The 71,750-nt window shown below is 44.4% G+C and overlaps 5 protein-coding genes across 5 annotated transcripts; 4 read left to right on the top strand and 1 right to left on the bottom strand.

Annotated features, from left to right (window-relative positions):
• Window positions 1-17,352: 17,352 nt before the first annotated feature.
• On the top strand, window positions 17,353-18,291 carry LOC140913753 (olfactory receptor 5AR1-like). The gene has a single exon (XM_073350553.1). It carries the CDS (start codon window positions 17,353-17,355, stop codon window positions 18,289-18,291), a length of 939 nt encoding a protein of 312 aa, XP_073206654.1.
• A 9,769-nt stretch (window positions 18,292-28,060) lies between these two features.
• LOC140913752 (olfactory receptor 5AR1-like) lies at window positions 28,061-29,075 on the top strand. The gene has a single exon (XM_073350552.1). The coding sequence runs from the start codon at window positions 28,061-28,063 to the stop codon at window positions 28,997-28,999; it is 939 nt and encodes a 312-aa protein (XP_073206653.1). The 3' UTR covers window positions 29,000-29,075.
• A 10,507-nt stretch (window positions 29,076-39,582) lies between these two features.
• Window positions 39,583-40,521, bottom strand: LOC140913751 (olfactory receptor 5AR1-like). Its single transcript, XM_073350550.1, has one exon. It carries the CDS (start codon window positions 40,519-40,521, stop codon window positions 39,583-39,585), a length of 939 nt encoding a protein of 312 aa, XP_073206651.1.
• A 9,252-nt stretch (window positions 40,522-49,773) lies between these two features.
• Window positions 49,774-50,706, top strand: LOC140913750 (olfactory receptor 8U9-like). Its single transcript, XM_073350549.1, has one exon. The coding sequence runs from the start codon at window positions 49,774-49,776 to the stop codon at window positions 50,704-50,706; it is 933 nt and encodes a 310-aa protein (XP_073206650.1).
• A 14,069-nt stretch (window positions 50,707-64,775) lies between these two features.
• Window positions 64,776-66,739, top strand: LOC140912607 (olfactory receptor 5G9-like). The gene is made up of 2 exons (XM_073347263.1): window positions 64,776-65,689; window positions 66,700-66,739. The coding sequence occupies exons 1-2, from the start codon at window positions 64,776-64,778 to the stop codon at window positions 66,737-66,739; spliced, it is 954 nt and encodes a 317-aa protein (XP_073203364.1).
• The last annotated feature ends 5,011 nt before the right edge of the window (window positions 66,740-71,750 follow it).

Raw genomic sequence — 71,750 nt, 5'->3', positions numbered from 1 at the left:
ACTCAGTTGTGCTGTGAGTGCAGGGCAGGGGACTAGATGACGTCTCAATGTCCCTTCCAGTCGTATGGTTCTATGAAAGCACTAGAAGCCCTGCACTGGGAGGAGGGGGGACGCCAGCCAGAGCACTGGGCAGGGCAAGGGACACACAGCTGCCAACACTTGATACTCAGCTCCACTGTACCCCCCACTACACACAACACACGCAGTGTGCACACCAAACACACACACACACAGCCTGACACTGAGCTCAATCAGCTGGGAGGGCTGGAATATGTTCAACTTGCCTGAACAAAAAGAACCGAAGGGGATTCTGCTGTCCTGGCTGGGAGATAGGACTAGATTTCCCAACTGGTCTTTTCCATTGACAGCCTTTCGAAGGCCTGATTTAGGCCTAAGAAAATAGATCAAGAGAGCTCCCTGTTGCACAGGAAGGGGAAATTTTTCACACCCTGTGCAAGGCAGTTAGCTTGTGCTGACCCTCAGTGTCATTTTTCCATTGACCTAGCTACTGCGTCTCGGAGACGTGGATTAACTACATCGAAGGAAAAGCCCTTCCGTCACTGTGGAAACCATCTACACTACGGCTCTGCTGCACACCATAGCTGAGTCAATGTAGTGGCCTGCGTATAGACATTCCCTGACTCGATGGGGGAGTTTTTCCCCTTCCCATTAAAGAGATTTTTCTCTCCTTTTCCATCATTCTTCTTCCTCCCTTGTAAAGCTCTTTCCTTCTTTTGATGGGTAAATATGTTCAGAAATTTTCTCTCAATCTCTCCTTTCAAAGTTGTTCTACTGTGGATAACTAATTAAATAACCATTAAACAGCTTTATACAGAGTAAAATGGATTTATTTCGGGTTTAGATCCCTTTGGGAGCTGGGTGTCTGTGTGCTGGAGACAGGTATCCTGCTGAGCTAGTTTCAGTCTAGATCTGCAGTTTTGGGGGTGTGGCCCGGACCCTTGGTCTGTGTTGCAGCAGGCTAGCATGTCTGGCTCCTCAAGGCAGGGTTCTGGAGGCCCAGGCTGGCTGGGAAAACAGCACACCAGATGACAGGAGGTAGGGAGGGGGGTGGCATGCTTGGAGATTCTATTTTGCAGCAGCTGCAGAGATCTTCAATGTTAACCACCAGTGACCAACAGATGAAGTCAAATACAGTCACCTCAGTTTCGTATTATATTCAAAAGGCCTCACGGGAGTGACAGCGACAGAGACCAGCTGATTCTCTGGCCCTCTGTGTTCCATTTCCACAAGGAAAGACACAAACAACAATATGAATTGCATGTGCTGTGCATACCCGTTTTCCTGGGATCAAAGATGCTCCAGGGAGGAAATCTCAAAGTCATCCCAGTAAGCAGCTCCAGAGTATTAAGGGTAACGTTGGTGTGGTTAGCAAACAGGGAAATGATTCAACTCTTGATTTTATGGTTCTGATTTTAGGGTTCTGAGCAGGTACGGCTTCCGTCCTCAACTCATTGTAAGTGAAGGGAGGGAAAACAAAGAGGTACCACCACATGATGGGCAAACAAGTCAGTTTCAGAGCATTTTGGCCTTTAATTGAAATGACATTCATGGAAGGGGAAGGAAGGAACTATCCTGAGAAGATCAATTTCAACTTTTCTGAACATATTTACCTTTCAAAAGAAGGAAAGAGCTTTACCAAGGGAGGGAGAAGAATGATGGAAATTGCTTTAATAGAAAGGGGGAAACTCCCCCATCGATTCAGGGAATGTCTATACTAAGGCCAATACATTGACTCAGCTATGATGTGCAGCAGCACCATAGTGTAGATGCTTTCCACATTGACGGAAGGGTTTTTCCATCATTGTAGTTAATCCATGTGTCCAAGAGGCAGTAGCTCACTCAATGGAAGAATGACACTGAGGGTCAGTACAAGCTAACTGCCTTGCACAGGGTGTGAAAAGTTTCCCTGCCTAGTGCGACGGGGCTCTGTTGATCTAATTTTTAAGCATAAACCAGGCCTCAGAGAAGCTGCTGATCAAAAAGAACAGTTGGGAAATCTAGTCCTATCTCCCTGAAAATCTTCATTGGTTTAGAATCCACAAACTTCCTGGTCAAGTTCTTCCAGTGCTTAGTCACCCTCACTCTTGGGATTTTTTTCCTAATGTCCAACCTAAACCGCCATTGCTGCAATTGAGGTCCATCAGTCCTTGTCCTATCCTTCCCCTACTCCCACTACATTGTTTTGCAATTTTATTCTTAAACTCTGTGTGACGGGTTGCGCCTAAAAACCCCTTTGGGACTGTCATAAATATAAAGGGAAGGGTAAACCCCTTTGAAATCCCTCCTGGCCAGGGGAAAGCTCCTCTCACCTGTAAAGGGTTAAGAAGCTAAAGGTAACCTCGCTGGCACCTGACCAAAATGACCAATGAGGAGACAAGATACTTTCAAAAGCTGGGAGGAGAGAGAGAAACAAAGGGTTTGTGTGTCTGTCTGTAGTCGTCTTGGCCGGGGACAGAACAGGAATGGAGTCTTAGAACTTTTAGTAAGTAATCTAGCTAGGTATGTGTTAGATTATGATTTCTTTAAATGGCTGAGAAAAGAATTGTGCTGAATAGAATAACTATTTCTGTCTGTGTATCTTTTTTGTAACTTAAGGTTTTGCCTAGAGGGGTTCTCTATGTTTTTGAATCTAATTACCCTGTAAGATATATACCATCCTGATTTTACAGGGGGGATTTCTTTATTTCTATTTACTTCTATTTTTTATTAAAAGTCTTCTTGTAAAACACTGAATGCTTTTTCATTGTTCTCAGATCCAAGGGTTTGGGTTTGTGGTCACCTATGCAAATTGGTGAGGCTTTTTATCCAACATTTCCCAGGAAACGGGGGGTGCAAGTGTTGGGAGGATTGTTCATTGTTCTTAAGATCCAAGGGTCTGGGTCTGTAGTCACCTAGACAAATTGGTGAGGCTTTTTACCAAACCTTGTCCAGGAAGTGGGGTGCAAGGTTTTGGGAAGTATTTTGGGGGGAAGGACGCATCCAAACAGCTCTTCCCCAGTAACCAGTATTAGTTTGGTGGTGGTAGCGGCCTGTCCAAGGTGTAATATTTTGTACCTTGGGGAAGTTTTGACCTAAGCTGGTAAAGATAAGCTTAGGAGGTTTTTCATGCAGGTCCCCACATCTGTACCCTAGAGTTCAGAGTGGGGGAGGAACCTTGACATGGTGGCACAGCGGTGGGATTAACCTGAAATCATTTTGAGATCCAGTTGAGATTTTTTGAACTAGAAATACAGATTTTAAAAAGGAATTTTTAGGAAGTCCAGAAGGCAGCTTTGAAACTGAAAGCAGCTTGGTTTCTCTCTGCTTTGTGGCCAAGCAGAGACAAAAGGGGATTATCTTGTGAATTGCAGGTTTTCTTTGCCTGGAGGCAGGGTACTTAACTCCTGCAGGGAAATTCACAGTCTTCCAACCCAGAGGTTTTTTTTTTTCTTTTCTTCCTAAAAGTAAATAGGGGGTGTGTGCTCTACCCATTTGCCTGGAGACAAAAGTGGCAGGGTTTTTTTTAGGATTTTGATTTTTTTTTTTGTTTTACAAGGAGCACAGGTTTGAAAAGAAATTTTTTTCTTCTTTGGGCTGGGTAAGCAGGTTTCCAAGTAGTTGGAGGTTTTTTGCTTTAATTTGGGCCCAGAACAGAGACAAGGGAATTGTCTTTTTCTGTAGGCTGACAATCACTATCAGAGAATAGGTATTCTATTCCAGCACAGCAAAATTTTACAGCCAAGTTTTGTTTGTTTATTTCTAAACCTCGGGTGTAAAGTTAGTTAAAAACAGAGAGGTTAGAATGGCCAAATCCTCAGCTCGACTACAGCTGGAATTAGCCAAATTTCAGGCTGAGGAAAAACAAAGGGAACATGAAAGACAGATAGAACTCATGCAGCTGAAGAAGGAACAAGAAAGGGAGGCAGAACAACACCAAGAGGCTGCCCACAAGAGGGAAATGGAGGCAAGGAAGCATGTGGAGGAGGAGAGGGAAAAAGAGAGGAAGCATGTGGAGGAGATGGAGAGGATAAAGGCCCAGCAGAATATACCAACAAACCCTAGCAATCCTTCTCCAGGTACCACTTCCCATCCCAGAAAGTTCCCCACCTACAAGGCAGGTGATGATACTGAGGCCTTCTTAGAAAACTTCGAAAGGGCCTGCCTTGGGTACAACATCTCTACTGACCAATACATGGTAGAGCTGAGGCCGCAGCTCAGTGGACCCTTAGCTGAGGTGGCAGCTGAAATGCCTAAAGAACACATGAACAAGTATGAACTGTTTAAATCCAAGGCGAGAGTCAGAATGGGGATAACACCCGAGCAGTCTCGTCGGAGGTTCAGAGCCCTAAGGTGGAAACCAGACATGTCATTTACCCGACATGCCTACCACATTGTAAAACATTGGGATGCCTGGATATCAGGAGCAAGTGTTGAATCTCCAGTAAATTTGCCCTTCCTAATGCAAATGGAACAATTCTTAGAGGGTGTTCCTGAGGAAATAGAAAGATACATCCTAGATGGGAAACCCAAAACTGTAATTGAGGCAGGAGAGATTGGAGCCAGATGGGTGGAGGTGGCAGAGAAGAAGAAAACTGGTCGCAGTTGGAGCGGAGACCAGAAGGGACCACCCCAGACCACACCCTATTACCGGGGGCCGCCCAAAGCCCCACCTACCTCCCAAAGAACCCTCCAGACCCCTTATCGTCCCACCACCCCGTTCTCCAGCAACCCTCCTCGCCCCAGTGACCCGTCAGCTGGACGATGTTTTAAGTGTAACGAGCTGGGGCATGTAAAGGCCAACTGCCCCAAGAACCCCAACAGATTACAGTTCATTGCACCGGAATCACACCAGAGGTCCACAGGCCCAGATACCTCCCAGATACCCTTGGAGCGGAGGGAAACTGTGAGTGTGGGTGGGAAGAAGGTCACCGCGTGGAGGGACACCGGAGCACAAGTGTCAGCTATCCATGCTTCCTTAGTGGACCCCAATTTAATCAACCCAGAGATCCAAGTGACGATTCAACCCTTCAAGTCCAACTCTTTCAATTTGCCTACAGCCAAGTTGCCTGTCCAGTACAAGGGCTGGTCAGGAATGTGGACTTTTGCAGTCTATGATGATTATCCCATCCCCATGCTGTTGGGGGAAGACTTGGCCAATCATGTGAAGCAGGCCAAGAGGCTGGGAATGGTCACCCGCAACCAGGCTAAACAAGCCGTGAGGCCTAGCTCTGTTCCGGAAACTTCTATCAGGACCCAGTCAGAGGTGATGGACCTGGACCCCAGGCCAATGTCTGCAACAGCAGTAGTGGATCCAGTCCCAGAGACCCAGACGGAACCAGTCCCAGAACCGCAACCAGCCAAACAACCAACACCAGACCCCGTGTCAGCACTGAATCCAGTACTTGCAACCTCAACACCAGAGGGCCCCACCGAACCTGAACTGGCAGCAGCCGATAACCCTACACAAGAGGCTCAGCCGGAGCCTGAATCCCAACATAGTGCACCAGCGGAGAGCGGTTCACAGTCAACAGAAACAGCTCCATCCCCTATATCGCTTCCAGAGGGACCAAGCCTAGGTCCACAATCCCATGAGGAACTGATGTCTCCAGCATCAAGGGAACAGTTCCAGACCGAACAGGAAGCAGATGAAAGCCTCCAGAGAGCTTGGACGGCGGCACAGAGCAACCCACCGCCTCTCAGCTCTTCTAATCGATCCAGGTTTGTTGTAGAAAGAGGACTTTTATACAAGGAAACTCTTTCTGGGGGACACCAGGAAGACTGGCATCCTCAGAGACAGTTGGTAGTTCCAACTAAATACCGGGCCAAGCTCTTGAGCTTAGCCCATGATCACCCTAGTGGCCATGCTGGGGTGAACAGGACCAAAGACCGTTTGGGGGGGTCATTCCACTGGGAGGGAATGGGCAAGGATGTTTCTACCTATGTCCAGTCTTGTGAGGTGTGCCAAAGAGTGGGAAAACCCCAAGACCAGGTCAAAGCTCCTCTCCAGCCACTCCCCATCATTGAAGTTCCATTTCAGCGAGTAGCTGTGGATATTCTGGGTCCTTTTCCGAAAAAGACACCCAGAGGAAAGCAGTACATACTGACTTTCATGGATTTTGCCACCCGATGGCCGGAAGCAGTAGCTCTAAGCAACACCAGGGCTAAAAGTGTGTGCCCGGCACTAGCAGACATTTTTGCCAGGGTAGGTTGGCCCTCCGACATCCTCACAGATGCAGGGACTAATTTCCTGGCAGGAACTATGAAAAACCTTTGGAAAGCTCATGGGGTAAATCACTTGGTTGCCACTCCTTACCATCATCAAACAAATGGCATGGTGGAGAAGTTTAATGGAACTTTGGGGGCCATGATACGTAAATTCGTAAATGAGCACTCCAATGATTGGGACCTAGTATTGCAGCAGTTGCTCTTTGCCTACAGAGCTGTACCACATCCCAGTTTAGGGTTTTCCCCATTTGAACTTGTATATGGCCGTGAGGTTAAGGGGCCATTGCAGTTGGTGAAGCAGCAATGGGAGGGATTTACACCTTCTCCAGGAACTAACATTCTGGACTTTGTAACCAACCTACAAACCACCCTCCGAACCTCTTTAGCCCTTGCTAGAGAAAACTTACAGGATGCTCAAAAAGAGCAAAAAGCCTGGTATGATAAACATGCCAGAGAGCGTTCCTTCAAAGTAGGAGACCAGGTCATGGTCTTAAAGGCGCTCCAGGCCCATAAAATGGAAGCATCGTGGGAAGGGCCATTCGTGGTCCAGGAGCGCCTGGGAGCTGTTAATTATCTCATAGCATTCCCCACCTCCAACCGAAAGCCTAAGGTGTATCATATTAATTCTCTAAAGCCCTTTTATTCCAGAGAATTAAAGGTTTGTCAGTTTACAGCCCAGGGAGGAGACGACGCTGAGTGGCCTGAAGGTGTCTACTACGAAGGGAAATGTGCTGGTGGTGTGGAAGAGGTGAACCTCTCCATGACCCTTGGGCGTATGCAGCGACAGCAGATCCAGGAGCTGTGCACTAGCTACGCGCCAACGTTCTCAGCCACCCCAGGACTGACTGAACGGGCATACCACTCCATTGACACAGGTAATGCTCACCCAATTAGGGTCCAACCTTACCGGGTGTCTCCTCAAGCTAAAACTGCTATAGAACGGGAGATCCAGGATATGTTACAGATGGGTGTAATCCGCCCCTCTGAAAGTGCATGGGCATCTCCAGTGGTTCTAGTTCCCAAACCAGATGGGGAAATACGTTTTTGCGTGGACTACCGTAAGCTAAATGCTGTAACTCGCCCAGACAACTATCCCATGCCACGCACAGATGAACTATTAGAGAAACTGGGAAGGGCCCAGTTCATCTCTACCTTGGACTTAACCAAGGGGTACTGGCAGGTACCGCTAGATGAATCTGCCAAGGAAAGGTCAGCCTTCATCACACATCTCGGGCTGTATGAATTTAATGTACTCCCTTTCGGGCTGCGAAATGCACCCGCCACTTTCCAAAGACTTGTAGATGGTCTCCTAGCGGGATTAGGAGAATATGCAGTCGCCTACCTTGATGATGTGGCCATATTTTCGGATTCCTGGGCAGACCACCTGGAACATCTACAAAAAGTCCTTGAGCGCATAAGGGAGGCAGGACTAACTGTTAAGGCTAAGAAGTGTCAAATAGGCCTAAACAGAGTGACTTACCTTGGACACCAGGTGGGTCAAGGAACTATCAGCCCCCTACAGGCCAAAGTGGATGCTATCCAAAAGTGGCCTGTCCCAAAGTCAAAGAAACAGGTTCAATCCTTCTTAGGCTTGGCCGGTTATTACAGACGATTTGTACCGCACTACAGCCAAATCGCTGCCCCACTGACAGACCTAACCAAAAAGAAACAGCCAAATGCTGTTCAGTGGACCGGAAAGTGTCAGAAGGCCTTTAACAAGCTTAAAGCGACACTCATGTCTGACCCTGTACTAAGGGCCCCAGACTTTGACAAACCGTTCCTAGTAACCACAGATGCATCCGAGCGTGGTGTGGGAGCAGTTTTAATGCAGAAAGGACCTGATCAAGAATTCCACCCTGTAGTGTTTCTCAGCAAAAAACTGTCTGAGAGGGAAAGCAACAGGTCAGTCACTGAAAAAGAATGTTATGCCATTGTCTACGCTCTGGAAAAGCTACGCCCATATGTTTGGGGACGGCGTTTCCACCTGCAAACCGACCATGCTGCACTAAAGTGGCTTCACACCGTCAAAGAAACTAACAGAAAACTTCTTCGGTGGAGTTTAGCTCTCCAAGATTTTGATTTCGACATCCAACACATCTCAGGAGCTTCTAACAAAGTGGCTGATGCACTCTCCCGTGAAAGTTTCCCAGAATCAACTGGTTAAAATCGTCCTTGAGATGTGGAAAATATTGTTAGTCTTTATGTACTTGGTAGTATATTTAGAGATGCATGTGTCTTATTAACTCTGTTTTCCTAGAGCTCCAGGAAGAAATCCCAGCCAGTGTTTCACCCTAGCTGAGATTTGGGGGGCGTGTCATAAATATAAAGGGAAGGGTAAACCCCTTTGAAATCCCTCCTGGCCAGGGGAAAGCTCCTCTCACCTGTAAAGGGTTAAGAAGCTAAAGGTAACCTCGCTGGCACCTGACCAAAATGACCAATGAGGAGACAAGATACTTTCAAAAGCTGGGAGGAGGGAGAGAAACAAAGGGTTTGTGTGTCTGTCTGTAGTCGTCTTGGCCGGGGACAGAACAGGAATGGAGTCTTAGAACTTTTAGTAAGTAATCTAGCTAGGTATGTGTTAGATTATGATTTCTTTAAATGGCTGAGAAAAGAATTGTGCTGAATAGAATAACTATTTCTGTCTGTGTATCTTTTTTGTAACTTAAGGTTTTGCCTAGAGGGGTTCTCTATGTTTTTGAATCTAATTACCCTGTAAGATATATACCATCCTGATTTTACAGGGGGGATTTCTTTATTTCTATTTACTTCTATTTTTTATTAAAAGTCTTCTTGTAAAACACTGAATGCTTTTTCATTGTTCTCAGATCCAAGGGTTTGGGTTTGTGGTCACCTATGCAAATTGGTGAGGCTTTTTATCCAACATTTCCCAGGAAACGGGGGGTGCAAGTGTTGGGAGGATTGTTCATTGTTCTTAAGATCCAAGGGTCTGGGTCTGTAGTCACCTAGACAAATTGGTGAGGCTTTTTACCAAACCTTGTCCAGGAAGTGGGGTGCAAGGTTTTGGGAAGTATTTTGGGGGGAAGGACGCGTCCAAACAGCTCTTCCCCAGTAACCAGTATTAGTTTGGTGGTGGTAGCGGCCTGTCCAAGGTGTAATATTTTGTACCTTGGGGAAGTTTTGACCTAAGCTGGTAAAGATAAGCTTAGGAGGTTTTTCATGCAGGTCCCCACATCTGTACCCTAGAGTTCAGAGTGGGGGAGGAACCTTGACAGGGACTGCCTCCGGATGTGCCTAGACTACCTCTGAGCCTGATTTGCCTACCATCTTGGGACTTCAATCCCTTATCATGTTTGAGCCAAGCATGATTGCCTGCTGCAAACACAGATCCAAGTCTTAACCACGTCCCGCACAAGCTGCAGGTTTAACTGAAAACAGCTTAAGAAGCGCTCCTTTCTCCAGCACTCAGATGTCCAGCTCCCAATGTGCTCCAAACCCCAATAAATCCATTTGACCCTCTATAACATTTATACTTGGTAAACTCATAAATTATTCTCCCTCTATAACACTGATAGAGAGATATGCACAGCTGTTTGCCCCCCCCGGGTATTAATACATACTCTGGATTACTTAATTAGTAAAAAGTGATTTTATGGAATACAAAAGTAGGATTTAAGTGGTTCCAAGCAATAACAGACAGAACAAAGTAAATTACCATACAAAATAAAATAAAACATGTAAGTCTAAGCCTAATACAGTAAAAACTAAATGCAGGTAAATCTCACCATCAGAGACATTCCAATAAGTTTCTTTTACAGATTTGACTTTCTCCTAGTCTAAGTACAGTAATCACTCACACCCCTCCAGTTACTGTCCTTTGTTCAATTTCCTTCAGGGATCTCCTTGGGGTGGAGAGGCTATCTCTTGTGCTAGCTGAAGACAAAATGGAGGGGTTTCCCCAGGGGCTTATATAGTCTCTCTCTTGTGTGTGGAAACCCCTTCCCATCTCCTAGCAGAATCCAGCTCCAAGATGGAGTTTTGGAGTCACATGGGCAAGTCACATGTCCATGAATGACTCAGTTCCTTACAGGCCAACCCCACATTCCCAGGATAGCTCACATGTGGATTGGCATCTCACAATGTTCATTCTTAGCTTAAGTGTTTCTCGATTGGGCACTTACTGAGAATAGTCTTTTCCCAAGAAGCTGACCAACTGCTTCACAGAGGCTACCTAAAATCAAACAAGTACATAGCCAATACTCATAACTTCGAATACAAAATTGATACATGCATACAAATACTATGAATATACCTAGTAGATCATAACCTTTGCAGATATATGTTACATGGCATATTTGGCATAAAACATATTCCAGTTATGTCATATTTACAGTCACAAGCGTATTTCTATAAAGAATTATGGGGTGCAACGTCACATTCTGTTTCACGGACTATAAGTTATAGGAAATAAATAAAATTAACAAAAGAATCAGAAGGGAGCTGGCCTGCTCAGAGATATTTTGTGGCAGCAGCTACAGAGATGCTGCAGAGATCTTGAGTGTTAACCACCAGTTTGGGGCATATCCTCCTTTTTGCAGCCTGCCCTGACCTTTGTATTTTCAGTGAGGACTGCCCCAGGCACCTCCGGGTCACAGGAGCCACAGAAGGCAGGAGGAGGAGTTGTAAGTTCCTAGAGGAAGTAGGGGCAGAGTGTTTCCTGATCACAGACCTGGAGTGACAGACTTGGGAGTTTCTGAATACAGAGATTGCTGGCTGTTGGTTGTTTCTATTGTTGTTCAGGGAAGCAGGACTTTGCGTCCATTCTTTGTCACCCCTTCCCCAACGGATTATACAAAAGAATGTAGCTGACTTGGATCGTCAATCTTTCCTCCTAATACAATCAACCCTGCAATGCCTCACAGGTTGGCACCACTTTGGAGAAGGGGGAACCAACAGGCTCTGGAGCACTGATAATACCAGCCAAACCTGCAACCCATGCGGGATAATTTCTGCTACCATAGTGAAGAAGGGAAGAGTCATCACTGTGCCTGCTATGTATTCCCTTGGGGGCAGGTGATGTTACCACAATGGCCTTGTACATCTGCAGCCGTGGATCAGTGCATGGGCCCATCGCTGTGGGGACCTCACCCTTTCATGTCAATCGAACACTGCTGTCAGTCAGCACCACACCTTTGGTGTTACTGGGATATTTCCTAGGTTGGTGGCTGTGACATACCAGGGTCCAGCCCAGACTAATCAGGAGCTGTGTCACACCTGCCTGCAACCTTGCAATGCCTTGCTGAAGTAGCTTCCACCGGGGACACTCACAAACATCCCTCTAGCATGCATATCACACCCTGAGCATGTGTGTGTAACTGCAGCCTGGCCAGGAATAGATGGGTTACACTCTGGCTTTCACTACTCTTGGTTATACTGCAGGTTGACCCCAACACACGCCCCACTCTTTGATTTCCCTCGCAAAATGTACGTCCTGTGCTGCCCAGTCCTTTCCTGGACAATACAAGCTACATTGTCCATTGTTTCTTTAATAGCACTAACAGGCCTGCAGCTTAGCTTCTCAGACACTTCTATTTAAACACACTGGATTAGATAAAACAATAAAACAAAGTTTGTTGAACACAAAGAGAGATTTTAACTGAGTGCAAATAATGAGGCATAGAAGTCAGACATGGTTACAAGACAAATAAAGCTGAAATGCAACTTTTGCCTATGTTGACAAATGATGTGAAATTTAATGCTAAAATTTCCTCACCACATGCTTTCAGCAGTCTTACGGACCAAACATCTTCAGTCACGATCCATCCCCCAGTCCAATGGCTGCTTCCTTTATCCCTTCAGATGCACTGAATCAATGGGCAGAGAGAGAGAGAGAGTACACAGCGCCTTGGGATGTCTCCATCTTCTTTTTAGAATCCTATTCCCCCTTTCAGAAACATTTCCACCTGGTTACCAGAGGACAAAATGTGTATGTAGAAGGATGTTCCGTGCTGCTTTTTTCTCACCTTTTTGGGCTTTGTTTGCTTCCCTTCCTGCTTGGTGAGTAAAGATTGTGATTTTATTGGGACTGTCACCTAATGTGCTGAAATTACCTCTGAGTTCATTTTCCCCTGCCAGCCTGGGCCTCCAGAACCCTGCCTTGTCAAGCCAGACACACTAGCCAGGTGCAACACAGACTGAGGGTCTGGGCCACACCCCGAAAACTGCAGATCTAAACTGAAACCACCTCAGCAGGATACCTGTCTCCAGCACACAGACACCCAGCTACCAGTGGAATTTAAACCCCAAATAAATCCATTTTACTTTGTATAAAGGTTATACAGGGTAAAATGATAAATGTTTGCCCTCTATATCACTGCAAGAGACATATGCACAGCTGTTTGTCCCCCAAGTAACAATTACTTGCATTGAATTTACAAATATACAAAAGTGATTTTATTAAGTATAAAAGGTAGGATTTAAGCTTCAAAATGGAGCACACTATCTGGTGACATGGTCTTGGGCTGTCCCACAGGTACACAGGAAGGTAAACAGAGCCATTCACAGTTCATTTATTCTGAAGCACCTTTAATGGCCTCCACTTAAAATGTCTACCTCAGTAATACAAGTTTATAGGTTATTCTCCTAACTCCAGATATAGAAATAATCCATGTAAACAAATAGGATGAACACATTTAGTAGATTATAACCTTTATAATGATATGTTACATGGGGCACTTAGCATGAAGCATATTCCAGTTATGTCTTACTCATAAGCATATTTTTATAAAGCATATGGAGTGCAATGTCACACAGAGCTTTGCCCGGCACTAGACAGAAGGGGGAATTAAACCTGTATCTCCCACCTCACGAGTGAACACCCTAATTCTTGGGCTAAAAATTAGAAAGAGAAGGATCACTACCTTCTCCTATGGTGGCTGCGTTGCGACCGGCACCTAAATCCTCCCCCTGGGCACACACAGTGTTCTGGGACAAAGCTATTAGGAGTATTTGTAACAGAATTGTGAAGAGTTTCAGGTGAATCCAAACAGTATTGTTTTTGACAATAAACGATTAGTCCAGAAGAAATTCACCCATGTCTAGACACTGTTGTGTCCCAATGCTGGGCAATTACATAAAGAGGCATTTGGAGAGGTGACCAACTTAACAAAAGAAGGAAAGAGCTTTACAAGGAAGGGAGAAGAGTGACATGAAAAGGAGAGAGAAATAGCTTTAAGAGGAAGGGGGAAAACTCCCCCATCGAGTCAGGGAATGTCTATACGAAGCCCACTACATTGACTCAGCTATGGTGTGCAGCAGCACCATAGTGTAGATGCTTTCCACAGTGATGGAAGGGTTTTTCCTTCAATGTAGTTAATCCACGTCTCCGAGAGGCAGTAGCTAGGGCAATGGAAAAATGACGCTTAGGGTCAGCACAAGCTAACTGCCTTGCACAGGGTGTGAAAAATTTCCCCTCCCTGTGCGACAGAGCTCTGTTGATCTAATTTTTCAGCATAAACCAGGCCTCAGAGAAGCTGCTGATGGAAAAGACCAGTTGGGACATCTAGTCCTATCTCCCTGCCAGGGCAGCAGAATCCCCTTTGGTTCTTTTTGTTCAGGCGAGTTGGAAATATTGCAGCTGTCCCAGCTTCCCAGTAGAGATTATTCTGCATTCTGACTGAGCTCAGTGTCAGGCTGTGTGTGTGTAGCGGGCACTCTGCCTGTGTGTGTGTGTGTTTGGTGTGCATCAGGGACTATGTGTGTACATGTGGTGGGGGTTACAGTGGAGCTGAATGTCAAGTGTAGGCAGGTGTGTGTCCCTTGTCCTGCCCAAGGCTCACCTTAAGAAGTGTTCCTGACTCTAACACTCAGATGCTCAGCTCCCAATGGGGTCCAAACCAGAAATAAATCAGTTTTACTCTTTATAAAAATTATACAGTGAAAACTCATAATTTGTTCACCCTCTGTAACACTGATAGACAGTTATGCACTGCTGTATGCTCCCCCAGGTATTAATACATTCTCTGGGTTAATTAATAAGTAAAAAGTGATTTTATTAAATACAGAAAGTAGGATTTAATTGGTTTCAAGTAATAACAGACAGAACAAAGTAAATTACCAAACCAAATAAAACACGCAAGTCTAAGCCTAATACAGTAAAAACTAAATGGAGGTAAATCTCACCCGCAGAGATTTTCAAATAAGCCTTTTTTCCTGAATAGAGTTCCTCCTAGTCTGGGTTGAGCAATCACTCACACTCCTGTAGTTACTGTCCTTTGTTCCAGTTTCTTTCAGGGATCTCCTTTGGGTGGAGGGACTATCTTTTCTGCGAGCTGAAGACAAAATTGAGGGGTTTCCTCAGGGGCTTATATAGTCTCTCTTTTGTGGCTGGAAACCCCTTCCCCTCTCCTTTGGAGAATCCAGCTCCAAGATGGAGTTTTGGAGTCACATGGGCAAGTCACATGTACATGCATGACTCAGTTCCTTCAGGACAAAGCTACATTCCCAGGAAAATTGGCATCTCTCAAAGGTCAGTGTTAGCCTAAGTGTTTCTTGATTGGGCACTTACAGAGAATAATCTTTTCTCCAGAAGCTGACCAACTGCTTCACTGAGGCTACTTCAAATCAAACAATTACATAACACGTATTCATAACTTTGAATACAAAAATGTTACATGCACACAAACAGGATGAATCTATCCAGTAGATCATAACCTTTGCAGAGATATCTTACATGGCCTAGCTACCATAAAACATATTCCAGTTTTGTCATATTTACATGCATAAGCATATTTCTATAAAGAATTATGGGGTGCAATGCCACACTCTGTTTCATGGACTATAAATGATAGGAAATAAATAAAATTAAGAAAAGAATCAGAAGGGAGCTGGCATGCTCGGAGATATTTTGTAGCAGCTTCTGCAGAGATGCTGCAGAGATCTTGAGTGTTAACCACCAGTTTGGGGAATATCCTCCTTTTTGCAGCCTGCCCTGACCTTGGCATTTTCAGTGAGGACTGCCCCAGGCACCTCCAGGTCACAGGAGGCACAGAAACCAGGAGGAGGAGTTATGAGCATGACTCTTAGAGGGGGCATAGTGTTGCCTCGGCACAGACCTGAGGTCACAGACTTTGGATAGAGAGATTGCTGATTGTTTGTTTTTTCTAGTGGTGTTCAGGAAGCAGGACTTTGTGTACATTACTATTTAGATTAACCAGCACACACATTTCTTTGTTGAAGAGAGACAAGTTTGCCAGCCTCAGTTTGGAACATGTATTAATAAAATGATGCAGTGTAATCTTATAACTTCACATACATTAACAAAAATGTATTAATATTTGCGATGAGAGCATGACTATTTCTAGTTGACTCATAGATTTATTTATCATCTTAAACTGAGCTCTGTGTGCAGATAATATGCATAAAGAGGGATAGTTTTGTGAACTGCAGAAGTCTGTAGCATGCTGTGGTTTCCTCTTCAGCTCCTCTGGTCATCATGTGGTCTCCATCAAGCAAAATGAGTGAACCTATCTTTTCTACTTTGGGGAGTAACCTCGCAATGGAAGGACGTAAGATACCATGGTGATTGGCATGCTATAAATAGCGAGATAATCTGGAGTACTCTTACATGTTTTACAGGTTTTACATTCCACCTACTGGGGCCAGAACAATGAGGTGATTCTGAAACCAGGAATAACTGAGAAGATATCAGCTACAGCCGGAAACAATTACTATGTTTCACCTGTATCTAACTTTCTGATCCTTTGATTCCAAATTTGTTGCTCAGGCTGGTTAAACATTTTTATTGAGAAGTTTTTTTTTTTATAGGAAATTGGATTTTCCTTTAACTATTTTTTCCAAAAAAATATCTTTTCCCTGTAAATTATAAGCTTTCCATCAAAACACCAAACTCCTCTCCTCCCTAAACCATAGCTTTGGAATTCTGGTGATGTTCCAGGGCAGTTCAGCAAGAGGAGAGACCATCATGCATCATGGGGGATGTAGTCCAGCCTGGGAATTGGCCCATGGAAGAGATTGGTGGTGTGTGGTATCTGCGGAACTCCCGTGCTACTTCCAAGTCAATGCATTAAGTTTTTAGCTAAAAGATTTTGGTCTACACACACACACACACAAAAAAAACCTCTGTGGATCAGCTCTTCACAATACACAGCTTGCACTGAAAACAGCAGGATTAAATATACCCCAAACCTCATACTCTGTAACTCTGGTAGAAATTTCATCATTTAATTACACAGTAAGAAAGAGCAGGTCAAATTAATCCCCAGGGCACCAAGTACACTGAGGGTAGTTTTGGTTCACTGAATGCATTAATTCAGTGTTGTGTCTCTCTGAGCTCAGGTATTCCCAGTTGCTTCAGGAATCATGTCCCATAGATCAAACATCTCAGTATAAAACTTCCCGAATGCTCCAAAGAGGCAGTTTCTGTCGATGAGGAAACACGAACACATCTCTCTCTGTCTTCTCGGCAGGTACGTGCTATTGTCCTGAATTACCGTCACACACACACACACAGACACCATGGGGATCAGCAGCTATTGAATATCAGACCTCCAGCACCAAAAGCCTCAGCCCCAACTCCGACCCCTTCAGCGAAAGGAGTGAACTGCTGGGTTGGAAAAAAAAGGCAATTAGCTAGTCACTGAAGCCAGGGCTTCCTATGATGACTCTGGGTTTTCTTACACGCTCCAGTAAATGCCAAACAGCTTAATTAGCACAGTGAGGAGCTTTACCCCAAACCGACATGCCAAGCCATAGTGGTCCCCTTGCCCAAAGAGGGTGGAAAGATTGACACTCCTTTACTCTCACCCCTTCTTTAGCTGCGGAATAATCCCTTCAGACTGATTCTCTCCCAGCAGAGTCACAAGTCCCAGTTTTCTGTTTGGAGTAGTGAACAGCAGTGTTTGTGTGGGGGGCATGATTAACCTGCGTGTTATTGTGTTTGCACAGTGTCTGAATTTTATCAAACACCTGGAATGACCAGCTGTGAATATCTGGATCTGTGTACAAAGCCCTTTCCAGAGTGGGTCCTGATGTCCATTGAGAAACTTATCTCCATTTATCTTCACTTACTTCATTACAGAGACGGGACAGGTTTTCCGCACCATCCACCTGACCACATCTATGTAGCAGCCTGATCTCTGTTGAGAGGTGATGGAAGAGGGAAATCACTCAGAGGTGACTGAGTTCATTCTCTCAGGACTGACTAATCGTCCGGAGCTTCAGGTCCCCCTGTTTGCGGTGTTCCTACTGATTTATGGTATCACCCTGGTGGGGAATGGGGGGATGATCTTGTTAATCACAATTGATCCCCAGCTCCACACCCCTATGTACTTTTTCCTCAGGAATTTGTCTTTTTGTGACCTCTGCATTTCCTTGATAATTTCCCCTCCGATGCTGCTGAATTTCTCCGTCCAGAGGAAAAGCATTTCTTTCACTGCCTGCGCTGTGCAAATGTCTTTCTCTATCGTTTTCGCAGATGTTGAGTGCCTCTTGCTGGCTGTGATGGCGTATGACCGTTATGTGGCCATCTGTAACCCGCTGCTCTATACGGTCATCATGTCCAGGCAGCTTTGTAAACAGCTGGTGGTTGGGGTCTACACTGTGGGGGTGGTGGATTCAATGATACACACGTGTTGTACATTTCGGCTGTCATTCTGCAGCTCCAACATCATCAATCATTTCTTCTGTGACGTCCTCCCACTGTTGGCGCTCTCCTGTTCTGACACCCACATCAATGAGATTGTGATGTTTGCTTCCATGAGCTGCATTCAAGTGATCAGCTTTGTGACTGTCCTCCTCTCCTATGTCTATATCATCTCCACCATCCTGCAGATCCGCTCTCCTGAGGGCCGGCACAAACCCTTCTCCACCTGCACTTTCCATTTGAATTCTGTGGTCCTGTATTTTGGCACCCTCTTCTTCATGTATTTACGTCCCACCTCCAGCTATTCCATGGACACAGACAAAGTGACCTCAGTGTTTTACATGCTATTGATCCCCATGTTGAACCCTCTTATCTACAGCCTGAGGAACACGGAGGTGAAGGACGCCCTGAGGAAAGCATTGAATAAACTCCTAACCAATTTTTGAATCTGTTTAGTGGTGGGGAATGGAAATAGATGAATTCAATTCCCAGCCCATTACAAAGTAATTTCGCAGAGCACGTGGGAGTATTGTTCTTTATTGTATCGTTATTATTATTTTTTTTTCTATTCCTACAAGGTCTGCAGGCCCCAACTGAGATCAGTCGACAAAACATGGGAAGCATGACAGGGCCAGCGAGAGAGAATGATTTTATAAGCTGGTGGCTAAGGGGCATCCACCTAGAGGGTGAAATGTTCAACTTCACATCTCAGGACATTGGTTGGCAGTTCCAAAGGTGTTTCTGTGACCCAACCAGTTACACAGAGTTTTAGGAATAAAATTAGGAATAAAATTGCAAAAAGTGTGTGTGTGTGTGTGTGTGTGTGTGTGTGTGGGCTGAGGGAGGATAGCACAAGAACCCATGGACTTCAATTGCAGTAAGGGTAGTTTAGGTTGGACGTTAGGAAACAGATCCCAACAGTGAGGGTGCCTATGCACTGGAATAACTGGCCTCGGAAGTTTGTGGAATCTCCACTTTGGAGATTTTTAAGAGTAGGTTAGAGAAACACCTGTCAGGGATGTTCTAGATAATACTCAGTTCTGCTGTGAGTGCAGGGGACTGGACTAGATGACTTCTCGAGGTCCCTTCCAGTCCTATGATTCTATGATCACACAAGGAGCCCTGCACTGGGAGGAGGGGGGGCGCCAGCCAGAGCACTGGGCAGGGCAATAGACACACATCTGCCAACACTTGATATTCAGCTCCACTGTAACCCCCACCACACGCACACACAGAGTGCCTAATGCACACACACAGAGAAGGCGCAGTACACACACACACAACGCCCACTACAACACACACAGAGTGCCCACTACACACAACACACACAGAGTGCCCACTGCACACCAAACACACACACACACACACAGCCTGACACTGAGCTCAATCAGAATGCGGAATAATCTCTACGGGGAAGCTGGGAGAGCTCCAATATTTCCAACTCGCCTGAACAAAAAGAACCGCAGGGGATTCTGCTGCCCTGGCAGGGAGATAGGACTAGATTTCCAAACCAGTATTTTCCATCGGCAGCTTTTGTGAGGCCACGTTTAGGCTTAAAAAATAGATCAACAGAGCTCTGTCACACAGGGTGGGGAAACATTTCACACCCTGTGCGAGGCAGTTAGCTTCTACTGACCCTCAGTGTCATTCTTCCATTGACCTAGCTGTTGCCCCTTGGGGATGTGGATTAACTACGTCGAAAGAAAAACCCTTCCATCAACGTGGAAATCATCTACACTGTGGTGCTGCTGCACACCGTTGCTGAGACAATGTAATGACCTGAGGATAGACATTCCCTGACTCAGTGGGGGAGTTTTCTCCCTTCCCATTAAAGTGATTTTTCTCTCCTTTTCCATCATTCTTCTCCCTCCCTTGTAAAGTTCTTTCCTTCTTTTGATGGGTAAATAGGTTCAGAAATTTTTACTCTCAGCATAATTCCTTTCTTCCCTTCCCATGAATGTCATTTCAATTAAAGGCCAAAATGCTCTGAAACTGACTTGTTTTCCCATGACTCGGTGGTACCTCTTTGTTTTTCTTCCCTTCACTTACAATGAGTTAAGACAGGTTTCTGAGTAGCAGCCATGTTAGTCTGAATCCGCAAAAAGAAAAGGAGGACTTGTGGCACCTTAGAGACTAACACATTTATTTGAGCATAAGCTTTCGTGAGCTACAGTTCACTTCATCAGATGCATGTAGTGGAAAATACAGTGGGGAGATTTATAAACACAGAGAACATGAAACAATGGGTGTTACCATACACACTGTAACAAGAGTGGTCAGGTAAGTTGAGCTATTACCAGCAGGAGAGCTGTGGGGGGGGGGAAGCCTTTTATAGTGATAATCGAGGTGGGCCATTTCCAGCAGTTGACAAGAACATCTGAGGAACAGTGGAGGGCGGGGGGAATAATCATGGGGAAATAGTTTTACTTTGTGTAATGACCCATCCACTCCCAGTCTTTATTCAAGCCTAAGTTAATTGTATCCAGTTTTCAAATTAATCCCAATTCAGCAGTCTCTCATTGGAGTCTTTTTCTGAAGTTTTTTTTGTTGAAGAATTGCCACTTTTCAGTCTGTAATCGAGTGACCAAAGAGATTGAAGTGTTCTCCGACTGATGCGTAGGAGATGTTTTAGTTGGGGGCTGAAGGGGATGGCTACTGGTGTTCTGTTATTTTCTTTGTTGGGCCTGTCCTGTAGTAGGTAACTTCTGGGTACTCTTCTGGCTCTGTCAATCTGTTTCTTCACTTCAGCAGGTAGGTTCTGTCACAATCCATCCCCCAGTCCAACGGCTGCTTCCTTTATCCCTTCAGATGCAGTGAATCAATGGGCAGAGAGACAGAGAGAGAGAGAGCGCGTGAGAGAGTGCACAGCTCCTTGGGATGTCTCCACCTTCTTTTTAGAATCCTACTCCCCCTTTGAGAAACATTTAAACCTGGTTACCAGAAGACAAAAGGTGTATGTAGAAGGATGTTCCCTGCTGCTTTTTCCTCACCTTTTGAGCTTCCTTTGTTTCCCTTCCTGCTTGGTGACTCTGGTTTGGTTTCCCCAGGAAGAGCCACTGAGTTTGGCTGGGCAGGTCATGAATAGACTTGGTTCCATGTGCCAGTGTGAAAGTGAAGGTCGGTAGACAGGTGTCAGTGTGGGTCACAGGAAGACGCCCAGAGTGCCCTGCGAAGCCGTGGGCTCATGACTGGCAAGGAGCCTGTCTGGGTCTAGGAGTGTGTGATTCCATCCCTTCCGTCCTCTGACAGTCTGTTTCCGGAGCCTCTTTCCTCCCCTGTCTCTGGTTCCCGCCTGAAGGAGGTTTGAAAAGCCACTGTGTGATCTGATCACCTCGCCCGAAGTGACAGAGTATGTGGCACCAGCTCTTCAGCTCTTTGCTGAAGGGGGGCTGTAAGACAGTTGTGGAGGCCCGAAACAAACCTTCCCTGTGTGAGTGGGACGAGTGAAAGATCCGTAGGGATTCTGGGAGCCAGGGGGTCCAAAAGGGATTCCCGCACTCACCAGGTAAAATGCGGGCCGGTGAGTCAAAAAGGATCACCGTCCTCCCAAAAGGCACACACTAGTTCACTTGCAAGTTTCTGGAAAAAATTGGAATTGGTATACCAGGGATAGGGATCATTTAAAATTAAAGGGAAAGTTTTGACCTTGACATGGTTGTGCACCTCAGAAGTGCACTTCTGGCCAATGTCAGTGTGAGGCATATTTCTACTGGCGTGAAGAAACAGAAGGGGGGGAAAACAGCTCCGTGAATCTCAAATGAGGAGTCACAAGGACTCCCAGGAATAACTTACAACATGATTAAAAGAGATAAAAATAAAGTCATTTAACTGTGAACAATTTAGGCAAATTAGCTAAAAAACACTCCTGGTGTGTACAATCTTTGTTTTATAAGTTTAAGATAAATTGGTGTTGTTTTCAAATTGTAAAACCAAAAAATACTTTTGCCAGACAAAAGAAACTAGTGTTGTATTTAGCATTTAATCCTTAAGGTGACTTAATGCTTTACAAGATTTAAAATGTTTTTAAATAAAGACCAGAGTTGTGGTTGCAGCAGGACAGTCAAAGCCAGAAAAATGGAAAAAAAGATTTTAAATCTGTTTTGGTAACTTGTCTATAAAACAAATACAGAAAAATATGGGGAGTAATTCCTCAGTTTTGCCTGCAATCAGCAAGGGTATTTGTAAAAAAAATAATATTTTAAGCAATACTGCCAACAGTGTGTAATCTGCCAGGAACATAGTGTTGGTAAAGCTGTCAAGGTTAGGCAGGCAGCACATCCCCCTTCCTGGGGACCTTTTGTAAATATTCAAATGGATTTTATTTAAATGTCTAAATGTTGTAATTTTAAGTATGTTAGTTTTAGTTCATGTATTTTCCAACTGGGTTGAGGCCTTTCCCTATAAAAAGGCAGAGACCAAAACTGTTGTAAAACTTTGTTTAAGGATTTTGTACCACAATTTGGCATACCTGTGAGTAGCAACAGTGATAGCAACAGTGATAGTGGACCTAATGTTATTGAACAAATTATAAGAAGTTATGTGTAGCTTTACAGATCCAACACAATCTCCACTGCCCCCACCACTCACAGTTTGCTGGGACAGTAAAACATCAAAATGGGATTCTGAAAAATAAACTGGCCAAGATCTGTGCTAAAACAAATTTAAAGTGGCCAAATGCCCTCCCATTAGCATGAATGAATATGAGGGCCACTCCCAACCGAAAGACTGGACTTAGCCCTCGTGAAATTCTAACAGGGCTCCCGATGTGACTACTGGCTGTGCCCCCACTGGCCCTGGCTCAGATGGACAGTCATTTAATGGATGACACAATGCTTAATTATTGTCAGGCACTAACAAAATGTGTTAGGTCTGTTTATATACAGCAGCCATATCACTCGCTGAAACCAGGAGTTTCCAGGAGCTATATAGAGATCCATCAGCAAGGAACTGCCCTGGACCCATGCTGAAAGACCCTTACTGAATCCTGTTAATAATCAACACCTCAGTGAAGTGCCAAGAATTGACTACCTGCCCATGTTTCTCACTGTAATGACTCTCCGACTGATGATCAGTCTATCTTTCCTTCTGGCGTTGTTGCTCCTTCTGGACAGCAGGAGTGAAGGACAAGGTGAAAAGCTGGTACCCTCTCCCTTATCCACTGACAAAACTACTGTGCATTTGGACTTTGCTAGAAGAACCAAACCATTACAGGGTGACGTGCTAGTAACCTCTCCCCTGCATAATGCCAAAGCACAGCTGTTCCAAGAAAGAAGAAGGAACACTCGCTCTGCTGAAACCACCAAAGTCCAGGGATTCCTGACTACAAAAGACATTAAGAATTGGACACGATGGAAAAGACAAAGTATTATTTACTGGAAAGGACGGAGTTGTGGACACTTTGCTTGGGAATGGGGCACTACTTGGTATTTAGGGTTTCTCCTGGGGGTGGCAAAATGCGCCGTTGGGCAAGTAACCTGGGGATGGACTGTCCTCCCTAATTGGCTCCCAGACAATGGATATCCAAAACGCCTTGCTACCACAAGCATGAACCCCACCATCCCTTCCTCCATTATCCTCACCACCACCCCCACAACCTACCCAAATATACACGATACCCTATATTCAAATGAAACCCAATGACCAAAACCTTCACATTTCAGTGATTTATGGAAATTTTGCTCTGAGAAATTATTTTTTAAGGTTCAGGACCATTCATATGAGCGAATGATTGAGTGGAGAACAGATGGGTTGGTGGATATAGAAATATATGATATCACTGCAACTGAGCCCCAGAAGTCAGAAATTAAAATTAATGGGGCTCATAGCTGGACAAAGATGATGGCCATTCCTGGAGTTTGTAGCATAATAGATAGAAAAAGGCCCTTACTGTTATTTAATCACCCAACTAGTAAATAATCAAACAAATACCCAGAAAGTTTGTTCTGCTGCTGAAAAAGATTACCGGTACTGAAAATGTCCCAGTAACCAACCATTGGCCTGTGCCCTATTGTAATATACCCCATCCTAGGCCATTGATGTGATGCCTCTCAGCCTTTTTGGGAAGGTGTTTAGCCAGCAGATGTGGTCTAATACTTCACAAGGGAGAGATGTGTCAGTGTGTTGGGACACCGATGGACTGTAATTCATGCTACACTAGGGACAGTAAAATTCACACCACCCTTATCTACTTTTCAGATTACCTCTATATATCCTAATTGTTCAAAAGGAGCTGCCATTCGGTTGGCACAGCAAAGCACCTGGGTTTCCGCTAGAAAGAAGAGGGACTTGGTTGGCCACCTCTGGGATGGTGCAAATTGTGTAACTGCAATCTGAAATATCCATAAAAGTCAGCAACATGAGGAAAAATTGGGACAGCTGGAAAAAGCCACGGACCTTATTACTGGAGCACAGCTAGCCCAGGTTCAGGCTGGTGTTAGTGAATTATACGTTATATCCACCCTTACTTCAATGACCCAAAACCTGTTAACAGAAATGGTATTAGGTATCACCAATGCTGGAAAGGCATTGCAGTGGGATGTGGCTTGTTCAGAGGTTCAGAATTTTCTGAATGACCAGCTTAAGACCATTCAGAAGGATCTTGAACATCAGGCATGGCCTACTGCCCTTACAAATACCTCAGGAGTTCCATGTAATCTGTGGCTGTGGAGACATACTTGGAGATTTTCTGAATGGAGATGCAAGCATTCACAGTGCTCCTTCCAAGCATACGGGCCACTCTGAGGGGTATGGGCTCCCACCTGCTGAATCCTGCCAGGTCCATGGGGAGGATGCATGTGGGATTGGATAATTCACAGAGACATTTGGGAAGTTGAACTACCTGATTTGGTATGTCCTAAAAAATTAGGTATGCCCAACCGATTTGTAGTCAGTGCTTCTGGAATAACGCCCGAGATTTGGGTAGGGATTGGAAGCTAATGGACACTCTGGCCATTAGAGCCCCCTCAACTTCAGTGTGTATGTAAACTAAAACCAGGAGAAGTTGTCACTGTTCATGACAACATTTGTTGGAAAGGTATGGGACACGGGACTACCCTGACAGGACGCCTACTTTTCCAAACTAATAATAGTTTTGTGCATCTTGAAACCACCACCTTGAATGATGTACATTTTAATCTCACCACAGCTGTAGGCATTCATTGGCCTGCAGATCATTCATTGGCCTGCAGATAAAACTCTGCAATTAGCCCCTTCAGTTCCAGATACCCTTTAACTGGACTGCTTTAGTACCTGACCGATTCCAAAATTTGCTTTCAATCCTACCAGAGTTTCAGAAAATTTCCAAATTACAGGGACAAATTCACATGCTCCAAAATATATAGCAAGCCAAAAAGAATGCCTTTAATACTGCCTATAGAATGTCTACTTTGTGTACCCAGACTAATGTATTGTGTTTTGTGGCTAAAGCTATACAACAATCCCAACCACATCATATTATCCCCATGGGAATGCTGTTGCTTTTACCACTGTTTAGCATAGGGTTATGTTCTTGTTGCTGTAAGAAATGTATTTATCATTGCCTATCCAGCCCTAGACCTGCCAACCTCAGTGCAAGGAAGCAGGTGGCACTAATGATTGTAAATGAAATGTGTGACACAGTTTGGGCAGAAGAACAGGAGGATGAAAAGGAGAAAATTAACCAGCTCATGGATATAGAAGTATAGGCCCAATTTGGTGCCAAAAAGGCACCAAATGGGGGAATGTGAAGGAACATCTAGTAGGCCTAAACTAATAGGCCAAAAACTTTGGTCAAACTAACTGTGCATATGAAGCATAAGAAGAGAGTGAGGAAAATTCCATTAAGGGGCAATTGTAAAAGCACAGCTTAAGAAATGTAACCATAACAGCTAAAAGTTAAAAAAAAAATGTTAAGCGCAAAGAAAACACCAGCCAATAACAGGAAAAGCTTGTTTTGCTAAACTCCAAGTATGGCAAAGCTACAGTTAAAGCTTGCACTACATGCCAAATAAGGGAAATGCTGTTGAAGGAAGTGGTTTAACAAATTGTGGTTTTCAGCAATATAAGCTTCTGTATTTCTGTTTACGCCAGGGCAGCTCCAGCTGACTCTCCCTGTATGCGCATGCATGAAGAAAGGAGCCTCAGGTTTGTTCTGGTCCAAACACAACACGTGGTTAATTTCCCACCACACTGTTTAGAAACAAAATTAAGTAGAACACACATTTCTTTGTTTACGACAGAGAGGTTTGCCAGCCTCAGTTTGGAACATGTATTAATAACACGACACAATGTAATCTTCTAACTTCATAAACATTATCAAAAATATTAACATTTACAATGACAGCAAGACTAGTTTTAGTGAACTCGTAGACTTATTTAGCATATTACAGCTGAGCTCTATGTGCAGATAATATGCATGCAATAGGGATAGTTTTGTGAACTGCAGAACTCAGTAGCATGCTGTGGTCTCCTCCTGAGCTCCTCTGGTCATCATGTGGTCTCCATCAAGCAAAATGAGTGAACCTACCTTTCCTACTTTGGGGAGAAACCTATCAACAGAAGGGCATAAGATACTCTGGTGATTGGCATCCTATAAATAGCTAGATAATTTGGAGTGCCAGGACAATGAGGTGATTCTGAAACCAGGAATGGCAGTGAAGATATCAGCTATGGATGCCAATAATTAGTATTGGTTTCAGGGTAACAGCCATGTTAGTCTGTATTCGCAAAAAGAAAAGGAGTACTTGTGGCACCTTACAGACTAACCAATTTATTTGAGCATGAGCTTTCGTGAGCTACAGCTCACTTCATCGGATGCATACCGTGGAAACTGCAGCACTTGTATCTAACTTTCAGTTCCTTTGGTTCCAAATGTGTTGCTAAGGCTGGTTGAAAATGTTTCTTGAGAAGTCTTTTTTGATGGGAAATTGGATTTTCAGTTCAACTACTTTTTGCATAAAATTATTTTTTTCCCCTGGAAATTATGAGCTTTCCATCAAAAAAGCCAAACTTCCCTCCTCCCTAAACCATGGCTGTGGGACTTTGGTGATGTTCCAGGGCAGTTCAACAAGAGGAGAGACCATCATGCATCATGGGGGATGTAGTCCAGCATGGGAGCCTGGCCTATGGAAGAGATTGGTGGTGTGTGGTGTCTGAGGCACCCCCGTGCTATATCTGAGTCAAAATATTTTAGTGAAAAGATTTTGGTCTCCAGAAGAAATACCCTTTGTGGATCAGCTCTACACAGTACTCGGCTTGAAACTCTGTAACTAACCTGAAACTCTGTAACTCTGGTAGTAATTGCATCATTTTATAACACAGTAGGAAGGAGTGGGACAAATTAATCCCCAGGGCACCAATTACACCAAGGTGGCTTTGGTTCACTGAATGGATTAATTAGGTGTTATGGCTCTCTGAGCTCAGGTATTCTCAGTTGCTTCAGGAATCATGTGCCATAGATCACACATCTCAGTATAAAATTTCCCGAATGCTCCAAACTGGTGATTTCTATCGATGGGGAAATGCCACCACATCTCTCTCTCTCTTCTCAGCAGGTACGTGCTATTCTCCTGAATTACAGTGACACACACACACACTCAGACACCATGGGGATCAGCAGGTATTGAATTCCAGACCTCCAGCATTTAATGCCTCAGCCCCAGCTCCTACCCCTTCAGCAAAAGGAGCAACCTCCTTGGTTGGAAAGAATAGGTAATTACACAGTCACTGAAGGCAGGGCTTCCCATGATGTCGCTGGGTTTTCATACAGGCTCCAGTAAATGCCAAAAAGCTTAATTAGCACAGTAAGCAAGCTTAACCCCAAATGGACATGTCAAGCCACAGAGCTCCCCTTGCCCAAAGAGGGTGGAAAGATTGACACTCCTTTACTCTCAACCTTTCTTTAGCTAAGGAATAATCCCTTCACACTGATTTTCTCACAGCAGAGTCACAAGTCATTGTTTTCTGTTTGGATGAGTAAACAGGAGTGCTTGTGTGGGGGGCACGATTAACCTGAACTGTATTGTATTTGCACAGTGTCTGAATTTTATCAAACACCTGGAATGACCAGCTGTGAACATATGGCTCTGTGGACTAAGCCCTTCCCTGAGAGGGTACTGATGTCCATTAAGAAACTGATCTCCATTTATCTTCACTTATTTCATTACAGAGAAGGGGCAGGTCTTCCGCACCATTCATCTGCCCACATCTCTGAAGCAGCCTGATCTCTGTTGAGAGGTGATGGAAAAGGAAAATCACTCAGATGTGACTGAGTTCATTCTCTCAGGACTGACAGATCGTCCAGAGCTGCAGGTTCCCCTATTTGTGGTGTTCCTACTGATTTATGGTATCACCCTAGTGGGGAATGGGGGGATGATCTTGATAATCACGACTGACCCCCAACTCCACACTCCAATGTACTTTTTCCTCAGGAATTTGTCTTTCTGTGACCTCTGCATTTCCTTTATAATTTCCCCTAAGATGCTGCTGAATTTCTTAGCCGAGAGGAAAAGCATTTCTTATACTTCCTGCGCTGTGCAAATGTCTCTCTCTATCGTTTTCGCAGATGTTGAGTGCCTCTTGCTGGCTGTGATGGCGTATGACCGTTATGTGGCCATCTGTAACCCACTGCTCTATACGGTCATCATGTCCAGGCAGCTTTGTAACCAGCTGGTGGTTGGGGTGTACTCTGTGGGAATTGTGGATTCAATGATATACACGTGTTGTACATTTCGGCTGTCATTCTGCAGCTCCAACATCATCAATCATTTCTTCTGTGACATCCCCCCGCTGCTGGCGCTCTCCTGTTCTGACACCCACATCAATGAGATTATGATGTTTGCTTTCACGTTGTGCTTTACAGTGAGCATCTTTGTGACCATCCTCCTCTCCTATGTCTATATCACCTCCACTATCCTGCAGATCCGCTCCGCCGAGGGCCGGCGCAAAGCCTTCTCCACCTGCTCTTTCCACTTGACCTCTGTGGTCCTGTTTTATGGCACCCAACTCTTCATGTATTTACGTCCCACCTCCAGCTTTTCAATGGACACGGACAAAATAGTCTCAGTGTTTTACACATTGGTGATCCCCATGTTGAACCCCCTCATCTACAGCCTGAGGAATACGGAGGTGAAGGACTCCGTGAGGAGAGCAATGAATAAACTGCTAACCAATTCTTGAATCTCTGTAACTCAGTCCTGGTTTAGTGATGGGGAGTGGAAACAGGTAAATTCAATTCCCATCCCATTACAATGTAATTTCGCAGAACCTGTGGGCGTATTGTTCATTATTATATTGTTATTATTATTAATTTGTTTGTATTCCAACAAGGCCTCTAGGCCCCAACTAAAATCAGGGCTTTGTTAGGCTATTACCCCATCAAAATTCCAGGAGGCATCTGTTGCAGATGTGTGAATATTTGTGACGGGCTTCTGTAGAACTGATCAATGAAATTGTTTTTAATTGTTCATTTTATTAATATAACTTCAAAAATAAAGTTTTATGAATGCAACTACATTCATTCATAAAACCAGATACCCCAATAACTGGCTAATTGAGTTTCACTTTCAATCCAATTGCTGCTTATATCACTGAAACTTACACTGTTTCAACATTGTAACGTCTTCTAACTGTTTGCCATTCCTTACACTTGTCCATATTGTAACACAAACTCCATTTTAACTTGTCCCAAACTCCATTTTAAAATGCTCACTCTCTTTTGTAAAAGTTTGCTGCAACCTTCATTTTTGCAAAACCCTGCTGTAATCTTATTAGTGTAGTTTAGATGTGTGAATGATGGATATATGTATGGATGATGGAATCAACCTCCAGCCCCAGACTGTCCTGATGAAATAAAGTGTAAACGCCAATGGCTGAAGATGCAGACAACAGCCCTGACAAAGCAAGAAGAGTCCACCCTCAAAAGAAAAGAACAAAAGTAAAATTGAAGAAACATCAAATCCAGTTCCTAGGCTGAAAGTCATGTCTGCAACTGACGGGTGATCAATCAAACCGAACCCAGAGGCAGCGTGACAGAACAAGACCTATAGATTCTGGATTAAAACTAAAGCCTACAAAAAGGATGGGTGAGATGGATCACTTTGGAGGGTAACATTCTGCTGCCAACATGGAAGGGCATTGGTGCATGCCCAACAGAGCCCCAGTTCTTCCTTGTGCCTGGCTTTCCTGGCCAGTTAGCCATCACAAGCTACAAACCCAGGCCACGAAATCAAGTTACATTCAGGACTGGTAACTAACTAGCAGCTGCAGAACATTTGATGTGTGTGTGTGTAAATATATATACATAGGTATTAGATATTATTTATTGGTCAGAAATCAAATTGTGTTATAATAAAAATGGCATCTTGTCTTGTCCCCTGAAAGGATCCGGGATAGTTTTCTGCTTTGTAGTGGGTTTGGTTCTGATATGCAGTTGCAAGTATGAAGTGTGTGGTTTCCATGGCTGAACCAAAGGGAGTTTTGCATCTTTCACCCTCCTGATATTCTGCAGCCCTTTATGTCCTCTGTGGGGTTCTTGTGTAGATTTTTGCCAGGATTGTGTCCATTCTTGTGGAGGAGAAAGGTGAGTTCCATCAAAATGGCCTTTATTTTAAGTTAAGGGAGCAACAAAGCAAGTAAGAACAAGGGTAACATATCCAAAAGAGAACATGTGGTTTGTGTGTCCACTGTGAGAATCTGCACTGAACTGAATATAAAATTATATGAAAAGGGTGAGTTTTCTCTAGCACATAAATTAAAGAGAAAGAAAAAGTCATATCAGAGACTAGTTGTTTATACCACATCAGCAGGTTAGCTATGATGTCTTACTCTTAGTTCTGCACGTAAGTCCTATGGACTCTGAAGAATAGGGATTCCTGGAACTGTACAGCTCGGGTTACGGAGAGTGAGAAATGGCTAGAGCTGGGCCAATAGTTGATTTTTGAGTTCATGGGTGGTTACAAAAAATTGAAAAACAAATTCACTTCAACCTGAACCAAATCTGAAAATTCCTCAAATGTTTGGCAAATTGAAAACATTGATGGAAATGTCCTGTGGGGTGGAAGGAACTATTTAGCATGACCAGAAATGGAACATTTCCTTTCCTTCCTGGATACTTTTTGATGTAAATACAAAGACAATGTAGGGCCACACTGACAAAATGAATGGGAATGGAAGAGACGGTAAAGGTGCTGCTTCCCCTGTAGACTTTAAATGAGTGATTAGATCACTCCTGTGGGAAGTGGGAGATCCCGGTCCATCCCCCCTCTGTCTGATGGGGAGAAACAATTTGAAAGTGGGTCTCCCACATTTCTGGACAGGATCCTGGTGACTGGGCTATGATCTGTTCTGCATCGTTCTCAGGACTGGTCTATGCTACGTGTGTAAATTGATCTAAGTTATGCTGCTTCAAGTTGACTAATTTAGTCTGACTTACAGCGGTGTCCACACCTTGCTATGTCAACCGGAGAGTTGTGTAACTGAAGTAGTGTAACACAGATCATCTGACAATGTTAGTGTAGATCATCCCTGAGGAAGATCCATGATGGAACATAGTATTGGGGGGGGGGGGTGGAGTACACACTTCAACAGGTGAGCGCTCTCCTATTGACTTAGCATGTCTTCCCCAGACCTGCTCAATCAACACCATTTCATCTATTGCAGTAGTCCCGATTGAGCCAGTTGTGTAGATATGGCCTCTGGCTCTCCTGTTGAAACTGTTGCATTGTGGATAAAACACAGGAAGAATCACAGGGCCAGAAAGAGAGAATGACTCTACAGACAAGTAGTTTGGGGCACCGACGTGCTCAACTTCATGTCTCTGTTCCAATGTTTTTTTTAATTAGTTTTCCACCTTAGAACAACTTTGAAAGGAGAGATTGAGAGCAACCCAGACTGGAATAGTACATCACTCAGGGGCTGGGATGCTTTCTGGAAATACAGGAAAACCAAGTGTATATTTTTGCCCAGCACTGGACAGAAGGGGGAATTGAACCTGGATCTCCCACCTCATAGGTGAACAGCCTAACTATTGAGCTAAAAATTACAAAGAGAGGGAGCATCACCACCTCCTACCAGTGGCTGCTTTGCGACCGGCACCTAAATCCTCCTCCCCCACAAACATTGTTTTGGGACAAGGCTATTAGGAGACTTTCTAACACATTTGTGAATAGTTTCAGGTCAACCCCAACAGCATTGTTTTTCACAATAAATTATTCATAAATCTAATAGTGAAAAGTGCAAGGTCATGCATTTAGGGATTAATAACAAGAATTTTTGTTATAAACTGGGGACAAATCACTTGGAAGAAACAGAAAAGGAAAAGGACCTCGTAGCATTGGTTCAACGCAGAATGACTATGAGCCCACAAGGTGATATGGCTGTGAAAAAAGCTAATGCGGTCTTGGGATGCATCAGGCGAGGTATTTCCAGTAGAGATACGGAGGTGTTAGTGCCGTTATACAAGGTACTGGTGAGACCTCCTCTGGAGTATTGTGTGCAGTTCTGGTCTCCCATGTTTAAGAAAGATGAATTCAAACTGGAACAGGTACAGAGAAATGCTACTAGGATGATCCGAGGAATGGAAAACATGTCTTATGAAAGAAGACTCAAGGAGCTTGGCTTGTTTAGCCAAACCAAAAGAAGGCTGAGGGGAGATTTGATTGCTCTCTGTAAATATATCAGAGGGATAAATACCACAGAGGGAGAAGAACTCTTTAAGCTCACTACCAATGTGGACACAAGATCAAATAGATAAAAACTAGCATCAGGAAGTTTAGACTTGAAATTAGACGGACGTTTCTAACCATCAGAGGAGTGAAGTTCTGGAATATCCTTCGAGGGGAAGCAGTGGGTGCAAAAGACATATCTGGCTTTAAGACTAAGCTTGATAAGTTTATGGAAGGGATGATATGATAGGCTAGCCTAATTTTGGCAATTAATTGATCTTCAACTCTTAGTGGTAAATATGCCCAATGGCCTGTGATGGGATGTTAGATTGGGTGGGATCTGAGTTAGTACAAAGAATTCTTTCCTGGGTGCCTGGCTGATGAGTCTTGCCCACTTGCTCAGGGTTTACCTGATCACCATATTTGGGGTCGGGAAGGAATTTTCCTCCAGGACAGATTGTCAGAGGCCCTGGGGGGTTTTCACCTTCCTCTGCAGCGTGGGGCCTGGGTCACTTGCTGGAGGATTCTCTTCACCTCGAAGACTTTCAACCGTGATTTGAGGATTTCAATAGCTCAGACAGAGGTTAGAGGTTTGTTACAGGAGCGGGTGGGTGAGATTCTTTGGCCTGTGTTGTACAGGAGGTGAGACTAGACATTGATAATGGTCCTTTCTGACCTGAAAGTCTATGATTCTATGATTAGTTCGGAAAAAAATCACCCATTTCTAGATACTTTCATGTCCCAACGCTGGGAATTTCCTTTAAGAGACTCTTGGAGAAGTGACCAGCACATGAAGTGGAATACAGTCATCTAAGTTACAGCGCAGGCAGGATGCTGTGGTCAAGCTCATGTGGGAGGAAACTGACATGCTCCGCTGTATGGTGGATCTAATGCGGGAAAGGCAGCAAGACCACAGACTGCTGCTGCAGCCCCTGAATAACAGCCCTCCCTCCTCCGCAAGTTCCATAGCCTCCACACCCAGATGCCCAAGAACACGAGGGGAGGGGGAGGCTACAGGGACCCACACAGTCAACCCCAGAGGATTGCACAAGCAGCAGAAAAATGGCATATCCTAAATGCTGATTTGGTTTCTGTACTTGTCCTTCCCTCCTCCTCCACCCCCCTAACCCAATACCTCCCTCCCCCATCTAGCTTCTGATTTCTCTCAATGTTTTGTTCAACAAATAATGAAGAAAGGTTTTTAAACAATTGTGACTATATTTCCTTTCATATATATAGAGGGGGTGGGTAACTTTAAGAGAAACAGACACAACTCTCACACCGTACCCTGGCCAGACATGAAACTGGCTTTCAAAGCTTCTCTGATGTGCAGCATACCCTGCTGAGCTCTTCTAATCGCCCTGGTGTCTGGCTGTGCAAAACTGGCCACCAGGCAAGTTGCCTCAACCTCCCACCCTGCCATAAATGTCTCCCACTTACTCTCATAGATATTGTGGAGCACACCACAAGCAGCAATTACAATTGGAATATTGGGGGTGCTGATATCTAACCGAGTCAGTAAACTGCACCAGCATGCTTTCAAATGTCAAAACGCACATTCTGCCACCATTCTGCACTTGCTCAGTCTGTAGTTGAACAGCTCCTGACTACTGTCCAGGCTGCCTGTGTACAGCTTCATGAGCCATGGCATTAAGGGGTAGGCTGGGTCCCCGAGGATAACTATGGGCATTTCAACATCCCCAACAGTAATTTTTTGGTATGGGAAGTAAGTTACTTCCTGCAGCTGTTCAAACAGACCAGAGTTCCTGAAGATGCAAGTGTCGTGCACCTTTCCCGGTCATCCCACGTTGATGTCATTGATGCTTGCAGCACCATGGAATAGAACCCCTTTAGGTTTATGTACTGGCCGCCCCAGTGTTCCGGGGCCAAGATAGGGATATGAGGTCCATCTATCACCCCACCGCAGTTAGGAAACCCCAGCACATTAAAGCCATCCACAATGGTCTGCACATTTCCCAAAGTCACTACCCTTGATAGCAGCTGGTCAATGATTGTGTTGGCTACTTGCAGCACAGCAGGCCCCACAGTGGATTTCCCCACTCCAAACTCATTCCCGACTGACCTGTAGCAATCAGGCATTGCAAGCTTCCACAAGGCTATGGCCACTCACTTCTCAACTGTGAGGGCTGCTCTCATTTTGGTGTCTTTGCACTCAGGACAGGGGACAGCAAGTCACAAAGTTCCATGAAAGTGGCCCTACGCATATGAAATATTCTCAGCCACTGGGAATCATCCCATACCTGCAACACCTTGTGTTCCCACAGTCTGTAGTTGTTTCCCGGGCCCAGAATCAATGTTCCACAGCATGAACCTGGCCCAAAACTACCACAATCTCCCAATCACCACATGCCGTGCCGTCTGTGTCCATGTTCTCGTCCTCATCAATATAGTAATTACGCTGTCATTGCTTCCTCACGCGGTTTTGCAGGTACTGCACATACCGCTGGATAATGCGCGAGGTATTTACAATGGTCAAAACTGCAGCGGAGATCTGATCGGGCTCCATGGCTATGGCGCCTGCATGGATAATCCTGAAAAAAGGGCGTGAAACGTAGTAGAGCAGAATGGCAGCAGAAGCTGTGCTGTTCAGTTCACGGTAGCCAAAGAACGGCGGAAAATGGTTGTCTTCTGTAGCTTTCACGGATGTGGGAGCCCAGGACAGACCACATGGAGAAGCTCGGAAGCGTGGCAATAGCGGGAGAGCAGAGTTGGCAGTGGAAGCTGTGTTGCTTGGTTCACGATGGTAGAGAAGAGTTGGCAGCAGAAGCGTTTGATGAGGAAGAGAAAGAGTAGATAGTAAAGATTACATAGGAAAATGAGAGATGGATTCATAGTAGCAAGAGAGCAGCGGTGCACTGCCTGCTGAAAGTAGAATGGCGTCTGCATGCCAAGAAGGCGTGAAACAATTGTCTGCCATAGCTTTCAGACAGCACACACCCAGAAACACCCGCGAGAATGTTTTTGCCCCATCATGACCTGGGAGCTTAACCCAGTATTCCAGTGGGCGGCGGGGACTGTGGGAACTGTGGGATAGCTACCCACAGTACACCGCTCCGACATTCTATGCTAGCCTGGGTACTGTGGACTCAATCCACTGAATTCACGCTCTTTGGCGGGGACACAGAAGACCGAATGTATAAAATAGCTTCAGAAAATTCGAATAGAATAATTTTGAAATAATTTCATACTTTAGACATACCTTTAGTTAACAGAGACTTTCCCAGTGCCCAGTGTTCAGCCTTTCTGGTCAGTCTGCAACTTCAGCAGTTCTAGCTTCTTCTGGTCTTCAATCTTACTTATTTTTCTTATTTTTCCATCCCTATTTCCCTTACCTGAAAGAAGCAAACAAAAAATAACAAACCAGTAACCACTTTGTCTGTTCTTCACCCACCACACTCAAAACTCACTTAAAATCACTACCAATGTCTCAAAGCAATCAGCTGTGCACAGATCCTGCTCCACGAAAGCTTACATACTCTTGTGGGTGGAAACCCCTTCCCCCAGAAGAGAGATGGAGTGCAATGTCACACTCTGTTTCACAGACTATAAATTATAGGAAACAAATAAAATAAACAGAAGAATCGGGAGGGAGCTGACATGTTGAGAGATACTTTGGAGCAGCATCTGTAGAGATGCTGCAGAGATTTTCTGTGTTAATCACCAGTTTGGGGAGTATCCTCCTTTTTGCAGCCTGCCCTGACCTTGGCATTTTTACTGACGACTGACCCAGGTACTTCCGGGTCACAGGAGGCAGAGAAGCCAGGAGGAGGAGTCATGAGCATGACTTCCAGATGAAGAAGGGGCACAGTGTTTCCTGGGCACAGATCTGGAGTGACAAACTTCAGAGTTTCTGAACAGAAAGAAGGGGGTACTAACATGCCCTGGAGCACTGATAATACCATCCAAGCCCACACACCTGTGCGGGGTAATTTCCGCTACCATAGTGAAGAAGGGAAGAGTCATCACTGGGCCAACCAGGGATCCCCTTGGTGGGAGGTGATGACCACAGTGTCCTTGTGCATCTGCAGCCATGCATCAGTGCATGGGCCCATCCCTGTGGTAGCCTCATGCTTTCATGCCAATCGAACACTCCTGCCTCTCGGAGAAGTGGATTAACTACATCGATGGAAAAAACCCTTCCATCAATGTGGGATGCATCTACACTACGGCACTGCTGCACATCATAGCTGTGTCAATGTAAAGGCCTTAGTATAGACATTCCCTGACTCAGTGTGGGATATTTCCCCCTTCCTATTAAAGCTATTTTTCTATCCTTTTCCTGTCACTCTTCTCCCTCCCTTGATAAAGCTCTTTCCTTCTTTCGATCGGTAAATATGTTCAGAAAAGTTAAAATTTCTCTTCTCAGAATAATTCCTTCCTTTCCCTCCCATGAACAGCGTAATTCTTTCATTAACCGAGTTACTGCCTCTCGGAGACATGGATTAACTACATTGAAGGAAAAACCCTTCCATCAGTGTGGAAAGCATCTACACTCTGGCTCTCCTGCACACCATATGTAAGCCAAGTAATGGCTTTAGTATAGACATTCTCTGAATCGATGGGCGAGTTTACCCTGTCCTATCAAAGCTATTTTTCTCTCCTCTTCCAGTTACTCTTCTTCCTCCCTTGGTAAAGCTCTTTCCTTCTTCTGTTAAGTAAATATGTTCAGAAACATTGAATATTTCTCCTCTAAGGATAATTCCTTCCTTCCCCTCCCATGGATGGCTCACTGTCATTTCAATTAAAGGCTGCAATGCTCTGAAACTGACTTGTTTGCCTATCACTTCCTTGTACCTCTTTGTTTTTCCTCCCTTCGCTTAAAATGAGTTGAGTACATGCTCAGAACCCTAAAATCAGACATACAGTCAAATCTTTCCCTGTTTGCTAGCCACAGCAACATTATCCTTCATACTTCTGGAACTGCTTCCTTGCATGGCAGAGGTTAAATTTGGCTTTGATGACTTTGATATTTACTCCCTGGAGCATCTTTGCTCCCAGGACAACAGGTATGCACAGCAAAGGCAATTAATGTTGTTGTTGTATCTTTCCCTGTGGAAATGGAAAACAAAGAGCCAGAGCATCAGTTGGCCTGAATCACTGTCTCTCCCATGAGGTCTTTTTAATATGATACAAAACTGAGTTAAACATATTCCACTTTATTTGTTGGTCACCTCTCCAAATGTCTCTTTAAGTAATTTCCCAGCACTGGGACACAAAGGTGTCTATAGATGGGTGAATTTCTTCTGGACTAATCATTTATTGTCAAAAACAATACCTTTTGGATTGACCTGAAACTATTCACAAATGTGTTACAAATACTCCTAATAGCTTTGTCCCAAAACAATGTGTGTGAGCGGGGGTAGGATTTAGGTATTGGTCGCAACGCAGCCACCGTAGGAAGCGGTGGTGGTCCTTCCCAATGTAATTTTTAGCCCAATAGTTGGGGTGGTCACCTTTGAGGTGGGAGATTCAGGTTCCTTTTCCCCTTCTGTCCAGTGCTGGGCAAGCTTTGTGTGACATTGCACTCTATATGCTTTATGAAAATATGCTCATGAATGTGACGTAACTGATATATGCTTTATGCTAAGTGTCCCATGTAATATATCATTATAAAGGTTATAATCTATTAAGTGTGTTCATCCTGTTTGTTCACATGGATTATTTTTATATCTGGAATTAGGAGAATAAGGTATACATTTGTATTACTGAAGTAGACATTTTAAGTGGAGGCCATTAAGGGTGCTTCAGAATCAATGAACTGTGAATGGCTCTGTTTACCTGCAAGCCTTCCTGTGTACCTGTGGGCCAACCCAAGAAGAATGGAGACTGGGGTCTTACAGTGACATGTGACCATGTCACCTGATACTGAAATCCATCTTGAAGCTTGTACTTTTCCAGAGTGGGGTGGGATTCCAAAAAAGGATTCCTGCCTTAGGGAAGTTCTATTCAACTGTGGAAGGCAAACAATGAGTATCTTCAGCTGGCTTCCCCACCCCACGGAGATACCTGCAAGCACCTAGAAACAAAAGGACTGTAACCACAGGAATGGGTGAGAACAGGCTGGACCCAAGTCAGAAAAGGCATCTGACCTGAGAATGATTTTACCTCAAGTAACAACTGGGATAAGAAGTTAACATTTGTAACTGTTTTTTGAGTGTATTAAGCTTATCCTTGCATGTTTTGTTTTATTTTGCTTTGTGACTTATTTTGTTCTCTCTGTTATTTCTTAAAACCTCTTAAATCTACCGTTTATACTTAATAAATCACTTTTGTTTATTTATAAACTCAGTGCAAGTATTTGTTACCTGGGGGGGCAAACAGCTGTACATATCTCTCTTACAGTGATATAGAGGGCAAACATTTGTCATTTTACCCTGTATAACCTTTATACAGAGTAAAATGGATTCGTTTGGGGTTTAGATCCCATTGGGAGCTGGGTGTCTGTGTGCTGGAGCCAGGTATCCTGCTGAACTGGTTTCAGTCTAGATCTGAAGTTTTGGGGGTGTGGCCCACACCCTCAGTCTGTGTTGCAGCAGGCTAGCATGCCTGGCTCAAAAACTCAGGGTTCTGGGGGACCAGGCTGTAAGGGAAAATGGGCTCATAGGTAATTTCAGCACATGAGGTGACAGTCCCAATGAGGGTCTCTGTGACCAAATCTGTCACACTCTGGACTTGGATTTCCTTCATTTCCAGAAAGCATCCCAGCCCCTGAGCTCTTGGTGCTATTCCAGTCTGGGCTGCTCTCACCTTTCAAAGTTGTTCAGCTGTGGATAACTAATTAAATAACCCTTGGAAAAGAGACTTGAAATTGAGCATCTCACACTCTAGGTGGATGCCCCTAGCACCAGCTTATAAAATCATTCTCTCTTTCTGGCCCTGTGAGTCTCCCTGTGTTCTGTTCACTGATTTCAGCTGTGGTCTGCGGACCTTGTTGGAATATAAACAAATTAAGAATAATAACAATATCATAATGAACAATACTACCACGGGTTCTGCAAAATTATATTACAATTGTCTGTGAATTGAATTCACCTGTTTCCACTCCCCATCACTAAACCAGTACACAGTTAAACAGATTCAAGATTTGGTGAGGAGTTTGTTCATTGCTCTCCTCAGGGCGTCCTTCACCTCCGTGTTTCTCAGGCTGTAGATGAGGGGGTTCAACATGGGGATCACCAGCATGTAAAACACTGAGGCAACTTTGTCTGTGTCCATTGAATAGCTGGAGGTGGGACGTAAATATATGAAGAGGAGGGTGCCAAAATACAGGGCCACAGAGGTCAAGTGGAAAGTGCAGGTGGAGAAAGCTTTGTGTCGACCCTCAGCGGAGTGGATCTTCAGGATGGTGGAGATGATATAGATAAAGGAGAGGAGGACAGTCAGAAAGCTGATCAGTTGAATGCAGCATGTAACAGCAAAGACCAAAATCTTATTGATGTGGGTATCAGAACAGGAGAGCACCAACAATGGTGGGATGTCACAGAAGAAATGATTGATGATGTTGGAGCTGCAGAATGACAGCCGAAATGTACAACACGTGTGTATCATTGAATTCACCACCCCCAGAGCATACACCCCAGCCACCAGCTGATTACAAAGCTGCCTGGACATGGTGACCGCGTAGAGCAGCGGGTTACAGATGGCCACATAACGGTCATACGCCATCACAGCCAGCGAGAGGCACTCAGCATCTGCAAAAACGATAGAGAGATACAGTTGCACAGCACAGGCAGTGTAAGAAATGTTTTTACTCTCAGCTAAGAAATTCAACAGCATCTTAGGGGAAATTATCAAGGAAAGGCAGAGGTCACAGAAGGACAAATTCCTGAAGAAAATGTACATGGGGGTGTGGAGTCGGGGATCAATCATGATTAACAAGATCATCCCCCCATTCCCCAGCAGGGTGACACCATAAATCAGTAGGAATACCACAAAGAGGGGGACCTGCAGCTCCGGACGATCTGTCAATCCTGAGAGAATGAACTCAGTCACATCCGAGTGATTTCCCTCTTCCATCTCCTCTGAACAGAGATCTGGCAGCTACAGAGATGGGGTTACGTGGATGGTGAGAAAAACCTGTCCCTTCTCTGTAATGAGGTAAGTGAAGATAAATGGAGAACAGTTTCTTAATGGACATCAGTACCCGCTCAGGGAAGGGCTTTGTCCATAGAGCCAGGTGTTCACAGAGGGTCATTCCAGATGTTCGATAAAATGCACATGCTGTGCATATACAATGACACGCAGGTTAATCATGTCCCCCACACAAATACTCCTGTTCACTCATCGGAACAGAAAACAGAGACCTGTGACTCTGCTGTTGGAGAATCAGTCTGAAGAGATTATTCCTTAGCTAAAGAAGGGGTGAGAGTAAAGGAGTGTCAATCTTTCCACCCTCTTTGGGCAAGGGGAGCTCTGTGGCTTAGCATGTCAATTTGGGTTAAAGTTGCCTACTGTGCTAGTTAATCTTTTTGGTATTTACTTGAGCCTGTATGAAAACCTAGAGTTATCATGGGAAGCCCTGGCTTCAGTGACTAGGTAATTGCCTATTTTTTTCCAACCAAGGAGGTTCCTCCTTTAGCTGGAGGGGTCGGAGTTGGGGCTGAGGCATTCGGTGCTGGAGGTCTGGAATTCAATAGCTGCTGAACCCCATGGTGTTTGCGTGTTTGTGTCTGTGACTCTAATTCTGGACAATAGCACGTACCTGCTGAGAAGAGAGAGAGAGATGTGGTGGAATTTCCCCATTGATAGAAACTGTCAATTTGGAGCATCAGGAAGTTTTACACTGAGATGTGTGATCTATGGGACATGATTCTCGAAGCAACTGGGAATACCTGAGCTCAGAGAGCCAAAACACATAATTAATGAATTCAGTAAACCAAAGCCATCCTCGGTGTAATTGGTGCCCTGGGGATTAATTTGACCTACTCTTTCTTACTGTGTTATTAAATGACGCAATATCTACCAGAGTTACAGAGTATCAGGTTTGGGGTATATTTCATCCTGCTGTTTTCAGTGCAAGCTGGGTACTGCGTAGAGCTGATCCATAAAGGATTTTTTTTTTCTGGAGACCAAAATCTTTTTACTAAAAACTTAATATTTCAACTCAGATATACCATGGGGTGCCTCAGATATCACACACCACCAATCTCTTGCATGGGCCAGGCTCCCATGCTGGACTACATCCCCCATGATGCATGATGGTCTCTCCTCTTGCTGAACGGCCCTGGAAGATCATCAGAGTCCCACAGCCATGGTTTAGGGAGGAGGGAAGTTTGGCTTTTTAGATGGAAAGCTGATCATTTCCAGGGAAAAAAATAATTTCATGGAAAAAATAGTTGAATTGAAAATCCAATTTCCTATCAAAATCTTCTCAAGAAAAATTTTCAACCAGCCTTAGCAACACATTTGGAATTAAAGGAACTGAAAGTTAGATTCAGGTGAAACATACTAATTATTTGCAGCCATAGCTGATATCTTCACTGCCATTCCTGGTTTCAGAATCACCTCATTGTCCTGGCCCCACTACGTGAAATGTAAAATGTGTAAGGTATGTAAGAGTACTCCAGATTATCTAGCTATTTATGGCATGCCAATCACCATGGTATCCTACGTCCTTCCATTTCTAGGTTACTCCCCAAAGTAGGAAAGATAGATTCACTCATTTGGCTTAATGGAGACCACATGATGACCAGAGGAGCTCAGGAAGACACCACAGCGTGCTTCGGACTTCTGCAGTTCACAAAACTATCCCTCTTGCATGCATATTATCTGCACACAGAGCTCAATTTAACATGATAAATAAGTCAATAGAAATAGTCATGCTCTCATCACAAATATTTATACATTTTCTTTTATAATGTATGTGAAGATATAAGATTACACTGTTATTCATACAAGTTCCAAACTGAGGCTGGCAAACTGGTCTGTCTTAATCAAAGAAATGTATGATCTGCTTAATTTTGTATCTAAGCTGTAAACAGAGTCATTAAGCAGAAAGGGAAACAAAGGTAGCCCAAAAAGATGAGGAAAAAGCAGAAGGGAACATCCTTCTACATAGAGTTTTTCTCTTCCGGGAAACAGGTGCAACTGTTTGTATTAGGAAAAAAACTTGATGTTCCAAGTCAGCTATATTCTTTAGTATAATCCATTGGCTTTCTCTGTATTCAGAAACTCCAAAGTCTGTTACTCCAGGTCTGTGCCCAGGAAACACTCTGCCCCTACTTCCTCTAGGAGTCATGCTCATAACTCCGCCTCCTGCCTTTCTGCCTCCTGTGACCCGGAGGTGCCTGGGGCAGTCCTCACTGAAAACACCATAGTCAGGGCAGGCTGCAAAATGGAGGATGCTCCCCAAACTGGTGGTTAACACTCAATATCTCTGCAGCATCTCTGCAGATGCTTCCACAAAGTATTTCGAAGCAGGCCAGCTCCCTTCTGATTCTTTTGTTAATTTTATTTATTTCCTGTAATTTATAGTCCGTGAAACAGAGTGTGACATTGCACCCCATAATTCTTTATAGAAATAGGCTCATGGCTGTAAATATGACATATCTGGAATATGTTTTATGCTAGGTAGGCCATGTTACATATCTCGTCAAAGCTTATGATCTACTGTTTGCATGCATGTATCATTATTTATTTGAAGTTATGAATATTGGCTATTTACTTGTTTGAGTTTAAGTAGCCTCAGTGAAGCAGTTGGTCAGCTTCTTGAGAAAAGACTATTCTCTGTAAGTGCCCAATCAAGAAACACTTAAGCTAACAATTACCTTTGAGAGACGCCAATCCACATGTGAGCTTTTCTGGGAATGTGGCATCGGCCTGTAAGTAACTGAGTCATGCATGGACACGTGACTTGCCATGTGGCTCCAAAACTCCATCTTGGAGCTGTATTCTGCAGAGGAGACGGGAAGGGGTTTCCACCCACGAGAGAGAGAGAGTATATAACCCCCTGTGGAAACCCCTCGATTTTGTCTTCAGGTGTCACAAAAGGTCGTCTTTCTACCCCAAGGAGATGCCTGAAAGAAACTGGAAAAAAGGACAGTAACTACAGGGGTGTGATTGATTGCTGGACCCAGACAAGGAGGAAGTGTAGTCTGTAAGAGAGGCTTATTGCAACATCTTTGAGGGTGACATTTACCTGCATTTAGTTTTTTACTGTATTAGGTTTAGACTGACGTGTTTTATTTTATTTTGTTTGGTAATTCATTTTCTTCTGTCTGTTATTACTTGGAACCACTTCAATTCTACTTTCTGTATTTAATAAAATCACTTTTTACTGATGAATTAACCCAGAGTATTTATTAACACCTGTCAGAGATGGTCCAGATAATACTCAGTTCTGGTGTGAGTGCAGGGGAGGGGAATAGATGACCTCTCATTTCCCTTCCAGTCCTATGAGTCTATGATCGCACAAGAAACCCTGCACTGGGAGGAGGGGAGACGCCTTCCAGAGCACTGGGCAGGGTAAGGGACACACATCTGCCAATACTTGATAGTCAGCTTCACTGTAACCCCCACAACACGAACACACAGAGTGCCTGATGAACACCAAACACACACACATACAAAGTGACACTGAGCTCAATCAGAATACAGAATAATCTCTACTGGGAAGCTGGGACAGCTGCAATATTTCCAACTTGCCTGAACAAAGAGAACCGAAGCGGATTCTGCTGCCCTGGAAAGGAGATAGGAGTGGAATTCCCTACTGGTCTTTTCCATTGGTAGCTTCTCTGAGGCCTGGTTTATGCTTAAAAATTAGATCAACCGAGCTCTGTCGCACAGGGCTGAGAAACGTTTCGTACCATGTTCAACGCAGTTAGGTTGTACTGACCCTCAGTGTAATTCTTCCTTTGACCTACCTATTGTCTCTTGGGGACATGGATTCACTACATCGAAGGAAAAAATATTCCATGACTGTGGAAAGCATCTACACTGTGGCGCTGATGCACACCATAGCTGAGTCAATGTAACGGCCTTAGTATTGACATTCCCTGACTTGATGGGGGGGTTTCCCCCTTCCCATTAAAGCGATTTTTCTCTCCTTTTCCATCGCTCTTCTCCCTCCCTTGTAAAGCTCTTTCCTTCTTTTGATGGGTAAATCTGTTCAGAAATTTTTACTCTCAGCATAATTCCTTCCTTCCCCTCCCATGAATGTCATTTCAATTAAAGGCTGAAATCCTCTGAAACTGACTTGTTTCCCCATGACTTGGTGGTACCTCTTTCTTTTTCCTCCCTTCACTTACAATCAGTTAAGAGGGATGGAAGCAGTACCTGCTCAGAACCGTAAATTCAGAGTCAAATCTTTCCCTGTTTGCTAACCACACCGATGTTACCCTTAATAACTCTGGAACTACTTCTTTGGCCAGAAGAGGTTAAATTTGGCTTTGATGACTTTCAGATTTGATCCCTGGAGCATCATTGCTCTCAGAAAAAAACGGTGTGCACAGCACATGTAGTGAATGTTCTTGCCGTGTCTTTCCTTGTGGAAATGGAACACAGATGGCCAGATCATCAGCTGGCCTGGATCGCTGTCTCTCCCGTGAGGTCATTTTACCATGAAAAAAACCTGAGTGGACTGTATTCAACTTTATTTGTTGTTCACCTCTCCAAACATCTCTTTAAGTAATTTCCCAGGGTTGGGACAAAATGTGTCTAGAAATGAGTGAATTTCTTCTGGACTAATCATTTATTGTCAAAAACAATACCATTTGGATTGACCTGAAACCATTCACAAATGTGTTACAAATATGCCTAATAGTTTTGTGCCAAAGCACTGCGTGTGTGCAGGGGGAAGACTTAGATGCCGGTCACAAAGCAGCCACTGCAGGAGGCGGTGGTGGGCCTTCCCTTTGGAATTTTTAGCCCAAGAGTTGGGGTGTTCACCTCTGAGGTGGGAGATCCAGGTTCAATTTCGCCTTCTGTCCAGTGCTGGGCAAAGCTCTGTGTGACATTGCACTCCATATGCTTTATGAAAATATGCTTCTGACCAGTTGGGAAATCTAGTCCTCTCTCCCTGCCAGGGCAGCAAAATCCCCTTCGATTCTTTTTGTTCAGGAGAGTTGGAAATATTGCAGCTGTCCCAGCTTCCCAGTAGAGATTATTCTGCATTCTCATTGAGCTCAGTGTCAGGCTGTGTGTGTGTCTTTGGTGTACAGTTGGCATTGAGTGTGTTGTATGCAGTGGGCAATGTGTGTGTTCTGTGTAGTGGACACTCTCTCTGTGTGTTTACTGGTCATTATGTGTGTGTGTGTGTGTGCTTGGTGTGCAGTGAGCACTATGTGTGTTCATGTGTTGGGGGGTACAGTGGAGATGAATGTCAAATGGAGGCAGGTGCATTTCCCTTGCCCTTCGCAGTGCTCAGACTGCTGTCCCCCCTCCTCTCAGTGCAGGGTTCCTTGTAAGATCATAGAATCATAGGACTGGAAGGGACCTCGAGAGGTCATCTAGTCCACTTCCTTGCACTCATGGCAGTGCTGAATATTATCTAGACCATCCCTGACTGGTGTTTGTCTAACCTGCTCTTAAAAATCTCCAATGGTGAAGATTCTACAACCTTCTTAGGCAAGTTATTCCAGTGCACAGCCACCCTCACTGTTGGGATGTTTTTCCTAATGTCCAACCTAAACCCCCGTTTCTGCAATTAAAGTCCATCGGTTCTTGCCCTATCCTGTCCCCCCACCCCAACACGTTTCTTTGCAGTTTTATTCCTAAACTCTGTTTCACAGATTACAAATAATAGGAAATAAATAAAATTAAGAGATGAATAATCGGGACAGAGCTGGGATGCTCAGAGATATTTTGCAGCATCTTCGCAGATCTTCAGTGTTAACCTACTGGTTTGGGGAATATCCTCCTTTTAGCAGCCTGCCCTGCCCTTGGCATTTTCACTGAGGACTGCCCCAGCCACCTCCGGATCACAGGAAGGAGAAAGCCAGAAGGAGGATTATGAGCATGAGTTTTAGAGGAAGTAGGGGCATAGTGTTTCCTGTGCACAGACCTGGAATGATGGACTTAGGAGTTTCTGAATACAGAGATTGTTGGTTGTAGGTTTTTTCTACAGGTATTCAGGGAATCAGGACTTTTCGTACACTCTTTGTAACCCCTTCTCCAAGGATTATAGCAAAGAATATAGCTTACTTGGATCATCAATTTTTCCTCCTAATACAATCAATCCTGCAATGCCTCAAAGGTTGGCACCACTTAGGAGAAGGGGGCACCGATATGCTCCGGAGCACGGATAATACCAGGAAAGCCCGAACACCCACAGGGGATAATTTCTGCTACCATAGTGAAGAAGGGAAGAATCATCACTGGGACTGTCAGAGATCTCCTTGTGGGGAGGTGATGACCACATTGTCCTTGTGCATCTTCAGCCACAGATCAGTGCATGGGCCCATTCATTGGGGGACCTCACCCTTTCATGTCAATTGAACACTATTGTCATCGACCCAGACTAATCAACAGCTGTGTCACAACCTTGCAATGTCTTGCTGAAGTGGCTTCCACCTAGGCCACTCTCAAACAACCATCTAGCATGCAAATCACACCCTGAGCGTGTGTGTATAACTACAGCCTGGCCAGGAATAGTTGGGTTATGCTCAGGCTCTCACCACCCTTGGTTATACTGTAGGGTGACCCCAACATGCTCCCTAGTCTTTGATTTCCCTCCAGAAATGGATGTCCTGTGCTGCCCAGTCCTCTCCTGGACAATACAAGGTACATTGTCCATTATTTCTTTAATAGCACTAACATGCCTGCAACTTAGCTTCTCAGACACTTCTATTTAAATGCACTGGACCAGATAAAACAATAAAACAAACTTAATTGACTACAAAGATAGATCTTAAGTGAGTGCAAGTAAGGAAGCATAGAAGTCAGACATGGTTACAAGAAAACTAAAGCTATAATGAAACTTGTGCTTAAGTTAACAAATTATGTGAAATTCAAAGCAAAACTTTCCTCTCCACATGCTTTCAGCAGTCTTGTTGACCAGACTTCTTAGGTCAGGACCCCTCCCCAATCCAATGGATGATTCCTTTATCCCTTTATTCAGACACAGTGAATCAATGGGGAGGGGGGGGGAAGAGAGAGAGAGAGAGAGAGAGAGAGAGAGCAGGGCCTTGGGATGCCTGCCCCTTCTTTTTATAGTCCTACCCACCCTTTGAGAAACATTTCCACCTGGTTACCAGAAGACAAAATGTCTATATAGAAGGATATTCCCTGCCGCTTTTTCCTCACCTTTTTAGGCTTCCTTTGTTTCCTTTCCAGCTTGACGACTCTTGTTTTACTGTTTAGATACAAAATTAAGCAGAGCACACATTTCTTTGTTTAAGACAGACCAGTTTGCCAGCCTTAGTTTGCAATATGTATTAACTACATGATACAGTGTCATATTATAACTTCACATTCATTATCAAAAAATCTGTGTTAATATTTGTGGTGAGAGCATGACTATTTCTAGTTGACTCATAGATTTATTTGGCATATTAAATCAGAGCTTTGTGTGCAGACAATATGCATGCAAGAGGGATAGTATGTGAACTGAAGAAGTCCATAGCATAGTATGGTTTCCTCCTGAGCTCCTCAGGTCACCATGTGGTCTCCACCAGGCAAAAATGAGTGAATCTATCTTTCCTATTTTGGAGAGTAACCTAGAAGGAAAGGACATAGAATACCATGGTGATTGGCATTCTATACATAGATGGATAATCTGGAGTACTCTTACTTGTTTTACAGTGTTTTACAGTGGTTTTACATTTGACCTATTTGTGCCAGGACAGTGAGGTGATTCTGAAATTTGGAATGACTGAGAAGATATCAGCTACACCTGCAAAGAATTAGGACTTTTCTATTCCTTGATTCCAAATTTCTTCCTAAGGCTGTTTGAAAATTTTTCTTGAGATTTTTTTATGATGGGTAATTGGATTTTCCTTTTGACTATTTTTTCCATGAAATTATCTTGTCCCTGGAAACTATCAGCATTCCATAAAAACACCAAACACCCCTCTTCCCTAAACCATGGCTGTGGGACTCTGGTGAAGTTCCAGAGCATTTCAGAAAGAGGAGAGACCATCATGCATCATGGGGGATGTAGTCCAACCTGGGAGCCAGGAACATGGAAGAGATTAGTGCTGTTTGGTATCTGATGCACCCCTATAGTATTTCCGAGCAAAAAGATTTCAGTCTCCACAAAAAAAAAAAAAAAAACCACCAAAAAACAAAAAAAAAAACCCAACCTTTTGTGGATCAGCTCTACACAGTACTTGGCTTGCACTGAAAAAATCAGGATGAAATATACCACTAACCTCATACTCTGTAACTCCAGTAGAAATTGCATCATTTAATAACACAGTAGGGAAGAATAAGACAAATTAATCCCCAGGGCACCAATTACACCAAGGTGGCTTTGGTTCACTGAATGCGTTAATTAGGTGTTATGGCTCTCTGAGCTCAGGTATTCTCAGTTGCTTCAGGAATCATGTCCCATAGATCACACATCTCAGTATAAAACTTCGTGAATGCTCCAAACTGGTAGTTTCCATGGAAGGGGAAATGCCATCACATCTCTCTCTCTCTCTTCTCAGCAGGTACGTGCTATTCTCCTGAATTACAGACACGCACACACTCAGACACCATGGGGATCAGCAGGTATTGAATTCCAGACCTCCAGCATTTAATGCCTCAGCCCCAACTCCGACCCCTTCAGCTAAGGGAGCGACCTCCTGGGTTGGAAAAAATAAGCAATTACCTAGTCACTGAAGCCAGGGTTTCCAATGATGTCTCTGGGTTTTCATACAGGCTCCAGTAAATGCCAAACAGCTTAATTAGCACAGTAAGCAACTTCACCCCAAACTGACATGCCAAGCCACAGAGCTCCCCTTGCCAAAAGAGGGTGGAAAGATTGACAATCCTTTACTCTCACCCCTTCTTTAGCTAAGGAATAATCCCTTCAGACTGATTCTCTCACAGCAGAGTCACAAATTACTGTCTTCTTTTTCGATTAGTGAACAGGAGTGTTTGTGTGGGAACACAATTAACCTGTGTGTCATTGTGTTTGCACTGCGTGTGCATTTTATCAAACACCTGGAATGACCAGCTGTGAATATCTGACTCTGTGGACTAAGCAGTTCCCGGAGCAGGTACTGATGTCCATTGAGAAACTGATCTGCATTCATCTTCACTTACTTCATTACAGAGAAGGGACAGGTTTTCTGCACCCTCCACATGCCCACATCTCTGTAGCTGCCTGATCTGTGTTCAGAGGAGATGGGAAATCACTCGGAGGTGACTGAGTTCATTCTCTCAGGATTGACAGATCGTCCAGAGCTGCACATTCCTCTGTTTCTGGTGTTCCTACTGATTTATAGTATCACCCTGGTGGGGAATGGGGGGATGATCTTGTTCATCTCAATTGATCCCCGACTCCACACCCCTATGTACTTTTTCCTCAGGAATTTGTCTATCTGTGACCTCTGCATTTCCACGATAATTTCCCCTAAGATGCTGCTGAATTTCTTTGCTGAGAGGAAAAGCATTTCTTACACTGCCTGCGCTCTGCAAATGTATCTCTCTATCGTTTTTGCAGATGCTCAGTGCCTCTTGTTGGCTGTGATGGCGTATGACCGTTATGTGGCCATTTGTAACCCGCTGCTCTATACGGTCACCTTGTCCAGGCACCTTTGTAAACAGCTGGTGGCTGGGGTGTACGCTCTGGGGGTGGTGGATTCAATTATACACACGTGTTTTACATTTCGGCTGTCATTCTGCAGCTCCAACATCATCAATCATTTCTCCTGTGACATCCTCCCACTGTTGGCGCTCTCCTGTTCTGACACCCACATCAATGAGATTGTGATGTTTGCTCTGACAAGCTGCATTACAGTGAGCAGCTTTGTGACTATCCTCCTCTCCTATATCTATATCATCTCCACCATCCTGCAGATCTACTGTGCTGAGGGCCAGGGCAAAGCCTTCTCGACCTGCACTTTCCACTTAACCGCTGTGGTCCTGTCTTTTGGCACCCTCTTCTTCATGTATTTGCGTCCCACCTCCAGCTATTCTATGGACACAGATAAAGTGGCCTCAGTGTTTTACACGCTGGTGATCCCCATGTTGAACCCCCTCATCTACAGCCTGAGGAACACGGAGGTGAAGGACGCCCTGAGGAAAGCAATGAATAAACTGCTAACCAATTCTTGAATCTGCTTAACTCAGTACTGGTTTAGTTATGGGGAGTGGATACATTTGAATTCAATTCCCAGCCCCTTACAACGTAATTTTGCACAGCCCATGTGATTATTGTTCATTATTATTTTGTAATTAATATTAATTTGTTTGTATTGCAACAATGTCTGCAGACCCCAACTGAGGTCATTGGACAAAACCTGAGGAAGACTCACAGGTTCAGAAAGAGAATGATTTTAAAAGCTGGTTGCTAGGGGCATCCACCTAGAGGGTGAAATGTTCAACTTCACATCTCAGGACAGCGAGTGGCAGTTCCCACTGTATTTTCCACTGAATGCATCTGATGAAGTGAGCTGTAGCTCACAAAAGCTTATGCCACAAGTCCTCCTTTCCTATTTGTGAATACAGACTTACATGGCTGCTATTCTGAAACAGTTCCAAAGGGGTTTCTGTAATGCAACCCGTCACACAGAGTTTAGGAATAAAATCACAAAACAATGTGTGTGTGTCTGGGGGGGCAGGGCGGAATGGGAGGATAGTACAAGAACTGATGGATTTCAATTGCAGGAAGGGTGTTTTAGGTTGGACATTAGGTAAAACATCCCAACAGTGAGGGTGGCTAAGGACTGGAATAACTTGCCCAGGAAAAAGAAAAGGAGGACTTGTGGCACCTTAGAGACTAACCAATTTATTTGAGCGTGAGCTTTCGTGAGCTACAGCTCACTTCATCGGATGCAATTGGTTAGTCTCTAAGGTGCCACAAGTCCTCCTTTTCTTTTTGCGAATACAGACTAACACGGCTGCTACTCTGAAACCTGCCCAGGAAGGTTGTGGAATCTCCACCGCTACAGATTGTTAAGAGCAGGTTAGACAAACACCTGTCAGGGATGGTGTAGATAATACTCAGTCGTGCTGTGAGTGCAGGGGAGGGGACGAGATGACCTCTCGAGATCCCTTCCAGTCCTATGATTCTATGATCTCACAAGGAGCCCTGCACTCGGGGGTGGGGGGACGCCAGCCTGAGCACTGGCAGGGCAAGGGACACGCATCCGTCTCCACTTGACATTCAGCTCCACTGCACCCCCCACCTCACACACACACACATAGTGTCCTCTGCACACCAAACACACACACACACACACACACACACACAGAGTGCCCACGACACACACACAGCCTGACACTGAGCTCAGTCAGAATGCAGAATAATCTCTAGGGGGAGGCTGGGACCACTGGCATATTTCCAACTCTGCTGAACAAAAAGAACCGAAGGGGATTTTGCTTCTTGGCAGGGAGATAGGACTAGATTTCCCAACTGGTCTTTTCCTTCTCTGAGGCCTGGTTTATGCTGAAAAAAAAAGATCAACAGAGCTCCGTCAGACAGGGTGGGGAAACTTTTCACGCCCTGTGGGTGGCAGTTAGCTTGTACTGACCCTCAGTGTCATTCTTCCATTGACCTAGCTACTGCCTCTCGGGGACGTGGATTAACTACATCAAAGGAAAAACCCTTCCATCACTGTGGAAAGGATCTACACTATGGCACTGCTGCACTTCATAGCTGAGTCAATGTAATGGCCTTAGTATAGATATTCCCTGTATCCATTGGTGAGTTTTTCCCCTTCCCACGAGAGCGATTTTTCTCTCCTTTTCCATCATTCTTCTCCTTCCCTTGATAAAGCTCTTTCCTTCTTTTGATAGGTAAATATGTTCAGAAAAGTTGAAATTTCTCCTCTCAGGATAGTTTCTTCCTTCCCCTCCCATGAATTTCATTTCAATTACAGGCTGAAATGTTCTGAAACTCACTTGCTTGCCCATGACTTGGTGGTACCTCTTTCTTTTTCCTCCCTTCACTTACAATGAGTTGAGGACGGAATCAGTAGCAGCTCAGAACCCAAAGATCAGACTAAGAGTCAAATCTTTCCCTGTTTGCTCACCACACCAATGTTACCCTTTATAGCTCTGGAGCTGCTAACTTGGGCGGCAGAGGTTAAATTTGGCTTTGATGAGTTTGAGATTTTCTCCCTGGACTATCTTTGCTCCCAGGACAACAGGTGTGCACAGCACACACAATTAATGTTGTTGCCATGTCTTTCCTTTTGGAAATGGAACACAGAGGGACAGAAAATCAGCTGGCCTGGATCGCTGTCTCTTCTGTGAGGTCATTTTAACATGATACAAAACTGAGGTGACTGTATTCCACTTTATTTGTTGGTCACCTCTTCATATGCCTCTTCAAGTAATTTCCCAGCATTGGGATGCAAAGGTGTCCAGAAATGAGTGAATTTCATCTTGACTAATAATTTATTGTCAAAAACATTACTGTTTGGATTGACCTGAAACTTTTCATAAACATGTTACAAATATGCCTAACAGCTTTGTCCCAAAACAATATTTGTGTGAGTGTGTGGGGGGAAGATTTCATAGATTCATAGATATTGAGGTCAGAAGGGATCATTATGATCATCTAGTCTGACCTTCTGCAAAACGCAGGCCACAGAATCTCACCCACCCACTCCTGCGAAAAACCTCTCACCTATGTCTGAGCTATTGAAGTCCTCAAATCATGGTTTAAAGACTTCAAGGAGCAGAGAATCCTCCAGAAAGTGAACCCTACCCCATGCTACAGAGGAAAGCAAAAAACCTCAAGGGCCTCTGACAATCTGCCCTGGAGGAAAATTCCTTCCCAACCCCAACGATGGCGATCAGCTGAACTCTGAGCATATGGGCAAGATTCACCAGCCAGATACCCAGGAAAGAATTCTCTGTAGTAATTCAGCTCCCACCCCATCTAACATCCCATCACAGGCCATTGGGTCTATTTACCATGAATATTTAAAGATTAATTAATAGCCAAAATCATGTTATCCCATCATACCATCTCCTCCATAAACTTATCGAGTTTAATCTTAAAGCCAGATAGTTCTTTTGCCCCCCACTGCTTGCCTTGGAAAGCTATTCCAAAACTTCACTCCTCTGATGGTTAGAAACCTTCATCTAATTTCAAGTCTAAACTTCCCAATGACCAGTTTATATCCATTTGTTCTTGTGTCCAAATTGGTACTGAGATTAAATAATTCCTCTCCCTCTCCGGTATTTATCCCTCTGATATATTTATAGAGAGCAATCATATCTCCCCTCAACCTTCTTTTAGTTAGGCTAAACAAGCCAAGCTCCTTCAGTCTCCTTTCATAAGACAGGTTTTCCATTCCTCACATCATCCTTGTAGCCCTTTGCTGTACCTGTTCCAGTTTGAATTAATCTTTCTTAAACATGGGAGACCAGAACTGCATACATTATTCCAGGTGAGTTCTCACCAGTGCCTTGGATAATGGTACTAAAACCTCCTTATCTCAACTGGAAATACCTCACCTGATGCATCCCAAGACCGCATTAGCTTTTTTCATGGCCATATTACATTTGCAGCTCATAGTTATCCTATGATCAACCAATACTCCAAGGTCCTTCTCCTTGTTGCTGGCACAGAGTGCCCAAGGCAAGCAACAGTAGGGGTTCGTTGCCCGGTATGCATCACCCAATAATCATAACGGGGTGGAGAAGCAGAGAGTTTATTTGCAGCTGCAAACAGGTCCAGGGAGATACAGCTGTCTCAAATTCTGCAAACCCGACTGCAGATTACATCATACAATTTATACCTTTTTTCCCAACTTAGCTACAGAAGCATATACAACCAATTACCTATTGCCCTCTACAATAATACAGCCAAAGCGGCCAATTAGATGTTTCCTCATTAGCATTATGTAAGCCCTGCCTTATTTGATTGTATCTGTTCCTGTGTTGCAGAAAGCAAGTGCAAAACATTCCTTTCTTATCTGTACACTTACCCTTGTCGGAGCTGTCTGAAAGCTGTCTCTGAGAGCAGGCTGTCTGCTCTAAACTGTTTTTGCAGCTTTCTGTCTCTGTTTTTATACTAGCTTCCTCATAGTCTGGCAGGATTACAGAAAGTTCACGGAATGGAGAGGCTTTGGTTTGTCTGGGCCTAGCGCGGGGGGGCTTCCTCGGCACTTGTGGCCTTCCACCCTCCCGAGTTACCTAGTATGATGCCCAGTGTCACCAACATCCTCCTCCATTACTTCTAATTGATGCGTCCCCAGCTTATAACTAAAATTCTTGTTATTAATCCCTAAATGCGTAACCTTACACTTCTCACTATTAAATTTCATCCTATTACTATTACTCCAGTTTACAAGGTCATCCAAATCTTCCTGTATGATATCCCAGTCTCTCTCTAAATTAGCAATACCTCCCGGCTTTGCATCATCTGCAAACTTTATTAGCACATTCCCTCTTTTTGTGCCGCGATCAGTAATAAAAAGATTAAATAAGATTGGTCCCAAAACTGATCCCTGCAGAACTCCACTGGTAACCTCCCTCCAGCCTGACAGTTCACCTTTCAGTAGGACCTGCTGTAGTCTCCCTGTTAAACATTTCCTTTTCCACCTTTCAATTTTCATATTGATCCACATATTTTCCAATTGAACTAATAATTCCCCATGTGGCACGATATCAAATGCCTTACTGAAATCTAGGTAAATTTGATCCACTGTGTTTCCTTTGTCTAAAACATCTGTTACTTTCTCAAAGAAGGAGACCAGGTTGGTTTGGCACGATCTACCTTTTGTAAAACCATGTTGTATTTTGTCCCATTTACCATTGACCTCAATGTCCTTAACTACTTTCTCCTTCAATTTTTTTTCCAAGACCTTGCATACTACAGATGTCACACTAACAGGCCTGTAGTTACCCGGATCACTTTTTTTTTCCTTTCTTAAAAATAGGAACTATGATAGCAATTCTCCAATCATATGGTACAGTCCCTGAGTTTACAGATTCATTAAAAATTCTTGCTAATAGGCTTGCAATTTCATGTGCCAATTCCATTAATATTCTTGGATGAAGATTACCTGGGCCCCCTGATTTAGTCCCATTAAGCTGTTCAAGTTTCGGCCAATTGCAACATAGCCACAGCAGGAGGCGGCGAAGGTCCTTCCCATTGTAATTCTTAGCCCAAGAGTTGGGGTATTCACCTGTGAGGTGGGAGATCTGGGTTCAATTCCCCCTTCTGTCCAGTGCTGGGCAAAGCTCTGTGTGACATTGCACTCCATATGTGCATATGTGGTGGGGGGTACAGTGGAGCTGAATGAATCATAGAATATCAGGATTGGAAGGGACCTCAGGAGGTCATCTAGTCCAACCCCCTGCTCAAAGCAGGACCAATCCCCAATTTTTGCCCCAGATCCCTAAATGCCCCCCTCAAGGATTGAACTCACAACCCTGGGTTTAGCAGGCCAATGCTCAAACCACTGAGCTATCCCTCCCCCCAAGTGTATGCAGATGTGTGTCCCTTGCCCTGCCCAAGGCTCACCTAAAGAAGTGTTCCTGACTCTAACACTCAGATGCCCAGCTCCCAATGGGGTCCAAACCTGAAATAAATCCATTTTACTCTGTATAAAGCTTATACAGAGGAAACTCATAATTTGTTCACCCTCTATAACACTGATAGAGAGATAAGCACAGCTATACCCCCCCCCGCAAGGTATTAATACATACTCTGGGTTAATTAAGAAGTTGTCATAAATATAAAGGGAAGGGTACACACCTTGAAAATCCCTCCTGGTCAGAGGAAAAATCCTCCCACCTTTAAAGGGTTAAGAAGCTAGGATAACCTCACTGGCATCTGACCAAAATGACCAATGAGGAGACAAGATACTTTCAAAAGCTGGGAAGAGGGAGAACATCAAAGGGGTCTGTGTCTGTCTGGGTGAAGCTTTTGCCTGGGACAGAACAGGAATGGAGTCTTAGAACTTAGTAAGTAATCTAGCTAGGTATGTTTTTGATAATGATTTCTTTCAATGGCTGAGAAAATAAGTTGTGCTGAATAGAATGACTATTCCTCTCTGTGTGTCTTTTTGTAACCTAAGGTTTTGCCTAGAGGGATTATCTATGTTTTGAGTCTAATTACCCTGTAAGGTATTTACCATCCTGATCTTACAGAGGTGATCCTTTCCTTTTTACTGTTTCATCTGTTAAAAATGTTTCTTTTCAAGAACTGAATGCTTTTTTCATTGTTCTAAGATCCAAGGCCTTGGGTCTGTGTTCACCTATGCAAATTGGTGAGGATTTTTACCAAACCTTCCCCAGGAAGTGGGGTGCAAGGGTTGGGAGGAACCTTCACATGATGGCAGAGCGGTGGGATGAATTTGAAATCATTTTGAGATCAATCTGAGATTTTTTGAACCAGAAACACAGATTTTAAAAGGAAATATTTGTTTTCTGTTGGGCTGCTAGAAAGCAGATTTCCAACTGGAAATATTTGGAGGCTTTTTGCTTTGCTTTGGGGCCAGAGCAGAGACAAAAGGAGATTATCTTTGTGAACGACAGGTTTTCTTTGCCTGGAGGCAGAGTATTTAACCTCCTGCAGGGAAATTCAAAGTCTTCACAAACCTGAGGTTTTTTTTCCCCATAAAAGTAAATAGGAGGGTGTTCTACCCATTTGCCTGGAGACAAAAGAGGTAGGGTATTTTTTTTTAGGATTTTTTTTTTTACAAGGAGCACAGATTTGAAAAGGAATTTTCTTTTTCTTTTGGGCTGCTAGAAAGCAGGTTTCCAAGCAGCTGGAGATTTTTTGCTTTGATTTGGGGCCAGAGCAGAGACACAAGGGAATAGTCTTTTTCTCTAGGCTGACAATCACTATCAGAGAATAGGTATCCTATTTGAGAACAACAAAATTTTACAAGCCAAGTTTTGTTTGTTTTATTTCTAAACCTCGGGGGTAAAGTTAGTTAAAAACAGAGAGGTTAGGATGCCACACTCCATGGCTCAACAAAAGCTGGAATTAGCCAGATTTAAGGCTGATGAAAAACAAAAGAAACATGAAAGACAGATAGAAGTCATGCAAATGGAGAAGGATGTACGGGAGGCTGCCCACAGGAGGGAAATGGAGGCAAGGGACAAAGAGATGGAGGCAAGGGACAAAGAAATGAAGCATGAACTGGAGATGGTGAAGGTAAAGGCTCACCAGAATATACCAACAAACCCTATCAATCCTTCTCCAGGTACCACTTACCATCCCAGAAAGTTCCCCACCTACAAGGCATGTGATGATAATGAGGCCTTCTTAGAAAACTTTGAAAGGGTCTGCCTTGGGTACAGCATCTCTACCGACCAATACATGGTAGAGCTGAGGCTGCAGCTCAGTGGACCCTTAGCTAAGGTGGCGGCTGAAATGCCTAAAGAACACATAAACAAGTATGAACTGTTTAAATCCAAGGCGAGAGTCAGAATGGGGATAACACCCGAGCATTCTCATCAGAGGTTCAGAGCCCTAAGGTGGAAACCAGACGTGTTATTTACCTGACATGCCTACCACATTGAGAAACATTGGGATGCCTGGATATCAGGAGCAAGTGTTGAATCTCCAGTAAATTTGCCCTTCCTAATGCAAATGGAACAATTCTTAGAGGGTGTTCCTGAGGAAATAGAAAGATACATCCTAGATGGGAAGCCCAAACTGTAATCGAGGCAGGAGAGATTGGAGCCAGATAGGTGGAGGTGGCAGAGAAGAAGAGAACTGGTTGCTATTGGAGCGGAGACCAGAAGGGACAACCCCAAACAACACCCTATTACCGGGGCCACCCAAGGCCCCACCCACCTCCCAAAGAACCCTCCAGACCCCTTATCATCCCACCACACTCCAGCAACCAGCCTCTCCCCAGTGACCCGTCAGCTGGACAATGTTTTAAATGTAATGAGCTGGGGCATGTAAAGGCCAACTGCCCCAAGAACCCCAACAGATTACAGTTCATTACACCGGAATCACACCAGAGATCCTTAGGCCCAGATACCTCCCAGATACCCTTGAAGCGGAGGGAAACTGTGAGTGTGGGCAGGAAGAAGGTCACCGTGTGGAGGGACATCAGAGCACAGGTGTTGGCTATCCATGGTTCCTTAGTGGACACCAATTTAATCAACCAAGAGATCCAAGTGACGATTCAACCCTTCAAGTCCAACTCTTTCAATTTGCCTACAGCCAAGTTGCCTGTCCAGTACCAGGACTGGTCAGGAACGTGGACTTTTGCAGTCTATGATGATTATCCCCTCCCCATGCTGTTGGGGGAAGACTTGTCCAATCATGTGAAGCAGGCCAATGGGTGGGAATGGTCACCCGCAGCCAGGCTAAACAAGCCGTGAGGCCTAGCTCTGTTCCAGAAACTTCTATCAGGACCTGGTCAGAGGTGATGGACCCGGACCCCAGGCCAATGTCTGCAACAGCAGTAGTGGATCCAGTCCCAGAGACCCAGACAGAACCAGTCCCAGAACCGGAACCAGCCAAACAACCAACACCAGACCCCGTGCCAGCACTGAATCCAGTACTTGCAACCTCAACACCAGAGGGCACCACTGAACCTGAACCGGCAGCAGCCCATAACCCTATACAAGAGGCTCAGCCAGAGCCTTAACCCCAACATAGTGTCCCAGCGGAGAGCGGTTCACAGTCAACGGAAACAGCCCCATCCCCTACATCGCTTCCAGAGGGTCGAAGCATAGGACCACAATCCAGTAAGAAACTGATGTCTCCAGAATCAAGGGACTAGTTCCAGACCAAATAGGAAGCCGATGAAAGCCTCCAGAGAGCTTGGACAGCAGCATGGAGTAACCCACCGCCTCGCAGCTCTTCTAATCGATCCAAGTTTGTTGTAGAAAGAGGACTTCTATACAAGGAAACACTTTCTGGTGGACACCAGGAAGACTGGCATCCTCAGAGACAGTTGGTAGTTCCAACTAAATACCGGGCCAAGCTCTTGAGCTCAGCCCACAATCATCCTAGTGGCCATGCTGGAGGAACAGGACCAAAGACTGTTTGTGGGGGGTCATTTCACTGGGAGGGAATGGGCAAGGATGTTTCTACCTATGTCTGGTCTTGTAAAGTATGCCAAAGAGTGGGAAAACCCCAAGACCAGGTCAAAGCCCCTCTCCAGCCACTCCCCATCATTGAAGTTCCATTTCAGCGAGCAGCTGTGGATATTCTGGGTCCTTTTCTGAAAAAGACACCCAGAGGAAAGCAGTATATACTGACTTTCATAGATTTTGCCACCCGATGGCCAGAAGCAGTAGCTCTAAGCAACACAAGGGCTAAAAGTGTGTGCCAGGCACTAGCAGACATTTTTGCCAGGGTAGGTTGCCCCTCCAACATCCTCACAGATGCAGGAACTAATTTCCTGGCAGGAACTATAGAAAACCTCTGGGAAGCTCACTGCCACTCCTTACCACCATCAAACAAATGGCATGGTGGAGAAGTTTATTGGAACTTTGGGGGCCATGATACGTAAATTTGTAAATGAGCACTCCAATGATTGGGACCTAGTGTTGCAGCAGTTGCTCTTTGCCTACAGAGCTGTACCACATCCCAGTTTAGGGTTTTCACCATTTGAACTTGTATATGGCCGCGAGACTAAGGGGCCGTTACAGTTGGTGAAGCAGCAATGGGAGGGATTTACACCTTCTCCAGGAACTAACATTCTGGACTTTGTAACCAACCTACAAAACACTCTCTGAACCTCTTTAGCCCTTGCTAAAGAAAACCTATAGGATGCTCAAAAAGAGCAAAAAGTCTGTTATGATAAACATGCCAGAGAGCGTTCCTTCAAAGTAGGGGACCAGGTCATGGTCTCAAAGGTGCTCCAGGCCCATAAAATGGAAGCATCATGGGAAGGGCCATTCACAGTCCAGGAGCGCTTGGGAGCTGTTAATTATCTCATAGCATTCCCCACCTCCAACCGAAAGCCTAAGGTGTACCATATTAATTCTCTAAAGTCCTTTTATTCCAGAGAATTAAAGGTTTGTCAGTTTACAGCCCAGGGAGGAGACGACTCTGAGTGGCCTGAAGGTGTCTACTACAAAGGGAAAAGTGCTGGTGGTGTAGAAGAGGTGAACCTCTCCATGACCCTTGGGTGTATGCAGCGACAGCAGATCAAGGAGCTGTGCTCTAGCTACGCGCCAACGTTCTCAGCCACCCCAGGACTGACTGAACTCCATTGACACAGGTAATGATCACCCAATTAAAATCCAACCTTACTGGGTCTCTCCTCAAGCTAAAACTGCTATAGAATGGAAGATCCAGGATATGTTACAGATGAGGGTAATCCGCCCCTCTGAAAGTGCATGGGCACCTCCAGTGGTTCTATTTCCCAAACCAGATGGGGAGATATGTTTCTTCCTGGACTACCATAAGCTAAAAGCTGTAACTCTCCCAGACAACTGTCCAATGCCACGCACAGATGAACTATTAGAGAAACTGGGATGGGCCCAGTTCATCTCTACCTTGGACTTAACCAAGGGGTACTGGCAGGTACTGCTAGATGAATCCGCCAAGGAAAGGTCAGCCTTCACCACACATCTCGGGCGTATGAATTTAATGTACTCCCTTTCGGGCTGCGGAATGTACCCACCACCTTCCAAAGACTTGCAGATGGTCTCCTAGCAGGATTAGGAGAATATGCAGTCACCTACCTGGATGATGAAGCCATATTTCTGGATTCCTGGGTAGAACACCTGGAACATCTACAAAAAAGTCTTCAAGTGCATAAGGGAGGCAGGACTAACTGTTAAAGCTAAGAAGTGTCAAATAGGCCTAAACAGAGTGACTTACCTTGGACACCAGGTGGGTCAAGGAACTATCAACCCCCTACAGGCCAAAGTGGATGCTATCCAAAAGTGGCCTGTCCCAAAGTCAAAGAAACAGGTTCAATCCTTCTTAGGCTTGGCTGGTTATTACAGATGATTTGTACTGCAATACAGCCAAATCGCTGCCCCACTGACAGACCTAACCAAAAAGAAACAGACAAATGCCGTTTAGTGGACCGAAGACAGTCAGAAGGCCTTTAACCAGCTTAAAGCAACACTCACGTCTGACCCTGTGCTAAGGGTCCCAGACTTTGACAAACCGTTCCAATGTGTTTCTCAGCAAAAAACTGTCTGAGAGGGAAAGCAACTGGTCAGTCAGTGAAATAGAATGTTACGTCATTGTCTATGCTCTGGAAAAGCTACGCCCATATGTTTGGGGACGGTGTTTCCACCTGCAAACCGACCATGCTGCGCTACGGTCGCTTCATACCGCCACGGGAAATAACAAAAAACTTATTCGGTGGAGTTTACCTCTCCAAGATTTTGATTTTGACATCCAACTCATCTCAGGAGCTTCTAACAAAGTGGCTGATGCACTCTCCCATGAAAGTTTCCCAGAATCAACTAGTTAAAATCGTCCTTGAGATGTGGAAAATATTGTTAGTCTTTATATACTTGGTAGTATATTTAGAGGTGCATGTGTTAATTCTGTTTTTCCTAGAGCTCCAGAAAGAAATCCCAGCCAGCGTTTCACCCTAGCGTGCCATAAATATAAAGATTAACATTTATATTAACATTTATGATGACAGCAAACACGACACAGTTTAATCTTATAACTTCACATACCTTGTCATAAATATAAAGGGAAGGCTAACCACCTTTCAATCCCTCTTGGTCAGATTAAGTAATCTAGCTAGATATGTGTTAGATTATGATTTCTTTAAATGGCTGAGAAAATAAGTTGTGCTGAATAGAATGACTATTCCTCTCTGTGTGTCTTTTTGTAACCTAAGGTTTTGCCTAGAGGGATTCTCTATGTTTTGAATCGAATTACCCTGTAAGGTATTTACCATCCTTATCTTACAGAGATGATCTTTTTCTTTTTACTGTTTCTTCTATTAAAATGTTTCTTTTCAAGAACTGAATGTTTTTTTCATTGTTCTAAGATCCAAGGTCTTGGGTCTGTGTTCACCTATGCAAATTGGTGAGGATTTTTACCAAACCTTCCCCAGGAAGTGAGGTGCAAGGGTTGAGAGAATTTTTTTGGGGAAAGACTTTTCCAAACTACGTATTTCTCAGGAACCCAGAGAAATGTTTGGTGGTGGCAGTAGAAAATCAAGGGCATGGGGTAAAATAGTTTGTACCTTGGGGAAGTTTTCACCTAAGCTGGTAAAAGTAAGCTTAGGGGGTTTGCATGCAGGTCCCCACATTTGTAGGCTAATGTCCAAAGTGGGGAAGGAACTTTGACATACCGTATCAAAGATATTAACATTTATGATGACAGCAAGACTATTTTTAGTTAACTCGTAGACATATTTAGCATCTTAAAGCTGAGCTCTGTGTGTAGATAATATGCATGCAAGAGGGATAGTTTTGTGAACTGCACAACTCTGTAGCATGCTGTGGTCTCCTCGTGAGCTCCTCTGGTCATCATGTGGTCTCCATCAAGCCAAATTACTGAACCTACCTTTCCTACTTTGGGGAGAAACCTATCAACAGAAGGACATAAGATACTCTGGTGATTGGCATCCTATAAATAGCGATATAATCTGCAGTCCTCTTACATGACTTACAGGTTTTACATTCCACCTGCTGGGGCCAGGACAATGAGGTTACTCTGAAATCAGGAAAAACTGAGAAGATATCAGCTACACTTGCAAACAATTTAGATGTTTCACCTGTATCTAGCTTTCAGTTCCTTTGATTCCAAATTTCTTGCTAAGGCTGGTTGAATATTTTTCTCAAGCAGTTTTTTTTTTATTTCAAATTGGATTTTCCATTTAACTATTTTTTCCAAGAAATTGTCTTGTCACTGGTTTCAGAGTAGCAGCCATGTTAGTCTGTATCCATAAAAAGAAAAGGAGTACTTGTGGCACATTGGATGCATCCAATGAAGTGAGCTGTAGCTGTGGAAAGCTTATGCTCTAATAAATTTGTTAGTCTCTAAGGTGCCACAAGTACTCCTTGTCTTTTCACTGGAAATTTTAAGCTTTCCATCAAAATACCAAACTCCCGTCCTCCCTAAACCATGGCTGTGGGACTCTGGTGATGTTCCAGGGCAGTTCAGCAAGAGGAGAGACCATCATTCATCATGGGGGATGTAGTATAGACTGGGAGCCTGGCCCATGGAAGAGATTGGTGCTGTGTGTTATCAGAGGCACATCCGTGGTATTTCCGAGTCGAAATATTAAGTTTTTAGCAAAAAGATTTTGGTCTCCAGAAAAAAAACAACACACTTTGTGGGTCAGCTCTATGCAGTACCCAGCTTGCACTGAAAACAGCAGGATGAAATATACCCCATACCTCATATTCTGTAACTCTGGTAGAAATTGCATCAATTAATAAAAAAGTAAGAAAGAGTCGCTCTAATTAATCCCCAGGGCACCAATTACACTGAGGGTGGCTTTGGTTCACTGAATGCATTAATTAGGTGTTGTGTCTCTCTGAGCTCAGGTATTCCCAGTTGATTCAGGAATCATGTCCCACAGATCACCCATCTTAGTTTAAAGCTTCCCGAATGCGCCAAACTTACAGTTTTTGACTATGAGGAAACACCAACCCATATCTCTCTCTCTCTCTTCCCAGCAGGTACGTGCTATTGTCCTGAATTATTCTCACACACACAAACAAGCAGACACCAAGGGGATCAGCAGACCTCCAGCACCAAAAGCCTCAGCCCCAACTCTGACCCCTTCAGCAAAAGGAGCGACCTCCTTTGGTTGGAAACAAATAGGCAATTACACAGTCACTGAAGCTAGGGCTTTTCCAAAAAGCTTAATTAGCACAGGAAGCAACTTTACCCTAAACGAACATGCCAAGCCGCAGAGCTCCCCTTGCCCAAAGAGAGTAAAATGATTAACACTCCTTTGCGCTCACCCCTTCTTTAGCTAAGGAATAATCCCTTTAGGCTGATGCTTTCCCAGCAGAGTCACGAGTCACTGTTTTCTGTCTGGATTAGTGAACAGGAGTGTTAGTGTGGGGGGGGCATGATTAAGATGCCTATCATTGTATGTGCACAGCCTGTGCATTTTATCAAACACCTGGAATGACCAGCTGTGAACATCTGGCTCTGTGGACGAAGCCCTTCCTGGAGTGGGTACTGATGTCCATTAAGAAACTGGTCTCCATTTATCATCACTTACTTCATTACGGAGAAGGGACAGGTTTTCTGCACCATCCACCTGCCCACATCTCTGTAGCAGCCTGATCTCTGTGCGGAGGAGATGGAAGAGGGAAATCACTCAGAGGCAACTGAGTTCATTCTCTCAGGATTGACAGATCGTCCAGAGCTGCAGGTCCCCCTGTTTATGGTGTTCCTACTGATTTATGGTATCACCCTGGTGGGGAATGGGGGGATGATCTTGTTAATCAGGATTGATCCCCGACTCCACACCCCCATGTACTTTTTCCTCAGTAATTTGTCTTTCTGTGACCTCTGCTATTCCTCAACAATTTCCCCTAAGATGCTGCTGAATTTCTTTGCCGAGAGGAAAAGCATTTCTTACACGGCCTGTGCTGTGCAAATGTATCTCTTTGTCTCTTTTGCAGATATTGAGTGCCTCTTGCTGGCTGTCATGGCATATGACCGTTATGTGGCCATCTGTAACCCGCTGCTCTATAGGGTCACTATGTCCAGGCAGCTTTGTAAGCAGCTGATGGCTGGGGTGTGCGCTGTGGGGTTGGTAGATTCAATGATACACACATTTTGTACATTTCGGCTGTCGTTCTGCAGCTCCAACATTATCAGTCATTTCTTCTGTGACATTCCCCAACTACTGGCACTCTCCTGCTCTGACACCCGCATCAATGAGATTGTGATGTTTGCCTTCATTGGCTGTATTCTAGTGAGCAGCTTTGTGACTGTCCTCCTCTCCTATTTCTATATCATCTCCACCATCCTGCAGATCCACTCTGCTGAAGGCCAGCGCAAGGCCTTTTCCACCTGCACTTTCCACTTGACTGCGGTGGTAATATTTTATGGCATCCAACTCTTCATTTATTTACGTCCCACCTCCAGCTATTCCATGGACATGGACAAAATAACCTCAGTGTTTTACACACTGGTGATCCCCATGTTGAACCCCCTCATCTACAGCCTGAGGAACAGGGAAGTTAAGGATGCCCTGAGGAAAGTAATGAATAAACTCCTAACCAATTCTCGAATCTGTTAACTCAATACCATAAGAGTGATGGGGAGTGGAAACAGGTGAATTCAATTCCCAGCCCTTTTTAATGTAATTTCACATATCCTATGATAGTATTGTTCATTACTGTTACTTTTATTAATTTTTTTGTATTCCAACAAGGCCTGTAGGCCCCAATTAAGATCAGGGTTTTATTAAGCTACTCTCCCAGCAAAATTCTAGGGGGCACCTGTTTCACATGTGTGAATATATGTGGTGTGCTTTGAAAACATAGATCTATATGTATTGGGAAAGAAGAGGAGGGCATCTAATCTATCTCTCCCTCTGCTTTGTATTGGGTTTAGTTTCAATATGCAGTTGCAAGTATGAAGTGTGTGGTTTCTGTGGCTGAACCAAAGGGAGTTTTGTACACACTCCTGATCCTCTGTAGCCCTTTATGTCCTCTGTGGGGTTGTTGTAGAGATTGTCGCCGGGTTTGTATCCATTCATGTGGAGGAGAAAAGTGATTTCCATCACAACGGCCTTCATTTTAAGTTAAGGGAGCAACAAAACAACAAGTAAGAACAAGATTAACATATCAAAAAGAGAACATGGTGTGTGTGCATCCTCTGTGAGAAGCTGCACTGAACTGAATACAAAGTAAAATGGAAAGGGTGAGTTTTCTCTAGGACATAAATTATACAGAAAGAAAAAGTCATATCAGACATGAGATGTTTATACCACATCAGCAGGTTAGCTATGAGGTCTTACTTTTAGTTCTTAGGGTAAGTCCTATGGACTCTGAAGAATAGGATTCTGGGAATTGTACAGCTCGGGTTACAGATAGTGAGAAATGAGTAGAGCTGGGACAATAGCAGATTTTTGGGTTCATGGGTGGTTATAAAACATTCAGAAACAAATTCAGTTCAATCTGATCCAAATCTGAAAATTCCTTAAATGTTTGGCAAATTGAAAACATTGACAGAAATGTCCTGTGGGGTCGAAGGAACTATTTAGCATGACCAGAAATGGAACATTTCCTTTCCTTCCTGGATACTTTTTGATGTCAAAGCAAAGACAATGTAGAGCCACACTGACAAAAGTGATGGGAATGGAAGAGGCAGTAATGGTGCTGTTTCCCTTGTAGACTTTAACCTAGTGATTAGATCACTCCCATTGGTAGTGGGAGATTCTGGTCAATCCTCCCTCTCTCTGATGGGGAGAAACAATTTGAAAGTGGGTCTCCCACATTTCTGGACAGTATCCTGGTGACTGGGCTATGTTCTGTCCTGCATCATTTTCAGGACTGGTCTACGCTACTCCTGTAAATTGATCTAAGTTATGCTACTTCAGTTATGCTACTGACTAAGTCCACACCATGCTATGTCAATGGGAGAGTTACGTTACTGAAGTACTGTAACACAGATAATCCAACAGCGTTAGTGTAAATCAGCCCTGAGGAATATCCACAATGGAACACAGTCTCTGAGGGACGTGGAGTACAGATTTCAACAGGTGAGCGCTCTCCCACTGACTTAGCATGTCTTCCCCTGACCTTCTCAATCAACACCATTTCATCTATTGCAGTAGTACCAATTGAGCCAGTTGTGTAGATACGGCCTCAGTCTCTCCTGTTGAAGCTCTTGCATTGTGGATAAAACACGGGAAGAATCACAGGGCCAGAAAGAGAGAATGACTCTACAGACAAGTGGTTCGGGGCACCAACATGTTCAACTTCGTGTCTCTGTTCCGATTGTTTTTTAATTAGTTTTCCACTGTAGAACAACTTTGAAAGGAGAGATTGAGAGCAACCCAGACAGGAATAGCACATCACTCAGGGGCTGGGATGCTTTCTGGAAATACAGGAAACTCAAGTGCACATCTTTGCCCAGCACTGGACAGAAGGGAGAATTGAACCTGGATCTCTCACCTCACACATGAACACCCTACCTATTGAGCTAAAAATTACAAAGAGAGGGAGCATCACCACCTCCTACCACTGGCTGCTTTGCGACCAGCACCTAAATCCTCCTCCCCCACACACATTGTTTTGGGACAAGGCTATTAGGAGACTTTGTAACACATTTGTGAATAATTTCAGGTGAACTCCAATGCCATGGTTTTTTACAATAAATTATTCATAAGTTTAATAGTGAAAAGTGCAAGGTCATGCATTTAGGGATTAATAACAAGAATTTTTGTTATAAACTGGGGACGCATCAATTGGAAGTAATAGAGGAGGAGAAGGACCTCGTAGTATTTGTTGACCGCAGGATGACTATGAGCCACCAATGTGATATGGCCGTGAAAAAAAGCTAATGCGGTCTTGGGATGCATCAGGCGAGGTATTTCCAGTAGAGATAAGGAGGTGTTAGTACCGTTATACAAGGCACTGGTAAGACCTCATCTGGAAGACTGTGTGCAGTTCTGGTCTCCCATGTTTAAGAAAGATGAATTCAGACTGGAGCAGGCACAGAGAAGGGTACTCAGTTCCTTACAGGCCAAGGACAAATTCCCAGGAAAGCTCACATGTGGATTGGCATCTCTCAAAGTTCATTGTTAGCTTAAGTGTTTCTCGATTGGGCACTTTCAGAGAATAGCCTTTTCTCAAGAAGCTGACCAAGTGCTTCACTGAGGCTACTTAAAATCAAACAAGGACATAACGAGTATTCATAACTTCGAATACAAAAATGTTACATGCATGGAAATAGGAATAATATATGCAGTATATCATAACCTTTGCAGAGATATTTCTTACATGGCATATCTAGCATAAACCACATTCCAGTTATGTCATATTTACACTCATAAGCATATTTCTAAAAAGCATTATGGGGTGCAACGTCACATCCTCCTCCTGAACACACTGCCAGAGGCTTGGACACTGTCCATGGTGGAGGCAGTGCATGTAAAATCCCTGTTTGTTTCTGTTCACACCCCTTTTTAGTACCTTTAAAACGTATGATGTCATTCATAGGTTTTCTAGCAAGGTTTGGGGTTCTTGGTCCCCGGATGTCTCAAAAGAGGATGGGGTGTAGTATTGCTAATTGAAGGTAGACAGCAATATCTGTTAAAGTGTAGGTGTCTTGGCATTTATCCACCAATGCCTTGAGGCAGTGTGCCTCAGTTTCCCCTTCCATACAGCAGCGTAGGCCTGTTATGCTTTTGATGCTATGCCAAGCTTCCAGCCTCTTTACAGTATAAGCCAAAAAGTGACATGCTTTGGGGACTGTCTTGTCATCATCGCTAGCATGAACAAAAGTTTTTTTTTTCCACAAAACAGTTGTGTCCCACATCTTTCAAGGGTTTATCACAAGTATTATCTACTTTGTCTTGACCAATAGATAAAGTAGGAAAAGTCACAAGATTAACAGAAAATCTTCGGCGGACAGGCTTTGTACACACAATGTAGCTTGTTTAGTGTCTATTGCACTTTCCAATTCCTTTGTGTACCCTGGTAGGTGCTCTGATGCAGATTCTTCTGCCTCGCTTTTAATTTAGGCATGTGTTTGAGGCTTTGGCAAGGAAAGGGGGCACTGCAACCATGCCTGCCCTTGGCCCCTCCCTCTTTTGAAACTTTCCAAGTGCAGAGTTTTTCTCCCACCAGCCTTGAAGAGACTGTGTTATTTTTTATAAGGATATCAGGAATAACATTCTTTGTGTGCTTTGAGCGCTTTGGATGGGTAAGATCCCTTCAATTACTAACAGGTAAGCTGGGTGGGCGCCTCTCTGATCACCCCCTCACCTTCTATCTGGACTTCCTTCTCTGGGCTCTCCTTGGGGTCAGACACTCCTGCGTCTCCCAAGAGGGAGGGTTACTCTGGTCCAGCTGTGGGCTCACAGCTACCAGCTATGACAGACCCTTCCCTGGCTAGCAAAATCCCGCTCTTTCCCTCAGGTTGGGCTTGCTTCCAGCTACAGAGTCCCTGGGGTCTGTTCCCACCACAGCGGTTACCAGGACTTCAACTTCCACCTTTGGGGTACATGTTTCTGTGCTCCCCAGAGCAGGGCCTGTCCCCTGCCGACCTGCAACTTCCTAGCAGTCAGCAGCTGGGACGGCCTCCTTGATACAGGTGGAATATTCCCCTCCCCCAGGCAGATGATCACAGGACAGGAGCTGGCTTTGTCCAGACCCTCCCGCAGGGACTTGCCTTGAGCCCCGGAGCTTCAGGAACTGATTACAGACATTCCTGCCCCTAAAGCTGCATGCTTCACTGCTACAGAGGAATTTAAGAGACTCTCTCCTATTCCCCGACTAGCCCAAGTGACTTCACACACACACCCTGCCCTGGGGCTTTGATCACAAGATTCCTTCTCGCTGTTAACCAAGCCTGGGGCAGATTCCGCCACATCAAAGAAATGATTCCCCAGTCGAAACAGTGCAAGATTGTGAGCCACTGTAGCAACAGTCAGCTCAGCCTGCAAATCACCAGTTTCCATGTGTACCTTAGCTAAAGGGGCAAGGACTTTCTAACCTCCCACCAGTTCTAATTCTGCCATTTTCCATGGCAACAGATCCTTCTCCTGGATCAGGTCTCTCCTGACCACAGAAATCTCTGCACCCATGTCCCTCAATCCTAGGAGAACTTTTCCATTCAGTTTAACAGCATGCATGTGCTCACAGCTTGGTTGGGTAGAAGCCACCTTAACAAATCCTGTGTGGAAAGAGGCAGCAGCCTGGTCTGAGAAGCAGCAGCTTCACCTGTTACCTGCTGACTGTTCCTACTCAGCAAAGGACATTTCTTCCTCAGGTGCTCAGTGGACTCACAATCTGAGCACCTCTTGGGCTCCTCTGCGTGTACAGGAGACTTGGGACGAGTAACAGGGGAATGGGGAGGTGAACGCTCAGCCTCCACTTTCCCTGGGATAAAACAGTAATTCTGCTTCCCCCAACCCTGTGTCCCTCTGCCACTGGTTTCTGTTTAGTTGCAGCTTGCGACAGTTCAAAAAAGTCAGCAAACTCAGCCAATCCACCCACTGCATCCAACTTTTTGTCCCACAAAACCTGTTTCTTAAATTTACCACAGTTTGAAGCATTATCAATACCCATCTTATTGAATATGTCCAGAGCTCTTCCAGTCAATTTTACGACCAATGTGGTCATTTTTTGATTGTCAGGAATTGTATGGAAGATGCACAAACGTGATGAAATATTCGGCAATATCACTGGACTCATCATACCGTGGACATTGTTGCTCCCATTTGTGTATTTTGGGGAAGTGGGGCCTGATGCTGGTGGGTTTTGTCTCTTCCACTCAATAACAGCCAGTTCATGCTTCTGGGCCTCAATCTGGGCCTCTTAACTCCAGGGCTCATTTGTCCCTGGCTGCCTCTGCTTCCCTAGCCCTTTTGTGGGCAGCTTCTTCCCTGGCTGCCTCTCCCTCTTTGAGCTTCAATTGAAACTCCATGTCCTTTGCCTTCTCTTCTGCTTCCAGTCTGGCCAGCTCTACCTTAGCAGCTGCCGCACTGGTAGTCATTATTCTGCTTTCTTGTGCTGGGCCACACCGCCTCTGCAGTTCACTGAAACTGAGATGCACTCAGCTCAGGGGCCTCTTAGTTAACAGAGACTTTCCCATTGCCCAGTGTCCAGGCTTTCTGGGCAGTCTGCAACTTCTGCAGTTTTAGCTTCTTTTGATCTTCACTCTTACTTATTTTGCTTCTTTTTCTGTCCCTATTTCCCTTACCCGAAATAAATAACAAACCAGTAACCACTTTGTCTGTTCTCCACCCACCACACCCAAAACTAATGCAAAATCACAACCAGTGTATCAAAGGAATCAGTTGTGCACAGATCCTGCTTGACTACACCACTGTGAGGTGTTGGGTCTCAGAAACCCCTTTGGGACTGCCACCTGATGTGCTGAGTCTCCCTCTGAACCTGTTTTCCCTGACAGCTTGGGACTTAACTACCTTATCTTGTTTGAGCCAAACACACTTGCCTGCTGCAAACCCAGATCCAAGTCTCAACCATGTCCCTCACAAGCTGCAGGCTTCACTGAAAACAACTTAAGAAGTGCTCCTGTCTCCAGCACTCAGATACCCAGCTCCCAATGGGGTCCAAACCCCAAATAAATC

Source organism: Lepidochelys kempii, chromosome 6 (assembly GCF_965140265.1).
Source record: "Lepidochelys kempii isolate rLepKem1 chromosome 6, rLepKem1.hap2, whole genome shotgun sequence".
Taxonomy (NCBI): Eukaryota; Metazoa; Chordata; order Testudines; family Cheloniidae; genus Lepidochelys; species Lepidochelys kempii.
This window is presented reverse-complemented; position numbering and strand designations above follow the sequence as displayed.

What these genes read in the sequence shown, in the direction of transcription:
- LOC140912607 (XM_073347263.1), top strand. Translation starts at nt 64,776, where the DNA reads ATGGAAGAGGGAAATCACTCAGAGGCAACTGAGTTCATTCTCTCAGGA. An exon ending in GATGCCCTGAGGAAAGTAAT is followed by an intron (nt 65,690 to 66,699) that starts GAATAAACTCCT and finishes TTTAGCATGACC; the next exon opens with AGAAATGGAACATTTCCTTT.
- LOC140913752 (XM_073350552.1), top strand. Translation starts at nt 28,061, where the DNA reads ATGGAAAAGGAAAATCACTCAGATGTGACTGAGTTCATTCTCTCAGGA.
- LOC140913751 (XM_073350550.1), bottom strand. Translation starts at nt 40,521, where the DNA reads ATGGAAGAGGGAAATCACTCGGATGTGACTGAGTTCATTCTCTCAGGA.
- LOC140913750 (XM_073350549.1), top strand. Translation starts at nt 49,774, where the DNA reads ATGGGAAATCACTCGGAGGTGACTGAGTTCATTCTCTCAGGATTGACA.
- LOC140913753 (XM_073350553.1), top strand. Translation starts at nt 17,353, where the DNA reads ATGGAAGAGGGAAATCACTCAGAGGTGACTGAGTTCATTCTCTCAGGA.